We start from the raw sequence: 72,089 nt of genomic DNA, 5'->3' as shown, positions 1-72,089 counted from the left end.
AAGACCATTTATTGTAGGAATATCCTCTCAAATGATCAGTATTTCGGAAGCAAATGAACATGTCCTATCTATTAAAGATGACATCTTTCATCGTGCTCATAAATCTAAAAGAGAAAGAGGATCTTTCTTCGCTGACTTAACTTCATGTATGTCCAAAGTGAAGCTGTCATCAAAAATCAAAACTTGAGTTTAAAAACTGCATTATGCGTGGTTTATATAATGATCAGTTGCAACGTTTGTTTTTATTTGATTTATAATTCTTTTTGGGACAGTGGTATTATTTTCATTTTGGGATGATGGCTATGAAGAAAATCTGTATATATTGTTCTGACATTCTCACTGTTCTGTCACAATATTGGAGTCATAAACCTATCATTAATCCCCAGGCCTCTCTTAAAACTGGCTGCTCCGCAGTCTACCCTGGAGGTATTACATTGCCCATAACTACCCGTGGCTTTTAGGCTATGACAGAAATTATGACCTTAATAAAGTTGGCTTTGCAATCTATGCATGCATACGCATCTTACAACTGATACAAAAAGACTGTCTGGCTCTGTTTTCGGGCTCCTCTGGGCCGTCTCTTGGCAGTCGGTGGACGTCTTCATGACTTAACGGGCTGTCTATTGACTCAAAAATACTTTGAGGATAAACTCAAAGTGGCCAGTTGAGAAGGCCCACTTTGTTTGAGTTTTTTTCACGATTCAAGTTTGTTGAGATTCCCTTCTTCCAGTAAGAGTGTTTGCTTTCTTCACAAAAAGACAAATGCACCAAAGTGATATAAAAAATAATAATATATGTATATAATGAGCAAATAAAAGTCACATCCAACTCAAACTGCCTGTGTCATCTCTGTTCCTCTATGTCAGTCCAACATCACAGGCTGTCATGGAGATGAAGTGATGATGTGTTATTTTCAGAGCTCTGGCTCTGCTTATTTCTTGGCGACTGCAAAAAAAACAACAACAAAACCTAGCACCGCACTGTAACTTAATTCTCAGGATAAATCCTTCAGCAGGATAAGTGCAACTGAATGTGGCTCGTGTTTATCCAGTAGTCCTTCTCACCATAACACTGTGTTGAGACTGACATTCATCAACAAAGAATGCAGGTCTCCAAGAATTGTTGTTTATGCCCCCCTGTTGGGTAAAAAGGACGTGGAGAAATGTCTGATAATTGCAAATATATGCTGATTATATGCGAACATGATCAACAGCCCTAGAGGATTGTGTTACATTTTATGTTTTTGATTCTGATTTAATTTTATTTAGAGGCCAATTGGACTAAATTACCAGCAGCACCATCATATTGATCTCAAGCGTTGGTATTATTTATAGGTGTGAATCAAAAACACAGCTGGAGAAACATCAAGTTATGTAATACAACATCATGTAGAACGACTGTATGGGTTAATACAATATTGGTTAAAGAAGTGGATTTCAAAAAACTAATTTATGAACCACTGATCTAATAACCTGATAACTAGGTGTGTGTGGGAACACTTTCTCTGACTGCACTCAAAGAAATTACTCATTGGATGAACTCAATTAAATTGTTGGCAGGTTTTCCATCCAATAATTATATGCAACTCCAACTCAAATTTAGCACATCAGTGCAATACAATGTAATTAAGTTAGTCCAACTCATTTGTATCAAATACATCTAAAATAAAATAACGATATTCATTAAATTAATTTGTGTTTGTCCAACTCAAAATATAAACTAACTAACTAAGAAAATATGCAAACTCGACTAAGAAGGAAAGCCCCGACTGGGAATTGAACCCACAGACCTTTGGCTTTGAGGCGATGGTGGTAGCCACTACACCACCGTACAGCCCTGAAAGTATCTTCACCTTGTAAACAACTGATTTTCAGCTGGCGCATGCGCAAAGGGTAGTCCTCAATGAAACACATTTATTTTGAGTTGATATGCACACCATCTAACCTAAATAAATCTAATAAATGAAAGAATTCATACATTTTGTGTTCCACCCATTAAATATAAATATCTATTTTTGTAATTGATTTATTTAAATGTATCAAACAATATTTAAATGTGTCACCTCGAAGAAGGGCTTGAATCGTTTTTGTGAGTGTAACCTAAATAAATCTAATAAATGAAAGTATTCATACATTTTGTGTTACACCCATTCAAAATAAATATCTTCGTTTTGTAATTGATTTATTTAAATGTATCAAACAATATTTAAATGTGTCACCTCTAAGAAGGGCTTGAATCGTTTTTTTGAGTGTAGAGCACAAATACATTTTAAAAATCTTTAAAAATCACATTAAGGAATATCACTGTGAATGTGCATACACTATGAGTTGTTTAACGGCAACACTTACACAAGTCCACCGCAGGTTTCTCATCTCTCAGTGAGAATTGGAGGGGTGGGGCCTGTAATGCCGGCTGCTGGCAGCGCTGCAGTTTGGATGCAAATATCACGGCTTTCTAACTACTTGTGACTTTGATGCGGTTCGACGCTGCAAAGTGGACTTCAAATGCGCAACTCGCAGGAGCGTCAGTGCAAATATCCTGGCTTGAAACAGTCTGAGTGACTAAGTTAATCGGAATAGGCTGTATATATCTTTTCATGCATATCATCTTTTACTGGAGGAATTTAGTTGTAATCCATTGCACATTGTCTGTCTTGTGCATCCACTTCGCAGCTTGCCAGGAAGTTGCCTCGAAATTGTGACAGATGTGAAAGAAATGAAATCATATGTCTTTTTAACTGACAGAGACAAGTTGCATGGGGGTATCATGGAGGAGGAGTTCTTTGCGACCAAACAAGTAACGGATTTTCCCTTATAAAAAAGGGAATTGAGTCGGGACTGCTCAATGAACAGCATTATTCGGAGACCCCGCTGTACAGGTGGGTTGATTCTTTTTTTTTTACGTTTCAAAGCTTTGGTTTGCGATTTCTTATGAATCAATTTATATCCTAATTTGTTTTTTTTAAACTAGAAAATCGAGAATTTGTTTGTTACTTTTTTGTATCCTAATATCAAGAGTTCTCGTTTTTGACATGATGATATAACGATTGAATTATGGCTAAATATTGAATATATGCCGGTGGCAATTCAGATCTATTGTAGCCTATGTTGCAATCATTACATTATTAGATGATTTCAATTTCAGACTCTAAAGTGCCCAATTCTTTTTGCCGTGGTGAGTGCTGATGTGACTTTTTTCTCAAATGCATTTCCCAACTCACCCAATGTTGAGCCGAAAAATGTATATTAATACTCAGAATTAATTTTGGCACATCATATTTTGACAGTTCCTTCCACTGACTAATCCTAATTTAAGAATGACATAGATACTTTTTACTTTTAAGGATTATATTGTATAGCATCTATTCACACACGCACACACCCCCACACACGCGCATGCACACACCACATTAGCTCAAATTGTCATCCTCTGGAGATTAAGGTCGGCCTCCCCAGCTTCAAAGTGACAGGCAGGGAGAGATTGAGAAAGACAACAGGAAAGGGAGGTGACGGCGGAGGTGTTGCACTGGAGACAGGTGGGGATCTGCACTTGATGCAAACAGCTGTAATCCAGCGTGGAGCCTCAGAGGCAAAGCCGTGCTCAACTGAGCTGTACAAGATCAACCCTCTGACTGCTGGATCTGTGTGGGCTTAAGTCCTACATGGAAACTGAAAGAAGAGAGAGTCTGTTGGTGGTTTCATTGGAGGAAGAGGATGATGGTGATGTTCTTCCCTGCGTGTGAGTGTTGAGTGTTTTTCAACCGCTGTACATTTGACCTCTCACTGCCTGAACTCTCTAAGCTGCAGAGCCAAGGAACTGGAAGTGATTACCAAACTGGTTGAGGCTTCTGTTGGTGCTAGCGGCACAGCCAGGTGTTTCACAACACTCTGGCGATAGTAAGGTGGACAGCCTTCTTATCATATACAGATTTAGATTAAAAACTGTTGAGAGCATGAAGGTGTCGATGACGACTCGCTTTTCTCTGTCCTTATTCCCTCTTTTTCTGTTGCACTGTCTCTTCCTGTTCTTCTCTTTCTGGTTTTCATTGTGGGCTAGGCTGGATAGCGGCGCGAAAGTTTATGACTTGTGCAGATGTGCAAATCAGTCATCATACGAACATCAAAAGAAAATGGCTGGGTGAAATCACACACAAATTCTCACAGCTTTGTTCACTGCGCACATGACGGACAGCCACATTTGGGAAGAAGAAATGTGCATATTTAAAAGACAGAGTTGACCGCTGTTTTTACTTCTGGAGTATAGCAGATGTCATTTTGCACAACAAAAGAAACAAGTGTGTTGTGAGGTGAAGGGCCACATGTTGCAGGGACCAGGGAAATGGGGGCTCCAACTTGGCATCATTCCTATGTGAGGAAAAATGACTTATGGACTTTTTTGCTTTTTTTGTCTTCTCTTCGCCCTCCGTGTCTACTTTCCTCGCTGTGTGTGTGTGTGTGTGTGTGTGTGTGATTGAGGCATTGTGGTACAGGTTGTATGATTTGGTGATCGGTGTATTGTTCTGAAATATGTGTCAACGGGGCAATGGGTTCAGTTCCAGGCAGAAAGTTCATCGACAGGTTGCATTTGTCACTCTGAGCTCAGAGTTGTGGCACCTTCTCGAGTTCAATAAATTCCCATAGTGGGAGCTCACTTTCAGTGCTTGAATAATTGATGGGTCCTAGTTAGGATTTACAAAGAAGGCAATTTAATCTCCTGACTATTTGATGAGCGGGGCTTAGTTTCATTGAGCTCAGCTGAATGTGGCTGTTGATGAGGAAAGGCACACAGTTTAATGGACGCGGGAGCAGAGACAGAGAACTTCTTTCAAAACAGATGGGCTGAGAGTACGCAACAATCAGTTTTCTCGGTGAGTTTACAGTCAGATCCTGTCTCTTATCTACATGGCGTGCAGATATGGATGGGCTGAGGTGTGCTTCTGGCAAGTTGCACAAAATTGTGGGAGTGCTGGCTCGTGAAAGAGTCTCTGGCACATGTCTTGAGTTACTCAGTGCTGGAAAGGTTATATTCTTGAGTGATCCAGAGACTTAGCGTGTCCCATTCTCCAATCATCACTCTCTCAAGTAACAGGTGCTGCGGAGGGCTGGCCGCTTGCACCACTCTTTTGGCTCACGCCTGTAAATATGACTTTAGCCGAGAGGTGTCAATGACATCAAGTCATTAAGTGTTCAGAAGTAAATAAACCTACTGGTGGGAAAGAGAGTCTGCAGTGTTTCCCAATTAGGAGAAGATACATATGCCTCCGTCCTCGGTTTTTGTTTAATCAATGCCAGCGACATTTTTATGAGTCGAAAGGGAACTCCCTTTCTTTTCTGAATACGAGTCTTTAGGATTATGAAATTCTGCATTCTGTGACTCATTCGCCGTCGACAGGTTTCGACAGATGCCCTCGTTTTCAAGCGGCTCTGCGAAACTTCATTTGGTTAAACAATTGATAAACATGTTATTGTTTTCATGTATTTTATATTATATCATACAAATGGTATAATATCATATTTCAAACATGACTTAACTTGTTTTGGGTCAGTGAAGTGAGAAGGGAAATGGTGAAATATGAAATGATTTTTTCTCTTTTGATTTATACTTTACAAAACATGTGATGTAGCTTGATGGAATGTTCAGAAGCACCAAATGGCGTCGTCCCTCGTGTGATTCAGAGCCATAGCCAACTAAGCAGCCAAATATGGTTCTATTTGTCTTTATTGAGCTGCGAGGGAGGACCTCCCATTGCTCAGATCCTAACATGTTCCGTGTGTCCTCTTCACACAAGAGCTGTAAATACAGTCAGCATATGACACTATCAAAAAACCATCTCCCTACTAAATATGACAAAGACCTTCAGTCTGAGAGTGTGTTGCATTTCTCAGCCAGCGTCGACTCCACTTTATTTTTAAAAGATAAATATCTTCAATTCATCATCCAAGTCCAAATACAGCCTGATATGCGATGACACTGAAGTGTTTGTGGTTTTTAGTCATGAGACGAGATCGTCAGATTACAGAGATTTCTGATACTGAAGTACAAGTTGCGATTTTTCTATTTCTTGGATTGGCAAGGGATAGAAATTATGGACAGGGGGATTTACAACTGATCCCGCTACAGCAGGTTGTGTTCCATCTTCTGCATAGCTCTTTGCCACGTCCATCTTCTCCTGACATATCTTTGGCCATTGCCTCTCTATTCATTTCATTTTCTGTTTCTCTCTTTAGCCTGACTTTTCTTTTTTTGTGACTCTTGGTGAGCCTTTTTTTGATGAGCCTTGTCATAACCATTCGGATGCTAGGCTTCAGAAAGTCAGACAGGAAAGTAAAACTGCAACTTGTTGTTTTTAACAGTTTTTTCAGTTTCAACAAACAGGATATAATAAGTCAACATTTCAGCTATAGAGGTGCAGGTAGGCAGATATTGTTATTTTTGGACAGTTTTCAGTTTGTATGCTAAGCTAAGCTAAGCCAATGGGCTGCTGACTGTAGCTGTTTATCTATCATATTGGAACAACAGACATATCATGCATCTCTCAACAAAAAAGCAAATAAGCAAACCCAAAAGATCAAAGTATTCTCTTCATGTTATCTACCTGTAACAACCCGTCCTTCTCTCTTCTCCTATACTTTCTTTATTCAGCAGGTCCTAGTATTAGAAGATCCGTTGTCACACACAGTCAAGAACCTGCATCCGTCGTGTTTCAATCTACACGCCTGCATTGAGTGCTTCCTAAGACCAAGACACATGCTTGTGAGAGGAAACCATCTTCCAACAGCGGGTTCCCTGCTGCCCTGACAGCCCACCCCAAGCTTCATGGGTTGAACCAACAGAAGTTCGACAATCTCCTCTCCTCTTCCTCCTCTTCATCCTCGGTGCAACCCCTCAACACCCACCTCTGTCCGTCCTACAACCCCTCGCTGTCTACTCCCTTTGCCAGTACTACCTTCAGCGCGATGGCTTGTTGCGCCTCAGGCTTGTTTGGACTCGCAACCGCAGCGTCGCCCTCCGCGACACAGACTTGCCGACGCGGCAGCCAGTAGAGTGAAAGAACCAGAGAGGCAGAGGGGAGGAAAGGGAGAGACCGACTTTCGAAAAACAGCAGCACCACAAGAGAGAGGAGGGCTCATCTGTCCCAGCAGCAGAGGGATCCACCTGCCCCACAGAGGAAGGGGGCCCCCCCACCTGATCCATCTGGTGGCAGGGGGGGACCCTGCGTGGCCAGGAAGGCAACAGGGACTATGCAGCTGGGACTGGTGGCGCTGGCAATGGTCTTCCTCGGCTCCATGGGTCACAGCGATGCTCTCAAGCTCTCCAAGACGAGAAGGCAGAGACGGGGTGAGTGCTCTCTTTCTCAGCTTGTTGTGCACTCTTCTTTCTTCCTCTTTAGCTCTGCTGTCTTTTCCTTTCCGCGGTCAAATTGGTGGAAGTCTTGTAAACATTTAACAAGCAAAGTAAAGGTTTATTGTTTATTTCCCCGTCATTCTTATTAGTTTGTTTTAGAAGGGTGATGCTAGGTTCAGTGTTTCCCCTGAATGGCTCGTCTTTCTACCTGTTTTTTTAGGATTATGCCTTTCTCAGTTTATGTAAAAACTTTTAATGCGTATTAGGATTGTTTATAGAAGGGTTTTTTGATAGATTCACCCTCAAAGCCATCACTCTTTTTGTGTTTGGCTCTGTGGGCATATATTGGAATGGGTACCAGACAGTTCTAAGCTCTCTGAATTGGACCGTGCTGCCCGTGTTGTTGTAAGCATTTTTCTGACCTCATGCAACCACTGAGATGGTGCTCAGCCCGACTTGCAGTATATCTCTGGCCTTAGAGCCTCAGTGCTGGTGTTACCGTCAGCTTTGAAATAAGTTTTCATTTACACACAAGGAGCTTTCAGCCAATGCCAAGCTCGGCCCAACCTGTGCAAGCCAGAATGTGTATAATGTAATGCAGTAACAGATGTGGTTTCATTAAAATCACACATGCTGGGAAGGAAGAAGTGTCGTTTGTGTCATAGAAATATAACATGTTTTAAAATATGTAGACACACACATGGAGCTGCAATGCTGTCACAGTTTGTCATGTGCCATTGTTTTGGGGACAGAAGGATTCAGGTCATTCACCATAAGTGGTCTGAAATATACATCTCTGATAGACAGCCCTTACATCTTTAATGTCATCAAATTTCTCTCTCCAAAGGATTTTCGTGCCATGCAGAGATCGTTTCACAAACAGTTTACAACACCACATTGTCTGATTCATGCACTTCCTTCTGCATTGGTTAAAGATTACTCTCCATGGCCATCATTACTTTTTCTTTATTTGTGATAGTATCCAACTAGACCTGTAATTGCTGCATTTGAGGTTACCGAAACTCACTCATGGGAGAACCTTTTGAACGCTCTTACCATCCGACTTATCTCTGGGAAACAGATGGATTGCTGTGTGAGAGTATGTATATTTAGAGCTGATACAGACCAGGAATGTAAATCATCTCTGACGATGGTGGTTTTGTCTCTGATTGGCTCCGAGAAAAAGGATGTGCACTTCGACACATTTTTAGATTAGTGGTTGCGTGTATCGGAACAGGTGATACAGTCTGGCATTACAGGTATGTCAAATAAATGCATCTTCATTTTTAGGCTTAGGACAGGGAGATACTTGCTCTTTGGAACTACTATAAATGTAGTATTTGATTCTTGGCCATGTTCGTCATTATTGCAGTTTTTTGATGCCCAGATCGTTTCTGACTCACCCCAGTGAGTCAGAAACGATCGCCTTGTCTGATGTGAGTTGAATGATGTTAGCAATTTTGACCGAATTTTGCAGATTTTTACCGACTCTTGCAAAACTGTCAGCCCCAATTACCCTGATTTCTCCAAATGAAAATCTGTTGAGGATCTTCGGCTAGCATTTGAAGTAAACAGTGAGTAACTATTCAAACAAAGATGTTTGGCCTGGCCCCCGATTAGATGAAGCTGAAGCATTAACTCAAACTTGTCGGAGAGATAAAGCACTGGCAGGTTTATGGCTGACCTTGTGAAGATGCCAGCTAAATATTAAAGTTCTCCAATGTTTTTCTCATGGGCAAAATGTTAACAAATGTCCCCTTTACATTCTTATTAAAAAACATATTTGGATGGAGAAAACAAATAGTTGTATGCAAACATACACCATACAGGTCTGATGCCTGCCTTAAATAAATACTTCACCCCCGTAATGACCATTTGTTTATCAATTAACCACCTTCTCTTACCTTCAATTCTTGAAGAAAACGTTGTCTTTCTCACATGTCTCCACGGGGAATGTAAAACCCCAAAACTGAAAAAGTCTCTAAGTCTCATTTATCCAGCTTTTTGCTTCCAAACTTCCCAAACACCTGCATTTCTGTTATGATATACATACAAATTATTATTTTGGCAATTAAGTATTTCCTGACACTGACTGTTCCTTTCTCTCTGTTTGTTATCTTTATGTTTCCACAGTTAGTACTGAGGGGCCACCATCTTGCCCCAAAGGCTGTGACCGATGCTCTGAGTATAACGGCTGCATTAAATGTCGGCCGAAGCTCTTCATCTTCTTGGAGCGCAATGACATCCGTCAGATAGGCGTGTGCCTCGCCTCCTGCCCCATGGGATACTTTGGTATGAGGAACCCAGAAGGCAACAACAGATGCACCCGTGAGTTTTGCTTTGCGTTGTAGACATTTGACCAAGTGATAGTTCCACATCTGTAAACTTCCAAATGTATGCAGGCTCAAACTCACTCACTGGCAACTCGATAAAAATCCTCACAGCTGATGTCAAATCAAGCATGCAGAAGTGTAAACAATCTGTTTGTCTCTGGCTCATCATCTCCTCCTTGTGTACAATATGAAGGCATTTGTAGAGGGATACCCTGTGAGTTTCTTTAACTTATTGGTATATATACACTTTGCTGCACCACTTTGTGTGTTTAACAAATACCTGAAATCCACATGCATAGAATATTGATTTACCAATTGCCGCTCTTTATTCTCTAAAGTGATTTCATGTTGCGTCCTCTTAATAACCGAGCTGTGCTACTATTTGTCAATGCTTACGAGTGAATGTGAATGACCACTTGATGAAATCCTTCTGTTGTTGCTGCTCATCCTGGTGCAACGTTGTGGAGGAATGTTTAATTGCAGTGATCTTCATTATGGTTAGAGGCACATTTGGCTCATCTGGAAAGTGGGTGAACGATGACTCACAGGAATTACCAGAGTTACTGATTTGGTTCTGGTGGCACTGGTCCCGTACTTTTAGCCAAGGGATGCCAGCACCTTAGTCTGTTTCCCATTGCGTGTGGGCAGACAACACGATCGGAAAAAAATCCCAACAAAAACAGCTCAAGTTAATTATTGTTTGTCTGATTTTGAGAGGATGTTTGCGTTTTTATTTGACCCTCGTGTGCAAAGTCCGTGCCAGATCTCAACCAATTTGATATCTATATCATAAGCAGTCTGTATAATAAAGTAATTATGGATTTTTTAAATTTTTTTATGTGAGTGGGTCCAAAATGATCCTCCTTTGCAAAGTACAACGTGCATTACCTCAATAATTAACGAAAAATATCAACGTGTAAAAATAATCATGGCTTCAAGTTAGTTGTAGGTGATTGTTGGGCAGCTACTGTGCACAGCAGCTTCCTGTGATCTTTTGCCAGGGCAAGAAAAAGGCAGGCTATTCTTGTCTTTTAGATGTTTTTCTTTAATAATACATGTCAGAAATTCTAAATACTTTTTTTGCTAAGTCTAATTTTGGTTGTAATGAGCGTTGTATCACTTGCTGTATGCCATCCGGTCTGCTTTGAACACTACTGTATATCTAAGGATTTCAAAGCATGTAGGCTCCAGTGTTTTAGTGAAGCCCAACTCAACTGAGACCAAGACTTTGAGGGGTTGAGACCGAGTCCATGATCAGACAGTGCGAGTCCTACATTGCATGATACACTTAAGAAATAATGTGGAACATGCAAACCATAGGCACTCCTCAAACTGATGGGAAACAATATGGATTTTTCTACATTCATGTCTGTTATTGCTGTATATAGGCCGACAGTGGGCGTACAAGTGCACAAGAGTCTTGATAAAATTATTCTGTGAAGGAATTTTACTTTTTAGGAGCTAAATCAACAACATATTTATAATAGTGTATATAAGCCAGTGACTCTTACATGGTTGTACACTCTCTCCACCTGCTACTGTTTATAAAAGAATATACTTCATTTTCCAAAAAAGACAAAACGCAAAAATAAATGTTAATAATTTGACATTTTCTTTAGATATCACTATATATAATTATATAATCATCATCTATATGATAGTGAGAGAGGGAATACAATTCAGCTCAGACATTTTCATTGAGTCCTGTCATGAGTCCCAAATCTCGAGTCCAAGTCAATTGTCTCAAGTCTTTTGAGGACAAGTCTCAAGTCCCTATGTGAGCAATTTAGATGTGTGCAAGATATGTTTTTACTTTTATCGAAATATTGAATAATTTAAAACAAATTAAACCCCCCGTCCTGGTTTGTTGGGGAGAGGTCTGAATTTCCCCCAGCAAATTATTGTTGGAGGCCCTTGGTTATTATCCAATCATCTGACTTTATACATATCATTCCGGAATGTCTTGTTCTCAACATTTGTTTTACATTATAGGGCTTTAAACATCAGTACAGTCAAATGTACTTGTCAAGGGCTTAACAATTGTAATTGGGAGCGTGTGGAAAGAGCCCAGTTAGTATTCAATGTTAGATCATTTCTGACCCCGGGATTGGACCAGCTGCAAAGTAGACATTCTGACTGTAAGTTTAGTAGAGTCGAGTTCTGAATACATGCCATAAATAAAAATATTGACAGGAACTCACAGATTTCCATCTTTCTCGGCTGTTTTTCATGAGAATAAGGATGTGCCTTTCAAGTTGAAGCCAGAGCTTTTGGGGGTCTTAGGGAAAATGTCTGTTTTTCATCCTCCTGTGCTTGTAATTATCCACATTTCAGTAAGTTTGTTCTTTATTGGAGAGATTGTAATGAGTCTGCGGTGTGAGAAACCCAATTCAGCGATACACTCCTGGTTGTACTCATTCACACCAGCGTTCCATAAAACAAGGCCTGTGGTGCATGTGTTTCTGAGAGAAGAAGAGTGTTACTCCTCTTCAAATAGACACTGTGTTGCTATAAAAGTGTCATTAAATCTCTGAGGAAATCTAATCCAAATTTCTCTTGTTTTCAGCCAATAATGCAATGAACAACCCATTAAAAGAGATTTCCACTAGAAATGTCTGTAGAATAAGTTAAAGGATTTGAAGCTAACACAATGTGACTTCCACTGACTTGATCTTCTCATTTGATCCTCTCTTTTTGTCTTTCAGAATGTAAAATAGACAATTGTGAAGCGTGTTTCAATCGCAATTTTTGCACAAAATGTAAGGAGGGCTTGTATTCACACAGTGGGCGGTGTTATGTCAGCTGCCCTCCAGGCCAGCGCCCCGCCAATGAGTCCATGGAGTGTGTTGGTGAGTGACCTTTGACCATAACTCTTTACTCATTTCAAAACTTTAGCCATAGAATTTTGTAATGTTCCTATGATGAACCAGCGCTATTATTTCTTCTTTTCATCTTTCCATTATGTTTTTTTCTTTTTGTTCTTCTAAATTCATAGAAGATTGAAAGTCAGAAGATAAATAAACGTAACCCTGAAAACTAGCTTTTGTTGTGAGCGCAGTTTACTTTATAGCCAAATGTTTAAAAAAAATAAATTTTTAGGTTCATAGCAATCCTCTTAAGCTGTACCTCTCAAGTAAAATCTATAAATAATTGTTTACAGATTTGGAAATGACTTGAAGTTATTATTCTGAGCTAAATCTGCTGAGCTGTAAAAAGCATCCGTGAAGGCTGTGAAACAAATGTGTGATGTGGGCGCTGTGGAACATTCACTCCTACTACCTTCTTCCCACTGTGTATGCAGGTCAGCGTCCTGAAGAGTGTGAACTGAGCGAGTGGAGTCAATGGGGTTCCTGTATGAAGAAGAACAAAACATGTGGATTTAAGAAAGGCTCGCATTCTCGAGCACGCGCACCCATTCTGCATGTCCACAGCCCAGTCACCTCCCCGGCCTTTGCACCCTCACAGCCCTGTGCTCCACAGACAGAGAGGAGGAAGTGCACTGTGACCAAGACGCCGTGCGTGCGAGGTAAACACAAATACAAACACTGCCGAAAGACCGAGACGTTGAAGTGAAAATGACACAGAGTCGGGACTTCTAGTGAAACGGTACACGATAATCACGGATAAATCCTGTGACAACGCTCAGATTACTGATGATCAAGCAATAAAGAAGTCCATGTGCTTCATGAAACACCTCCACCAGTTAATATGTTGACAGATGGGCGCATTACTCAACATTCAAAGGCCTGCATTCCCGCCAGCGTCAGTACGTTGATTGAGTTTGGTTTGGCTGAGCTCACAGAAGGATACAGAATCTCTTGACTTCGCGGCGTGTAAATAATAAACACAACCCACGAGCCAAGCAGATGAAGGGCGGGCATTACGCACTGCGAAGCTGGATGAGGATCAGAGCGAGAAAGGGCTGTTTGTTCTGACGACCGTTGAAGCGTGAGGTTTACACGACCATGACATGTTTGCTTGGGCTCTTATCATCCACACAGCAGCTTGATGTGCTAAAGGAGGTGTGGTTTTCGGGCTTCAACTTGCATGTTGAGGAGAGCTCCCCGTGGTTTGTACTTTGCTTTTGATCAGTGAATAAACGTCTCCCTAAAGGAGAGAACTATAGCGGACTCGTATTATTGTATAAGCTCTTCCAGGCGGTTCAATTCTGAATTACGCTACAATTTGGCAGGTTAACAGTCAATGGCCATCGTCAACTTTCACAACGGCTTATTAGTCACTCTTGGCCTCGTGGGCAGCTAATAAATGACAGATCTGGCCAATAGGTTGGGAGTTTATTGGTAGAAGAGTGCAACAAAAACAGCAATGATCGTGCTTATTTGCTTTTAAACCTTTTGTCCTTAGTCGTAAGGAAATATTTACAGGCACATGTGTTGGGATGTTAAACCGTTCCACATGAATAAAATGGAATTGTTGTTCCATAAACCTACACTCATTTGCAAGGACTGAGAGAGTTGTAAACAAGTTGTATTTAAAGCCGTTATTGGACGGTGGCACACTTTGGGGATTTTGGGCACAGCAGCAACATTGCGCAACTGTATTTTGCAGAGTTTTGGCAACTGTACAGATGTTGCAACATGTAACAGATTGCCTGATTTGCCTGCATATATGCGAGAAAACACACGGGAGGCTTGAATATACAAGCGCCATACTCTACCCTGGAACAGTTCCTATAGGGCTTTATAGAGCCGATAGAACCGAACATGATCCGACATTGTCCCATATAGATCTGTGGTCATGTCTGGAGGGAAGGAGGCAGGCGTGGCTTGTAATTGCTCGGTGAGGAGCAGGATCTTCATTGGACTGGCTGTGACCGCACAATTTGAGAAATGAGAAGCAAATCTACTCCGTCCGACGCCTGCATCCTGGAAAGAATGTTTTCCATGAGTTCAGAGGAATACTTATCAGTGAAATATTATAAACTGCCCTATGAAAACTGCTCCACAGACTGACAATTTTCTAAATTTGGAGCAAAGGTAGGTCATATCAGAAAGGCCAGGATGTTATGTGAGGTGTCACCTGACGAGTGATGAGTCATAAAAGCTTTTTGGATTTTGAAAAAAATGACAGCTGATGTCAAATAGATTTTTTTTAACCTGTCTTTCTGCCACAAACTAGTTTTTGTATGAAATAAGACGCATATTACTGCCACAAAGCACGGTAATACATGTTCCTCAGTGAAGTAATTAATGGTTGATGGTACCACGACTCCGGTGAAGTCTGTGGTTAAACTTACTCTCTCAAATGAAAAAGAAAAAAAGAGCACAGCTGTGGATTCATCTGTGAGAGTTGGCTGGTAGTCCCGCTGTATAAAACACAGGGGGCAGACATTGTATAACATTAGTGATTTAGTGGTCTGCAGAGCTCACGCTTTGTGTTGATTTGGCCGCAACATTTTCCCCCTTTTTTCGGACGCTCCACAAAAGGGTCTCACGCGAAAACTGAATTTTCTGGATGTGTTATTGCATTTGTCAGGCAAAATTGTTTAGCTTGGATGGAGAGGAGGTATAATCAGAGCTGTCAGAAACTGATGGAGTCCCTCACTCTTGGCTCCATTGGTGATTTGTTAGGAGGAGTAATTAAGTCCTTACACGGTGAGCACATCAGCTCGGATGCGTGAGTGTGTGTGAGGACTCTTCACTCAGGCTTTACTCTCGCTCATTGTGCCTCATTGATAGAAATTTTAACTATTACAGCCTCCATTTGAAGCGCTTGCGTGAATGGTGGTCAAAGAACCGGGGTTGTTTTTATGATTTTGGCTCCTGAGGCTCTTGAAAAAGAGTTATTCCTACTGTGTGGGACGGAGCCTTCACGTGTACAGTTTGTCGTGAAGCACTTGTATAAGGTCTGGCCACATTCATTCATTCATCCATCACATTATAATGATTTTCACTGCCTATGTTGAAACACGATTTGGTGAAATTTGAAAAACATTGTGGACTTTTTGTTTTTCTACGATGCGCTTAAACCAAAGAGTCATAACTGTTTGTACAACACGTTTAAAAATGCTGCTAGAGAAATAAACACAGACCTTCAGTTATTACTGCACATCAGTATACAAACATGGTGGCGCCATAAGCTCAGCTCTTGTCAACTGCGTAGTGAACACTGTCCAGCCCTTGGCATGTGTTCACTCAGATTCCAGGATGTGCAGAGACTCTCAACTCACAAGTTCATAACAAACATCCTCCAGCGTAACTACACTCCCTCGGATATACAAATACTTTTGAGTGCAGCCTAAACAATAGCAATCTGACACTAGGCGCAACCTCCATTTCCACTTTCTGATTGCTCTCCATGTCCTTATGGGCCATTATTGGGCCCTCAACCATGTTTAAGTCATTCTACCAGAAGTGATTTTAAAGTGATTTATTTGACAGAAAATTGTGTCGCTTGACTGTCGTGAGTGCTCTTGCAGCCTTACGTGCTGCGTTTTAAAATCAGCAGCACAACTAAGCTCTTTATTCTCTTTAATGGGTTACATGTGGAAGATAACCACACTGTGATGGATGTTTGGATTTTGGAGAGCTATTATACTCTTAAATGTGTGACAGGTGTGGATCCGAATGCAAGAGTAGGCTACCAACAAATAGCAGATGGTTGAGGATGAGGGGGTCCTCTAAGTGTATTTCGTGAAACAAGGAAGTGATTAGCTGGTGAAATAGAAATGAAGAGCCTGCAGTCACGAGAGCGCCTGTTTTAGGGTGAACTTGGACCCAGTGGTGCTTTTAACTAAATGCTAATATGAGTGTGCTAGCATGGACTGTGGACAATGGCCCCTTCCCCACTTCCTACCCCCCTACTTCCTACCCCCCTACTTCAGGTGCCCTTGCTTTGAACGAACCCGTCTGACCTCGGCCTTCGTTTCAATCTCAAATACACACCTCCCGAGGTGACTGCATCTGTCGCGTTTGCGACGCTTCTGCTGTGACAAAATGTGTCGACAGACGTACAGAATTTCTAACACCTGGCAAAGTTAAACGAATAAACACTTCTGTGGTAGTTTAGAATACAACAGGAACACTTTTTGCCATGACGACGCAAACACAGACTCTATACCAGCGTCGCGGCTCATAATTATAGCACTAAACACAAAGTACAACTGTGGCTGATTGGAGGGTCATTAAGTGATTACTTGGTCATAAACTAGAGTAGGTGTGATATGGTGGTGGCATGAGAGAAAACAGGCTAAGGCATCACTGGCGTTATAACAATTCATCCTGAGGGGAACAGTAATAGTTGCCAAGATATTTCCCTTAAAAAACACACTGTGGAACTCATGGTGGCGCGAGAGGAGAACTCGGGGGATTGTCAATTGATTATTAATTATAGACAATCGATCCAACAGTTTGGAGATATTTCCGTCCACAGCGCTGTGGACAGATTGACCGACTAAAGCGGCTCAATACGACTGGCTTCCAAATGTTTTATTTTATCCTCTTAGGTTTGCTTATTATGTGTTGATTGATTGTGGCGCACTTGTTGCTGCTGTACTAAACATATCATTATGTTGCCATTTAATAATTCTGGACTCGATGTGCACGGTTCACACACATTTTGCCTGTATTAGAAACCACGTAATCACAACCACAAGCCGTGATCCAACACACATCCTGTATTCTCCACTCTCATCCCTCAGGAATCCATGTTTTTCATTTTGTTTAGCCAAGCGGAGGCACTTCTACATACAACATCTGGTGATGACAGATATCCTGCAGGAATTTATTTGAGAAATGGTATTAAACGTAAACAATATTTTCTTTGCATTGTCATTTCAGACAGGAAGAGTAAGGCAGGCCGACAAGATGATACAAACAGGCGAGAGAGGGAGAACGCACGCGGGCGAGGACGAGAAGGCAAAGATGGCAGTAGAGGAGGAGGAGGAGGAGGAGGAGGAGGGGGGAAGAGGCGAAAAGGGCAGAGCAGGACCACCATTGCTCCCAGCATCGCAACCAGCTCTGTCAGCTAAACTCCATCACCTGCTGGATGGGGCTGAGAAAAAACGAGAGACAAACAGAGACAATGCCTCATCCAGCAGCACCAGCCATAGACCACGTGATGAAGGAATGGATTCTTGCTGCTATGCATTGTAGGAGATGCAAAGACAACTGGAGAATTGCTGCGACACAAAAAGGCTTCGCTGAGCTTTTTGAATAGATGAACATATCTGGAAGATACTGGTGTCTGAGTGTTGTTCAGAAAGACTCGAGGAGGTTCACTCCACCGTGAGGGATCACTGTCGGACTGCAAAGCCTCGATGAAGACGTGGTCCGTGTCATGAACGCAACCATCTCACGTCTCGAAGAACAGATTCCTGTGCAGCATCCAAGCTGGATGTGTCTGATAAGGAACGACGGGTCTCCGTCGTCTCCGCCGGTCTATGATGTACTATGTTCCAGTCCGATTTCAATCACAATCTGTTCTTCATTTGTATTTCATGTCTGTGAGAAGTAGCAGATGGATTTTCCTCAACAGCTGCTTCACGGGATGTAAAGACAAAGAATAGTATGAAGTCTTTGTACCTTTCATTTCCATTATTGTGAGATGAAACAAATAAAAGAAAAAGGCACTGGAAGTCATTTGTGGTTGTTGAGGACAAAAGATCTTCTCTACAGTGTATTATTTCAAAGAGGAATGTTGTAACAAAAGAATCCTAAGAGAAGAATGAAGAGAATTACTGGCTCGTTTTCTTCTCCGCTGTCTTGACACAAACTTTTGCCATTCGATAGCTTAGTTGTTTAAATGTTGCCATTTGTAACAGAAAACAAGGAATAAAAATATGAGTATTTGCATGTGTACAAGGTTGCTTGTGCGTGCCTTTGTGCATGCAAACGTGTGTGTCTGTGTGTGCGTTGACCTGAAGTCTGGGTGTTTGGGTACTTTATATGCATTTCTGCACGGAATCAAGTTGTTTGTCAACGGATCTTAGTTCTTTGTACATGTGTGTTTACATTTGCACATATGTGATAATATTGGTCTCATAGATTGAAGGAATAGGTTCTGGAAAACACGAGGAGGGAAATGTAAATTAAATGCACAGTGATATATCAAATATGCAGTAACTACAAGCCACTGACTATCATATAAGCCATCAACTTATCAGCTGCTCAGTAATCGTGTCTGTTTGCTACAGGGTCTGAAGATTTTGCACAGCTATGTTTCCTACTGCTCAAGTTTTAAGAACAATCATAGTATTTTACACATTTGTACTCCAAAAGCTTAATGATGTTACAGACCCGGAGGAAAGTTTCTTTCTTTTTCTTTTTTTTACCTAGAACCTTTTTCATTGGGTCTGTTTGCTTTACACAAGATATAAGTTTCAGGAGAAGTCACACGCTACATTATTCATTCATACTATGGATTGTGATACTGAATATTTCAAACTGTGTTTATCATTAAAGTATTAGAATCGTCATGTATAGCTTATTCTGTCAAAGCCTAAATAAAGAGCAGATGAAGCTGATTGGAACTTCAGTCAGACACTGACACTATTAGTTTGTTTGATTTCAGTTTAAATGATTTCGTCAGTTGACTCTTAAAGTATTCTCAGTATATACTATACTAGCCTCACATATACACTTGTGTTCATGTACGACACATTTTACACAGAAGGACAAATTCTTTGTTTTACAATTTGGGTTATATCTTTATATTTTAGCCGATTATTTATATTGGTTGTCGTAACATTGCACCTGCTACGTTAAATGTCCCTTATTGTGGAAAGTTAGGTTTCCAGCTGGCTGTATATTATCCTTCTTATTATACGGTACTTACTAAAGAAAGCAGGAAAATAAAAATAATAAGTAGAAAGCCTTCATAAATTGTTAAATTGTCATTGGCCTTTTGGGATTATTACCAACATTTTAGGTTCACTTGTGGTTCTACCGCCAAATGAAATGGCTCAAATATTCTGGATTAACTTGTTTGCTATGTTTGATCCCTGGTGTTGCCCTGTTCTCAAATGTCAGAAATTATTATTAATAGTTATAAATAGTTATAACCAATAGAAGTATGCCCCAAACTATTAAATTAAGACCCAAGTGGCACTTAACGGGAGTTAGTGCCACAATCTGTTATTGATGAAACAATTACAGTTATCATTTATTTATATAACAGACTAAGCCAACAAATGACAAGGGAACTTTAAACTCAATAAATCCGGACAATTTAAGATAGTTTCGTGACAGTCGTTTCACTCTAGGTCTGCCGTCATAATCCTGTGGGGGAAGTTTGAACTACTCATCTATTATTCTGTGACCTGAACTCAATCAAAACCTCAAAGAAGAACGATAAACAAAGTCTGCTGGGAGTACGATGCTATCTATCAGCCGAGAGCACTCAGTACTGATGGTATGGTCTTCCTCAGGCTACAGGAGGCCATCTTGGGAAGTGGAGGAGCTTAGATGATGCTATGGTCCCGATCCCCGGCCAAATGCTGGCGCCTGGGCAGGGGTCGTAAAAGCAGAGACAGAAATAAAAACTAATGGTGTGTCATAGCCAGAAGGGAGGGGGTATACTATGCCTTGGCCCGACAACAAAACAGCCGTTTCTCATTACCAAAAGGGAGGGCAGGGGGAATGGTAGAGTATGCACCGTAAATTACACATTCATCGCTCTTCCTGACCATAAATTCTTACCCTGGCTCCATTGGACGGAGCTCTCCCTCAACTCCCACTCTCTCTCCTTTTCACTCTGTTGTTCTCCATTCCCATGTTTTCCAAGAGAAATGAATGGTAACTCTTTGGAGTATATGGGTACCCTGGATTTGCCAAGATCCTTAACACTGGATGATTTCATTACTTTAGTTTGGCCTTTAAGCCCAGACCCCAGGGAGTGCAACACGTCAGCAGGGAACACCCAGGCCATGTCGGCATGACTAAAACGTGTAATCTCTGATCCAAATGTAAAAGAACGGTTACCCCCCTGTACCACAACTCATAATCACAGACCAATATCACTCTCAAAAGGACTTATAGGTCTTTAAATACCACTAGACTACATATAAATCTAAATCATTCACCTTCTCCAATCCTTTTTATGTCTTCATTATGGAGCTAGCTCAGCTGTTATCGTGTGACCTTCGTGTGGAACATAGACTACACGATGCAGTTGAAAGCTGCAGAAATAATAAGTGGGCTTGAGAGTTGAGTTTCAAGGTTGCTGTTATTGTCGACCAACATTATCTAGGAATAAAAGAATTGCTGCTGCAGCAGAGAGACGTCACAAAAAGACTTCCGCAAACACATGAACAAAATAAAACTACTCCTCCCTGTTACAAATATGTATGTGTCACAAATATTGTTGTGGTTTTATCCCAGTAACGCTTTTAATACAGGAATAAAAACACTCAATGCTTTTTCAATTATGATTATTTACAATTGAAACAGACATTATGTATTGCTTCCTCAGAATAATCCACAGCGCTCAATCTAAAGTATTCATAAGGACAATTTCTCCTCACAAAGGTCTGTGAAAGATCAACAAGGATGTGTTCCTGGAAATAAATATTAAACTTTCCAATGCAGCAAGGCCCTGTACAACTCAGGAGACATATAGGTAAGTCAAAACACTGATAAATAACCCCATGAGGTTATTTATGGATGATAAACATTTAAATTCTTATTCTGGTTTCTGTGAATTGCTTCAGCCAAGTATTATGACAAATGCATGAAAAAAAATTCCTTTGTTATGTTTTTTAATTTCACTATAATCCACAGCTTCAGAGACACAATACGTGTGGCGTTGTGTCACCACCAGGGTGAATACGATTGTTGGGCTACGTGGGCAGCAGCACCTATGGGACCCTTCCCTCCCAGTGTAGTAGCTTAAGAGATGTCTTGTCTGCAATCCCACGGATCCATGAGGATTTCCATCTCTGAACCTCCACACCCATCTTCTCTCTATGGCTCGAGATCTGAGGGGTTGAATCGGGATATCTACAAAGAGAAGATGAATTATACATCAACACTGACAGCCTGATAAGTTTGATCAGCAACAGATATCGATAAAAGTGGGTCTGCTAAATCATATTAACAAAACTATTTAAATGTTTTGGGGAATCCAAGAATATTTTCAAGAGAAATAAATCGACACCTGATGATAGTTAAGAGACAAAGGTTACTTGAAATGGAAATCATAAATGATACGTTAGGGTGGTGTGATGAGCGCAACTCTGGCAAACCAAGGTATCAATGCCAGATGTTCAGGTATCACTGATCTGATGCAGTATCATCATCTGCAGATGGCCCTTGCTGCAGGAGGAAGAAAGGCAAGATAGGATTTCCCAGGTAGAACCAACGCTGTATTAAGCTTTGTGTCAGTGTACTATCAAGCAAACTGATATTTAGTTCCTAATTACCAAGCTTGATTTAACCCAAATGTGTCTGAGGCTCAGGAAAAGGCATCCTGATGCAGGAGAGAACATGTTTAGAAGATGCTTGTACAATGGTAGTTGTGGTAGAAATGATACTTGATATGTGCTGCCACCTTTTGGAAGTAATCAGTACTACAAGGGGGGAAATTAAAACACATCCTTTAGATTGGGATGTGTGTGTGTGTGTGTGTGTGTGTGTGTGTGTGAACGTGCATATTCAGAAGGGGAGTACAAGAGAAAGAAGATGCTGCAACTAACTGTGCTGTGACTTGTTTGATATTTTACACAATATGTTTTTTGGTGTAATTGTACTCTGTAATTGTTTAAAATTGAATCAAAATGTCATTACTTCTCCCTCTTACATTCTTTGGATCGAAGCATGATTTTTTCGTATCATGAATTATATTTTATTTTCACAACAACATCTTGTAAATTGTGTTAAAACCTATAGTAGTATGTAATTGCAATGAAAGAAAGGACCACAAGAGGGGGCCATGAAAACATAAAACACTTCATATCTTAACTATAACCAGTAACTATAATGATGACATCATTATCATAAGACATTGTTCACCCTTTCCATTCATCAGATCAAAGTAGAGGTTGTGTACATTTAGCAATCCAAATGAGTAAAAGTTGTCTTTGTTAAAAATTGTTTGGAAAGATTTTGGACTTGAGAGAGAGAAAGAAAGAAAGAAAAGGAGAGAGAGAGAGAGATGCAAAGCCAAAAGAAAGAAGAGAAAATCCAAAACAAGTTTAATCCTAACATATTCCATCACTGCATTGAGTAAGTAAAATGCATTTTATATTTCACATTTGTTTATATCTTCCAAAGACTTTTTTCTCATCTCTCTTTTCCAGAATATAAAAAAAAAATCCTCTCTGTCAGGCAGGTGTTTGCTACTTGTGGTGTTGATGAGGAGGATGAAGAAATGTATGAAATATATTCACGTCAAGGTATCTACATCTATAAACCGTCCTCTTGACACCTCACACATCATCTTGATAATCTGCCTGTCCGAGTAAATCTCTTGAAATGAGAGACGTACGCACTCTTTTCTTTCACTCCATCAAAATTCAACTCTTATTCAAGCTTTTCATATCTAATCATATCGCTCCTTCACACAGAGCCGGAGCGCTTATCTGCTTCTTTTTCAATGCTTGTCGTTTTGAATTACAGTCAATCACGGTCGGTCCACTCCTCAAAACTTTTTGCATTCCAAACATCTCGGCTCCAAACAACTGTTCCAATATGGCTGCCAGCAGCATGGAGCTGTAGTTATACAGGGCTGCTCTAAGCAGTATTACAATGAGACTGCCCTGTATCCTTAATTCACCTCTGTTTCGTAAACCCATGCAGATTCAAACACGTCCCGCAGCGTACATGTTTTCTGCTCCTGTCCCACTGAAGCAGAAGAGTAATCGAGAGGTTTCTCGTTCCCCGTCATCGTTTGTTGTCTTCCATCGGCCTCATCATCCCCTCATGTCGTCCCGGGTTGAGACCGATGTATTATTTCCTAACAATCACATCTTTCGAAACACCTGCACCAATCTCAACCTCAAAGTCTGGTAAACATACTCGTCGAGGACATACATCTTTATTCTATCTATATTTCCTCAACTGCTGCCACACTTTTGTGCAAACATTTTAAGTAAACAAATATCTACTACTCAAACTAAGCTGAAAGCAAAATAAGAAGATGTAATAATCCGCAGATGCAAATTGCTCTTCTCTCCAGGAACAAAGAAACTTTTTCTGCAAACTGTACTTTTCAGGAATTATATTTCAGTTTTTTTGCCAGAGCAATTACCGAGAAGGGCGAAGCTCAAAACCACAGTCAGAGAACAGTGGATGTGACTCTTGAATAGCATCACATTACTAAGCTCCCACATTAATAGTCTGCTTCAGTTACGAAGCCACTTTAAATGTGTACAAATGTATGTGAGCAGAACATTTTGCACTGTAGAATGTGTGAAATGACACGTGGGTGTGAAATCCCAATACAATGCATGTATTGTCTAATTGTCTGAAAGGAACGTTGACTGCACATTTAACAACATGAGAAGTTTTTTAACAACAACATTTTCTTCTAGTTGGAGTACGTTTTTTTGTATTTACATTCAGGGTTATGCATTTGGTCAGTTACTGAGGTGTCACATATGATTTATGAGAATAGTAAACAGTCCATTAACTAAGATGTTGTCCCGACTTGCAGTTGACATCGGTCATCCTTGAAAAAAGGAAGATTCATAGCGGTGGACGCGTCCGACCCTGAACTCTGGAAAAACAAGGCCTTGTTTTCCTGCTGAGAGCGCTCATTACAAGACGCTATGCGAGCTTCCCACAAGCAAGCACAACTCCTTGACCTAAATGGGAGTGAATGGAGAGGACGAGAGCTCGGGCCAAGCCACAGAGGCAGACTCCAAACCTTCGCCAGCGAGTACCAGCCCCGTGAGCGTCGGCTCGGGGACACAGATGTATGTTGTTGTTGTTGTTGTTGTTGTTTTCCTCCTTTTCTCCATGCACAGCTCATAGGCCTTCAGTGCACAGTGAGCCGCTACAGCAGCTCCGCTGGGGAGTCCATATGCTCTGATGTGGTACGCTCTTAGGAACAGAACACATTGAGACGACAAATATCACGAGTCACGAGCAGATGAAGAGTCTCCCTTGATGGTCTCTGGGAATAGAAAAGATAAGGAAGAATAAGTGTCGTCCATCCCTATAATGTTCATCATCTTGGTTTAGCGTATAGTGTTCAAACATTTGCATTTTAGACCCAAACACAAAGTACAGTTGAGGCCGGTGGTGGAGTCAACACTCGTCAAATATCAACGCTTGGTCAGTGGCCGCGACTCTCTCCTCGAGCATCAGTTCAGGAAGTGGCAGTTTCCACCCATATCGGGTCTTTTTCAAAATAAATGTCTGTTTTCACAGTCTACAAAACCACTCGATTAGATTTAGGAAAAGAAGATTGTTGACTGTCTCGCAAAATCCCTACCAAGTGGCTACCAACTCACATGTTTAGGAAATGACGGGACATTATAGCAACCTTTACTTTTTGTTCGTGTGGGTTTTACATTGGCGTTAGTTCAAAGCCTGGTGCGTCTGTATCAGACGCCGAGGAGCACTGACCAACCGGCCTTATACGACGAGTTGGGAGTGAGACTGTGTTGGTTGGTTGGTTGGGTCATTAGTCATTATTCTGGTCCTATACCAAATAATTAGACACATTGACATTTTAACTTGATGACGATGTTAGACGAGGAGTCAGCAGATCAATGAAGTCATAGAGATTCATCCTCTGGGAAGCATGACGCAGAGAAAGAGGACAGGACCAGGTCTTATCATAGGAACAAATTATCTTTTCATATACATTAGATGCTGAGTTGCTGCAGATGGTTGAGCAAGAATGCATTCCTAAGACGTTCAATCACTGATACGAAGAACCTTACTTGTCATTCTAACGCCAATAAATTAGGTAAGTTAGGGATCCATCAGATTGGTTCATATAATCACTTTAATATTCCAACACCAGCCGTATCTGTGGGTTTCTGTTTGTGAATGACTTGTCGAGACAAGTTTAATTTTTTTATTTAGTGTTGTAGACTATTGGAATATAGGTGATCCCTCGGATAACACAATCAAATATTCTCACTCTGACTTGACTTTGTAAAAACAAATGTATCCAACAAGCGATTCCCCGACGGAGCAACGTGATCCGATATTTAGACGTGCAAACTCAGGATGAAATGTTTACTCTATGCTGTTAGAGAGATAAAAGGGACTGAGTTTAAACAGAACGATGATGAACTCTGAACATTTTCCACGGTGGAACGTGGAGGCTGCCGCAGCTGTCGAGAGGCAGAGAGTTAAACCCTCTGGTTTCTTCCTGCTCGCCCCTGGCCTGTGTCATTACTCAGCGTGGCGTTAGGTGTCCTCTAGACAAAGTGCACCGGTCCACCGCACTCATGTCTGTCGTATGTAACCTCAGCAGACGTGGGTTAACCCCAAATGTTTGAGGGATTAAACTCTCGTTGGTAATTCAGCATACCTCTGTGACTACTTGTTTGCTACTGGAGAAGCTGGAGGATGGTGATGCAGAGTGGGAATGAAATGAAGTTACAAAGCACGACAGTTCACGGTTTCACCCAAGTTTTGGAAAACGTTCCATTCGTTAAGCTACGGGCAACAAAAACAGTTGCAGAGACCAGTTTAAAAACACATATTGATGGATCTGTTCGCTGATAGATAACACACTGTTGTGAGAGTAAATCACGCAACATGTTCAGAGGTAAAGAACTCCAAACTGCACACAGTTATTGGGTAGATTTGAAGTATAACAGCACTAATACATTTCACCTAAAGGCATTTGTTTCTACAAAACGATGTGTTTTCTTGTAGTATGCGGCTGTATTAACCAGGTGGGCTGTGTAGCCACCGCGTTCATCTAAAGTTGTGTTTTCTTTCTGAGATGGCAGTGTTTGTGAGTGTCATGAATAGAGTCCATATATAGTGGATCAACTAAACCTTTGCAACCAGTTGTATTCTATTTATTGAAATGTGGGGTGTTTCGTTAAATAAATTCGAAAATGCAGTTATTTTCTTTCTTTTGAACTTTATTTTGAACTTCCTACCAGAGCTTAAACTCTGGTAGAAAGTTCAAAATAACGCAGCACAATCTTAATACCGCATATACAGTTTGAGTTAAACAACACACTGTTTTGATATGTGGACATTGGTAGGTTATCATCACTGATTTAAATGTTCAGTGTTGATTGCAATTTGTGAACACCACCCAGACAGCCATTCACCAGCTCCAGCGACACACCACACTTTGAGGTGATCGATGGAGGGAATTCCCAAATCTGGTCAAACCCCTCGGTCAAAACCCAGATATGATAGCAGCAGAAAACTATTTCTTCACAGAAGGGTTTAGATTCCTCTCAACGGGCAGAGACACACCTCAATATAATTATAATCAGTTCCCACAAATGTGTTTCCCCATCAGTAAACAAGAGGTGAGACACTCATGACACAATTATTGACCAAATTCTCGTCCGGCCTCTCGTCCTGATCAATGAAACTGATGAGGTGTGTGAAAAGTAACATTGTTTAACTGACTCGTACTTTTATTTGCTTGTCTAGACATCGTGACCTCAGCTTGCTGCAAAGACTCACCGCTGCTGGTGCAGGCTTGATCAGGTCCCCCCCCCCTCCCAGAAAACCTGATCAAGCCTGCACCAGCAGATACACACACACCCACACACACACCCACATACACACACACACACACACACACGCGCAAACACACAGGGGTTTTCATACTATTGGCTAATTGGACCTCTGCTCATTTTTCTATTGAGGAATGCTGGGAATGACATGAGGTCACCAATTACAACGACAAAGTTGACGAAAGAGGTGCAATACCACTCAAAATCAAAACATTGAGATTGAATGTTTATTTTTAGTTAACCTCTCCATTTTGACATGCCACATGTGATCACATCTCCTTGTAGACCGGCCACCTAGAGAGGAGGAATCTGCACATTTACTTCAAGCATCAATTAGGTTTATCATAAATACCGTGATACTCTAAAATCAATTTAATATAAATGTAACATAAAAGCGCCACCAACGTGATTAGTTATGTAAGTCAGAAGCCATTTATCTCCATAAATTGATGCAAATAATACAAATGTTCACACTGCAGATCTTTTTTAAAGGTAACTATGTTTGATTCTGACATGGTGTCTATATGAACCACATACTTTATGCAAAGATTGTCTTCATCATTTTATATTTTATTTGTTACCCTTAAAATGCAGCTTGTCGTATGAACCACAGCAATTTGTCATCCAAGAGAACATAAGCGACGCAAAGGACCCCATGACGCTAAATAGCACTTGCTTCTATTTATGATTCGGTGTGTATATAACAAAAAGGTCTCACATTTGTATATGTTCAGGAAGCATAAGCTCCTGGTGTCTTGCTCAGGAAGCCAAGTGCCCTTCAGCAGTGAAGTTAAACTTTGTGATTCAGGCTGATAAGACAAGCTCAATTTCACTCGCAGTAGAAACGACATGTGCAGCTTTGATTCAAATAAACGGAGCCGTGTTTAGTTTGTGAGCTGCACGCGGCTCTCTCGGTGGTACAAATGGTAAATGACACCCTGACATGTCATATCAACTGTAGATGGCTGAGGAGGTCTGGCTAGGTCTCCTTGTGTTAGTCGTGTCATGTGCAAAGTAATGCTGTTTGTTTTTGCATCAATGGTTTGACGTTTTAGTGAAATGTTCAAATGTGTGAGCCTTTGGTGTGAAGAGGTTAACCTCCCGCAAGAGAGTGTGAGACCTATAAGCAATGCCGGGATTTGCACACTTTGAGTAAATAGAAAAGCCGTATAGTTCCTCAGGCATGTTCTGTTTCTCGGGCACTTCTTGCTGAACTTGGGCGACACGGGACGTATTCATTGAGAAAGTGGGTCAGAGGAAACACGTTGCTGAGAACCAGAAAGGCAACTTTCTGATAGTAATGGATGTACAAGTTGAACCTGTGCTTGTAGCTTATGATACAGTTAACGTCTCTTCCTCTGACCCTCCCTGCTACACGCCACCTCCTCCCAATAAACCCAAAGGGGGCCGTGTGTGGAGCTGACCCCCCCGACCCCCAGTGAAAGTGCCATGGAGCGACTCCAGATGTGAACATCCTCCTTCTCTTACTCCCTCCCACACTCTTTTCTCTCCCACTTCCACCACCAGTTACCCCCCCCCCCCAACCCCCTCCCTCGTGCAGCTACGAGTTTTTCCATTTCCTTTTTTGGTGAAAATATCTCAAACGCAGGCAGGGAGGAGGACATTTCGCCAACGCCGGCAGGAGATTGTGTCTGTCGGTCTGTGCGTGTGCGTGTGTGTGTGCGTGTGTGCTTCATCGCGGCAATGAAATAGTCGACTCAGCATAAACAACGGTGTTTCATATATACACACACACACACGTTCAGGCACAAACACACAGACACACGAGTCTTTTGCCTAGTGTCTTTCTCTCATACACACACACACATACACATATATTAAGCCTAGAGACACACACAAACACTTTTTACTGTCTTTTATTACACGCACACACACACACACACACACACACACACACACATGGTTTCTCTCTCTAACACTTTCTCACACAGTTTTATGTCCTTATCCCGGTGCACTCTCTTTTTTCTCTCTCTCACACACACACGCACACACCTACACACACACACCTACACACACACACACACACACCGATGTTTCCTCGAAATAACTTTTTTGAACACACCAGAGGGTTTTCTTCAGCCCAGACAGAAAACACAACCGAAGCGCTACGACCGAAAGCTAAATTAGTAATCGGTAATTCACTGTAACCACAAATACACACAGAATATAAACATGGAGATTTGTTTAATAAGACTTCACAAATAAAAAGAACCATGTAGGATTTAACCGTATCAATTAGCGTCTTGACAGTAAGTTCAGACTCTTATCGCCTCAATGTTCTATCTTAAAATGTATTTTTGCCAACTCTGACTCACCAGCATCAAAGCTGAAATTATGAAATACAGTTGTTTTTTTACCTACTTACTTTTCACATGCATGTTAGAAAACTGAAAAGAACAGAACAGTTTTTACAGCAACACAATAATGATTGACGCAAATCATGGCATGCATACTCCTGCAATACACAAACACATTTAATTTCAGCTTCTTTGGGGTTAAATGCTGGCTCTTTGAGCAACAGTGATAACAAAAATGAATAAAGATTCAATAAAAAAAAAATGAAAAATACAGAAATAAGATGAATATGTATGTGTCATTGCAAAATTCAACAAAAGCAGATACATAAAACAAGGAAAGTGGTCTGTGTGCCATGTTTTTTTGTTGTGTTTTAATGTGCACGTAACATGGTAGCAAGATAATATCTTATCAAAAGTGCAAAAGACTTTAATGATCATAACTACCATAAACTGACTACCTCACTGAAAGCATAATAAAGCTTTTCCACATGTTGGCCTTGTTTTTACTCTTTAACATATTCTAACTAAAATGCTTACAACTGCAGTTATAAGAACATTAAAAGAGACAAACATTACCTCCACCATACTTTGAAATAAGACTGTGAGGTTTACATGCTGCCTCTCCTCCCCAGAGTCCGATCTCCAACTGAAGTGGCAACTATGTGATATAAAATATGACAGATCTTTTTGCAAAGTGACTAGCATTTTGCGTTTCTTTGGTTCAATAGTGCGTAACATAAAAGTGTGATGTTATTCTTAAGGCACTCCATAAACTTGGTTGCATCAAGTCATAAACTTTTGTTGTTCAAGAGGAAATCTTCGCGGTGGTTCATTGCACTAACTCGTGGACCACGAGGAACGGATCTCTCGATACACAAACAACCTGAGGGGCGGCATTTGTTAGCCTGCGTTGCCTTCCTCGGGAATGACTCGGGGTTCTTGAAACGCCGTGACGAAGGGTGACAGGTAAGTCAAGGGATGGGTGACAATGTGGCGAAGTGACTGCTCTATAGGTTGCTGTTGCAGTCGCGGCACAGGATCCTCTCCGGGCCGTCGGGGAAAAAGCCGGCGCCCACCAGTGAGGCAGAGCACTGGGAGCAGGTGAAGCATGGCTGGTGCCACTGGCGTTCCTCAAACGAGATGTACTTTCCTCCTCCGAAGCCTGGGGCAAGAAGAGCAGCGAGATCAAACTGGATGTCGAGCTTTAGACGTTGAATTCAGAAAATCAAAACAAACTAGAACGGGCACTCGGTAGAGCGCATACCTTCGCATATCACAAGATTAGGCATTGAATTTTGAACATTTTGGTATTAGTTGCATTCCAATTGGATATTTGACCGAGCTATGGTAAAAAGAAGATTTTGACCTTTTCATGACCATGACCATGACCTTGACCATGACCTTGACCTTTGACCCGGTCGATCCCAAAATCTAATCAAATGGTCCCCGGATAATAACCAATCATCCCAACAAATTTCATGCGATTCAAGAAGATGTTGACCTTTTTCATGACCTTGACCTTGATCTTTGACCCGATCGATCCCAAAATCTAATCAAATGGTCCCCGGATAATAACCAATCATCCCACCAAATTTCATGCGATTCGGTTTAAAACTTTTTTTGTTACGCGAATAACACGCATACAAATAAATAAATAAACTAGAACGGGCACTCGGTAGAGCGCATACCTTCGCATATCACAGGATTGGGCATTGACTTATGAACATGTTGGCATTAGTTGCCAATTGGATAACCATTTACCGTGCTATGGTAAAAAGAAGATGTTGACCTTTTCATGACCTTGACCTTTGACCCGATCGATCCCAAAATCTAATCAAATGGTCCCCGGATAATAACCAATCATCCCACCAAATTTCATGCGATTTGGTTTAATACTTTTTTACTTATGCGAATAACACGCATACAAATAAATAAATAAATAAATACACGGCGATCAAAACATTACCTTCCGCATTTTCAATGCGAAGTAAATAAATAAATAAATAAATAAATACACGGTGATCAAAACATTACCTTCCGCATTTTCAATGCGAAGGTAAACATAGCTATTCGGAAAGGAAATTGAGGTGGGATTTTTGTAAAAAAATGTCAAGCCGCCTGAATTATTTCTTTGTAACGCTGATAGAGTTAAAATAGTTAACTGCCGACATTGGAGTTATTCCTATTTTCGCATTCAACCCAATATCAAAAGTGTGCCGGCACAAATCAATATTATCGAGGAGAACAAAGTCACGTCGTCTTGCCTGTGATTGGTTTGCTGCAGGCCTCGCACTTCTTGGCATACAGGTTGCCAAAGCACTTGAGGCAGTAAGGGCTCTCCTCTCGGGAGGTGAAGTGTTGCCCCGCCAGCTGTGTCTTGCAGCTGGTGCACACAAAACACTCCTTGTGCCACGGCTCCTCCCGATAGGTCACACCGCCTTTAGCCAGCGTCTGAAAATGAGAGGTCAAAGGTCCTTTCAATGCACTTATGAAATCTGTTTCCCCAGAGCACGTTCCTGCACGCGTCACACACTCTATTCAGTGCACACAAGCTTTTTAAAATCAGGATAGGGCACCATCCCACCACCCATCTAATCCCACTCATGTTTCAGATTCATTTGCATTTTCTATTTGACTACCAGGCGAGGGTCAGTGGGGATTCTTTGAAAACTCTCCTGACCTTTTTACAGCGTGTGCAGCGCGGGGAGAACTTATCCTCATAGCAGGACACGCAGTAGTGTTCATCCTTGTCGGGGATGAAAGACTTTGAGCCAATTGGCTGTTCGCAGCTGTGACAGACGAAGCAGCCCTCGTGCCACGTAGAGCCTGCGTACTCCAACTTCTTTGTACCTAGCAGAGGGAAAAAGTGATGACAGGAGGCCGAGAGAGGAGGATGGAAAGCAGAGGGAGACTTCACTTTTGGTGTATCTTTTGTTGTCTTTCTTAGGATTGTTATGGCCATTTTGGTTTTTTTGGTGGTGCTTTTATTGAACTATGAAATGATACACTTCAACTGCTTGAAGCCATATAAAACTCATTTTGTTTCTCGAAGATTTATGTCATTTTAAATGATAATACCACAGGCCCCATAATTCTTTCCTACTGCTGGAATCTGGCAGGAGGCCATAAAGAAGGGGATGATGCCATTTCTTCTATCTCTTAGCTGTTAAACTTTGTATGATAATGATTGGTTTAATCTATTGTGACGCAGAGCCGCCATTAAACACTACGGTTTCACTGCTTCAGGCTATGTGTTTAAGCTGTGTCTCTAGTGCAAATCTGAAAAAATCCCCTGAAAAAAAACATCCAAAGTTTTGAATTTACAGGACTTACAATGGCTTAAGGAGGACAATATTAGCAGTTAGGTATTTGACAAATAAAATCAAAGCGAACCACCTGAAATGCTGAATAGGTATCATTATGGGGGTATATTTAAGGGTTTTTCTTGGCAGGTTCCGCATGCACACAAAATTCGTACAAACTTAGGTCCAATAATTGGTTGCACTCCAAGGTGCCAACTGTGTGGGCTGAGTTTGGAAACAAAGACTTTATTCTATTACGGCACTTCGACCTGAAATTATCTGCAGGTTAGATTCAACCGAGAATCCATTCATCTCGTTTTCTTTATTTATAAACACAAACTGCTCCTGGAATAATGCACAAGAATGTCATGTCTTGTTGCCTTCTTTGGTCTTCATGTGTCGTACACTATCTGTGTCTCCTGAACCTCTTCAGTGCATGAAGATCTTATTATTGATATGATCTGGTTTACATGATGCTGGTATTAAGTTTCTTCTCTGCTTCCGTCGGCGACATTAACAGCTTCAGCTGTTCAAATTCAGCTGTTGAACAAAGAGAAGTGTGTCCGTCTGTTTTGAGGGTGAACATATTGTTTTTATCCCAGCCAAAAGGGACTGTTAGTTCTTTTGTTGGAGGAGAGGTAACACTCTCTAAACTGCTCCCAAAGTGCATCTACATTGTTGGTGAAACAGTGATGCTCAAGAGTTTGCAGTAGAGTACCGTATACGACTAAATCCCAGGATATTTCCTAGTTAAGATATCATTGTGACATTATCACTCTCTAAAACTATGTTTCCCTCTCAAGGTGACTCACCTGGGCATAATTCAACACTGTAATGCACATTTGTGATCTTGATAAGAAAACACAAGATTACCTTGGGGTTCATTATAAATAAAGGGGACTGTGTAAGCTGCCACGCTGGAATAAGTGACTTGCTTTTCTTGTGTCATCATCCGTCTGCTGGCAGCCCACTAGCCCCGGGGATCCATCTGGCTTACAGACAACAAGTCAAGCAGACGGGCAATTACTCTGTCAAGTTCAGCCCCGGCTGCTGCTGCTGCTGCTGAATCCTGGACCCTCCGTCTCTTTCTTCTCTTCTTCTTTTTTCTTCTTCTAAAACCTCTGTTCTTTCTTTACATCCACTTGATCTGTTACTTTATACTTTTCATTTGTCCCTGCTTCCTGGAATTTGTCACGTCATCATTTTCCAAAGTCATTTGCCTATCTATCTTGAAATTTGAATGTGTATACAGCATGGAAAATAACATGTGGGTCATCGAGACTAATGCTTAGTGGCCGAGTGAAATACCATAGCATATGGCACTGTCAGATGCATTTTGCGCAAATGTCACTCCCTCTTTCTCACTTGGGGTTTTAAACGGAGCTCGTTCATGTCCAAAGAAACACGATGTAGTTGGAAAAAGAATCCTTCAGAGAGCGCAGATGGGGTACACATACATTTCTTCAGGCACTTATTTCTTGCACCTTTACCTGGCATGACGACTTTGTCGCAGGCCACGCACTTGGAGGAGAACTCGTTACAGTAGCAGTCATTGCAGAGCAGCGCCTCCTCCTGGCTGGTGAAGGGCTCATCCGCCAACGAGCGATCACAGCGGAAACAGCGGAAGCAGTGCTCGTGATAGTGCCGGTCCTCGTAGAACAGCTCCTGGCAGGAGAACAGGAGGACACAACAACAACATAATCAAATTATCTGAATTATTATCAGTCTGACAAATCTGTTTTCATGTTTTACAGTTTCAGACAAGAGAAAAAGACAAATTAACACCGACAAAGGTTTCTGGTTGGATGGGTGTGGGTGAAACTGGCATATGTACGGTCTGCTTAGAGGCAGTAACAAGTATTTGGTTACACTGTGTACAGAGTGGACTGCAAAAAAAAAGAGTTTCACAAGGATGAGGAATTGATTGTCTGAAGTGCACTGAGCTGAGACAATGCTGGCTTTATTGTTCCCCCCACTGACCATGAGGGAGTTGATAACTCCTCGGCCTCCTAAGCAAACTACTAAGCATTGTAGCATGCCCCCCCCCCCCCCCCCCTCTGTAAACTCCACTGAGCAGCGTATGTCCGTCTTAAATTATCCACTTCTTGTTAGTGTTTTCCATTGAGGCAATATTCCATTTTAACTTGATTGTGGGGATTAGAGGGAGAAGCTCACGCTGCCTTTTTACAATCTGAGCCAAAATTAGCCCGATGGCTCATGTGGACTTAGTGGAAATTGGCTGTGTAATTGCATGTTAAATTAGCCTTTACCGCGTATTACCACCCACAATCTATAGAACATGTCTCATTTAGCATGAATGATGCATCATTAAATGACATAACTTATCTTATAGCGATCCAAGGCAATGTCAAAACATGGTAAAATGGCTTAAACCTAATTAGGGCTTTATATTTGTTTCAACTTTGTTTGTGGCTTATTTTGTGGAGAGACGAAGGGCACGAGTGCGGTTCATTCCACTACATGTATTATAGAAAATGAATCTTACCAGACATATTTAACTGACATGTAAAGTGTTCTCCTTTAAATCAAATCTAAAACGTCTGGTGTTGCAATTGGAATTGTGTATAAACTCCACATGGGACTGTTGAGAAGCAGATAGATGATTGCAGGTCTGATCATGTCAAAAAAAAGATGCCTTACCCTCGCGTCATGGGCGATCAGCTCTTTGCATTCATCGCATGTGTTTGAGAAGCGGCTGTCGTAGCAGGGGATGCAGTAGGGGCTGTCGTCTGACTGGATGTACTTGCGGCCATACAAGGACTCCTTGCAGTTGGCACAGTCAAAACTGTCCGCCATTGTGATGCTCTTTAAACCTGCAAAAAAGAAAGGAGAGCAACATTTAAAACAGAAAACAAAAAAAAGACAACACATGATAACCAATTCAAATGAGATGAGCAGAAGAACTGAGGGATGAGACAAAAGAGGAGGGGAGGAAAAGGGGAGAGTGCCTCGAGGAATAATTCAGTCACCTTTTTCCGGCCCAGCAGTAGAGACTTTCACTGCCAATGTTTACGCTGTAAATACTTCGGCTCGTACCAGCGATGAAGCCCGAGCTCAAACAAAACACGGTGTGCAAGTGGGAGCAAGTGGAAAAAGAGTGAGAGAGAGAGAGAGAGAGAGAGAGAGAGGCAGGACAGAATCCCTATGAACTTTTATTGCCGTGTGATGAAAGTGTGGCTGATGGGAGGGAGGGGGTCAAGCGAAGGAGCTGTCACTTTGCTTTCTCTCGGAAACGACCAGAACTCCTTCCTGTCGCTGTCGACCGCTCAGAATCTGCAGCACGGAGATCAAATGCAAAACTGAGCGCCTCCTCTCGTGACTGAGTGGGCATGCGGTGGTGTGTCCGTGCACGCGAAGGCCGCACGTCACGCACAACCTGAACATATTCATGAGCCAAGAAGGTATCTGCAAGTAGAGCGTGGACCACCAACAGATACAGAAACCCCGTGAAGCGTTGGCGGGACACTCGGAGCTGTTTGAACACGACTCACGGAAAAAGTGTCGTAACACGCGTGTACACACACACACACACACAGAAAGTGTACTGTCAAAGTGCACGCTTCTCACCGTGCAATAGGCCCCTCGATCGCGACTGAGCACACAACAAAGTGACAGAATAATATTTCAAGAGCATTATGGCAACAATATCGGGTTGCCATAACAGTACAGCATGGCTGGAGGAAAGCCCAGTGATGAGTGATACAGCCCTCGGGCACGGTGCGCTGCTGGCTATTCGTTCCCACAACCCAGTAATAATAATCTGATATATTATTCTATCAAACAGCAAACTCGCCCCGCGCTGCCCATCTTACACACCAACACAAACACATCAACACACGTGCATAAAAAAAAGGGTGCACAGATGTCATTTACACAAAGCACGTCGGAGGCATGGGAACACACTAAAACACACGGCGACGCAGAAAAGAAGGGAACAAAGACGAAAAGCAAAATCACACAAGATCCATCATCAAAGAATTCATTAGTCCCAGACTCTCATGTTTCATCCGTCTCAGCCTTCTGAGACAAAAAGCTCTGAATGAGTCATGTTGAGAAAGACACAACAGACTTCACCTGCTCACAGTATTCATATTTAACCCAGTGACAGGCTTTTTGCTCACACAACTCCCAAAACTGGAGAGCTCTCAGCACCCTTCGATAACCTTATGTTGTCCACCACCAAGGCATTTGGTTCTCGCCTTAAACGCCATCTCACTTCATTTTAAAAGTTATTATTATTGATATACAGCCTGGCGGCACAGTACAATAGAGGAAAGATATTTAAACTAAAATGTATATCCATAATTTGATGTTCGTGATATTTTTTTTTCTTCTAAGTTATCAGTAGTTCACATTTGCCTTTTATTATTATTTTTACTATGTCTCTTTCTTTTTCGTTTTCTTTTGGTTTTTCCCGTTCTGGTTTTTTGTTGTTGTTGTTGCTTGTACGACATTTTATGTTTTGATCCATATGTGTGTGTACTGTCTGTGTGCCTGTAGTAGTTGGGAGGGGGGGGGGGTTAAAGGGTTCGGGGCGAGGCCATCCAACTCCTCATCTCAGAGGAGCCTACAGACCTCGGTCTTTGGACGGTCCTCCATTCGTACATTTTGTTGTTGTTAATGTCTGTCAGTATGTACATGTTATGTATGTACTGTACCTATGGAAATAAATTACTTACTTACTTACTTACACTGTGTGTACACTGTCTTGCATCACTGGGCAGACATCTTTCTATTTAACGACTGAATGGATACACTTTTTATCCCCCTGATTGGATACCCTCCATCCGGGGGGGTTATAGACACAAATATCAGAGTAAGCAGCTGTGGTCGGCCTGTGTGCCGTACAGCAAGGTGCTGAGTCAGAGTGTTACCTTACATTTCAGTGCCTTTGACACACCACTGTTCAGACGTTGCAATCAGCCCAAGTAACAGCAACCTCAAGATTAAATCAACAAAGCAAAGGGCTGAAAACAAGCACTATGACCTTAATGTTATCTGCAGTGCGAGTAGGTATGTGCTGCGTTCGCTTGCCAGGTAAGAGAACGAGACGGGGCATGACTCACACAGCCGGGAGGCCTGCTATGACGTCTTATGTCAACTTTAATTTCCAAAGCAAATCAGGCAGCTGTTTATCGCCCTCCCCAATTTCCTATGTATCATCCACATTTTCATTTAGTAAGAGTCTGCAGGAAGTAGGTCATGAAAGATCTCAAACGCAGATGTCTAACTAGCTAACCACTCTGTACCTGAGATGGATCACTCAGGGTGTCCCTGGTTGCATTATTTACTTCATGACAAGTGTTTTTAGGGTCTCCAGAGGGATGTTTGAGCAAGAATAACAATTTTGCCAGCAATCTGGTTCGTATTAAGTAAAGGAGAACGCACAGATGGGAACGTTATGCTCAATAGCAAAGATTCCAAAGCCTGATACATAAATATGTAATCCGTTAGAAATGAGATGAAGGGCTGGAAATCCAGAGAGATTTCATTTGGAATATCAGTGTTTGAGTAGTCAATGCGGAGCCTGACATGAACTCCTGATGGCACAGGCTCCCACAGAGAGGGGCATGACGTCAGTGCACTGGCCCCCCAGACGATGAACTAACATGTGACTGCGTAGAGTAATCGCTGGTCCAAAACCCACAAGGCCAAATTGAAGAGAGAAGAGAAGAGAAGGATCTGAGTCACAATGAACTTCAGTCCGGAGGCTAGTTCTCACAGGCTTTGTATCTGGCTGCTACTGTATATGCCACTTTCCCAGCAGAGGTCCATCTCCTTCATGTCCAGAACCCAGTGACTAACAACCCTGTTCTGTGTTAATATTCTTGCCCAAATACCAAAGCTGGGACGGAATTTAGTCCCCTGGGAAAACATGTGGGCTTCAAGGCCCCACGGCCTCCCCACAAGACAATGGTCTTGAATTATTCTACTGAGTTTAATTATAGTATTGCAGCACAAAGTGTGAATCTCGATTTGATATAGACAAAAGTGCATTCCATTCACAATAATGAATCAGAGAGAGTTCCTCTGGGAGAGAAACTAAAATGTGTATTTTTTAATGCGGCTTCATGGGTCAGTTTGAATGACTGTCGAAATATCTTCATCTGGTTTTCTTAACCATTCTCATTGGGCAGTCAATTAGTCTGTTTGTCAAAAGCGAGTCTATCCGAAGCAGATGGATGAATTTGCTGCGGTTGTTCCTTTATGGACGATTTTTACGATTTTAGGCCCACTACTTAAAGCTTCATGAAAACCACACCAGCTCTGCCGCTCAGAAACTATATTTAGTGATTTTTCCCAATGAGAAAACCACAATCAAAATGAATTGTTTGTGTCAATTAATTATTAATATTTTCTGATTATACGTATGTGGCATTTTGTTGGAAAGTGGCCGTATATAAGCGTGACAATACCCGATTGTTGGATATTATACCGTACTTGATGTAAGCAGGTATTTAGACTTTTCATTTGTTTTCACACGATGAGCTATGAGATAGCTAAAGAACGCCAAGGCTCGAGACTCTTCACAGCCCTCACTGACTGGCATACAGGTTGAAGTTCAGGGCCAATAGCAACACACCAGAGCTAGAAAGCCGGCTGTATAATGTTGTATAGTCCCGGTTGGTCACCGACGGCCCAGCAGATACACTCTGTCCAGTCCAGTCCGGTCCCACAGACAGGCCCGATAATCCCCAGCCCAAACTTTGCTTACGCTCCGCTTGATTCCAAATGATCAGTCCGCACAGCTAGCTGGGAACGAGCCCGCCAGTCCCTTCCACCCTTTACCCGCAATGCACAAGTGGAATCCGCTTTTAAAATGTGTCTTACTAATACTAGACATCGTGTTACGTCAACAGAGGAGGGCGATCACCTTGACCGCAGCGGGCGGATGGCTGTATGCAATGTCTCTCAGTACCTTTAAGTTCTTATGTACACTAAAGGAAAAGAAGATTGCGCTATTGTGTACAGGCTAAAAAGAGAATATGTATTGTGAAATGCAATTCATTAATTCCACTGAAAATGTCCACACGGGTTGGAATGGCGTGTAAAAGTCTCTAAATGTTCAGTTGAAAGCTATGCAGGAACCTCTTGAGGATACGCTTGTGTGTTGTATAATTCATCTATTATTGCTTGATTGTAATATGGCATCCGGCAACACCCCAATTTACAGAAAAAATACAAACTGTAACTCTAGGTTCACAATTAAGCACAAACTATTTCCAGAGCAACATTTTGAGTTTCCTATATTTAGTACCACAATGAAATTAAGTTCTACTTCAAGCTAAATGATGAAGATTTTCCAAGAGTCCATACAGTTAATTTCAGTGAAGCAGCTGCTGTTTATGTCACTTGTTGACATCGTGTCAACAAGTGACAGCAGCTCACTCTGTTTTTTCTTCCCTTTTCTTACAACAACAACAACAACAAAGCACACATTGTTTCTATGATATTGCATTGGCAAAATGTGAGAATGTCATATCTCTGACACAAAAAAAGTCACATAGCGGAAGTGGTGCGACTGTATCCACCCTGATAAGACGACATGACTCAGTGGGGCGATGATGCACGACACGTTTTCAGACGGTTTGGATTATTGCCAAGTGGGCAAATGCTTCAGAACAAAGTCTGCAAGTAAGACAGTTGGTTGGAAACCATTTCACGACCAGGGCAACTGCTCTATTTGATAGGTCTGTGTTTATAGGTCCATTGTGACTCGTAGGCTTTTATGTCCAAGTGTATGCTTCAACAAGTGTGGATGTTAATGCGCAGAGTGATTAGCTCTGATTTACTTTAAGAAAGTGTCGGCTCCGAAGCCACTTAGTCACCTGTAACTGTTTGAACTGTTGGCAGTAAACGGAGGATCCAGGATCCCCCTCCACAGAGGTCCCAGAGGGAGTGATGGAGGAACGGAGGAGAAATCAAACACAACGGTGGGACAAGAGACAAGAGAGAAAGAGAAAGGACTAGTCTTAAATTAAAGTAGAGGAAAGTAATACTGCTGATAATTTGTATTCATACGGCACATTTCATACAGACTATGTAGCTCAAAGTGTATATTTTTATAAATAAATAAAAACAGAAAACGTTCCTTTTACAAAGCATGCTCTTTGCACTTTTAAGTGTAATTACAGAAATAAAATGTTTAGACATAAGTAAACACAGACATAGTCTTTTTTGTAATCAAATCTTTTATTGGTTTTTGAGATATGCACATGCAAAAGAAAAGATGTACACATTGTACGTATACAAATGTACTCAGACAAAAACCATACGAAAAAATAAATAATAAATAAAATAAAGAATATATATATAAATACGGGTAGACATGCAAAAACCTGCACACATATTAACATATACATGCACATATCTGCATACCCTAATGGCCTAATATACACACACACACATAAATACTGTTAATTTACCCCCCTCCCACTGTTGGCGACGCCCACCCCCCTATACAGACATAGTAAAATGTCAACAGAGGTTGCCTCTCTAATATGTCGGGGTAGGCAGTTCCACAGTTTTGGAGCGTAAGTGAAAAAAGGTGCCTCTCCATTTTTCTTTTTCAAGTGGTTTCGAGGAACTAGAAACCCTCCAGTGGAGGATCTGAGGGTTCACCGAGCAACAGGGAGTCTGTGATGTTGGCCGGTCCGAAGCCTTTTAGAGCTTTGTAGACAAGTAAACGAGCTTTAAAACCAATATTGCAGACTAGAGGCAGCCAGTGCAGCAGAGCCCAGACTGAAGAGATGTGTTTGCTCTTTTTTTGTTCTTGTTAGCAGTCTCTGAGTTTTGGATAGTTTGCCTCTCAATAGATTTTTTTGGGAAGACTTTTTAAGAGTGCATTGCGATAGTCTAGTTTACTTGAGATGATGGCGTGCATTATGTTTTCTGCATTGCTCAGTCAATAGAGGCCGTACTTTCTGTTTGCAAAGGATGGTGGCAACTTTGGTCACTTTATTAATATGGGACACAAAACCTCAGTCCAAGTCTAAGATAAACAGCCACCCTTGTTAATTGTGGTTTGATTAGGTGAGTTAGATGACCGAGTTTCTCCAGTAAAGCATCCCTCTCGGGTTTTGGGGCCAACTAATAAAATTTCTGTCGAAACAAAGTGAGGTGGCTGGGTTTGGATAAACACGTACCACCACATCGCCTTCTGTTCGGTGCCTGGACATCTTCCAGAGACAGAAAAGCTTCTTGGCTGGCTTTGAGATGTACAATAAGTACAACGCTGGACATTTGAGGGCATGGTTGAGCGTATCAAAAATAAAGTACAATGTCAAAAGCACACTTCCGAATAGTTCAATTGTGTCTCCGTCCAGTGGCCACGAGAAAGGAGCCTGATGGAGAAGTCGTCTGATCTTATTTATTCCAGCGACTCATGACCGTGGAAGACTTTTCCATTTGGTGACTAATGTGAAAAGGCAAAGGGTGGAATTGCACAAGACTTTTTTAATGGTCCAGAACTGTCAGAGGGTTCACATTTATGTTTCTTCAAGGGACAGGAAACTGAGGTCAGGTCCTCTGGGAGAAGCTACCATATCAACAATATGTGTAGAACCAGGCAATGTACAAGCTAGATCACATCAACATGGCTATGCATGTGCATGGAGAATAGTCACATCCATCCGGGGTCAACGAATAAACAATAAAACAATTATATATATTACATTTGTTGTATATTAGTTGAAAGTGTAGTGTGCATCAGATAAATGAAGACAAGTAATTGAAACGACACAGAGCGGCAATGAATCTTATCACAGGAAGCGGAAGAAATAGCTCATGAGGGAGAGATAATGCTCATAAACAGATGTCCTTATTTATACAAGCTTACGAGTACTGGTTATGGAAATGTTAAAAAATGTAATACAGCTATTTTAATTGTGATGTTAAGAAAGAATTTTGCTCATAAAAAAATGTGAGTTTAATAAAGCCCCATGCTGTTCAGTGTCGTTGTGACACGGATTCCAAGCCAGAAAAAACTAAACTGCAATCATCACCATGACATTTACGGCTTTGAGCAATGTGCGGTCATCATTTTATTACGATGGGGTCAGCGCTCAGCGGATGTTCAGATGAAGTTGGAAAGCAACCGATGGCTCCACGACGAGTGTTGTCATTTTTGTAATCTCTCCGTCTTGCATGAGAGGAGAACCATGGCCACCCACACTATCAGGACACTACGACGAAGCCACGGAGAACAGCTTCATCTTCTGACTTTTCGTCCTCTTTTTTTTAACTTCTTTTTTTTTTACATCAGAGGGGAGTAAGAGTGTGTAGGGGCGGTCAGGGTGGGGTGGGGTGGGTGTTGTCTGGAGGCACCTGAGACTGCTCCTCTGTGGGAAACTGGGTCAGACTTGAAGACACAGCGCAGGCTGCAGGGCCAGACACTGGAACGCTAACCTGTTATTGTCCCGGAGCGTTTAAACACCGCTTGGTGTGGAGTGGGACAGAGCAGAGGGCTCAAATGAAAGCCAACATCGTAAACGTGAAGGAGGAAAATGACTACCTGCAGGGTAAAATGTCACCGTGGCCTTTGTAATGTGTCCCTCCTTGGCAGCTTTTAATGACCGTGCTCGTGTGGGGATACGACTTGATGTCTTCTAATATTAGTCTTGAATCTGTTGTGCGGTACACACTGCGGAGCTCGAGCAAAGCTGCGAGTAAACTGTACGTCAAACCTTCTGGACTCAATTATTAAAGGGATTTAACGTGTTGATTTAAATGTGGACAAGAAGATAAACAAAAGCACAGCACAAGCCGGCGCTGACGTATGTTTGGTTATACTTAAAACATACATTTGTTATAATCCGACAGTTACTTGGCACAGGGGAACATGAGAACGTGCTGGTGAGGAGGCCTCCATGTGCATATGGAAGTCAACGCAAGGAGAGAGCAGCTGAAAAGGGAATTGTCACGACTCATCGGTCCCCCTTCCTGTCCCAATCCCAATGTCCCACAATACGCCACCGGCACCAAACAATAACATCGCAATTATTTTAAATCACACAGTACTGTTCCAACCACCATGAGGGAAAGTTCTGAACTCAGGAATGGATCAGAATGTATTTTTATATCACTATGTCTCTGGATGACCAGGAGACGACATCGTTGGCCTACATTTGTCTTCTTTTGAAGAAAAAAAACCCCCGCTGCCATACATTAGTGCTTCACATCTGGTTTGCATTAAGGAAACTATGCAGGCAACTCCTGTGTGCCAGGGGAGGTTTTGGAGAGTCACTGCCTGGAGAATGCAAGAAAGGTTCTCTCTCTCTATTTCTCTCTCTCGCTCTCTCTCTCTCTTACTTGCGCTCGCTCCGTGCTGGTATTTGTCAGGAAATGTTTCGATGGCAGAGGGAAAACTGGAGCGAAAGGGAGAAAAGAGAAAGCAAATCTTGAAAGCGAGCAAGAAAAAAATAATCTAGAAAGCCTGCTGGCTGATCTTTAAATAGTAAGGTGAGGAACTCAGAAACAATGGAGTTAAAGAGTGTTTGGTAAACTTCAATAGACAACCAAAAGATTAAAAGTCGTTGCCTGCTGCACAAAACTGCACCGCCAGAGAGATACGAATACTGTATATATGGAAAACTAAGGAAGATGCTGAAAGAGTTGTTGCTGCCCAGAGTAGGTTTTCTTTTTTTAGAATAAATAAATACGGAGAGTAGAGTTGTTCTAAGGTCTCTCTCTGTATTCGAGGATGGGTATATTATTTGTCTTTGAACAAACATGACCAATAATCCCAGGGACCCCTTCACTCCAAAGTTTCCCAGAGCAGAATTGTGCCCAAAAATGGACATCTCAGTCATTATCCTAATATCTTCACATCCTCCCTGTCATCCGTTACCCTGTGATCCAAGGGGTAGGGCATCCCTTTGAAATGTGAAGCCTCCACTGTTCAGTGGAGACCCATCTCAGTGTTGACACCTGCTTTGTTTTTGCAGAGAGCTGTTGTTTAAATGAATGCATTCGATTTTAAAAGCACCCTGTCCGACACACACATCCTGCACTTAACATGTGTAACAGTCCATTCATATCGGAGTAGAACGAGAAGAATGCATAGTGAGGTCAGGGTACTTTCACCCGCAAGCTGGGTGATTCAATTCCTGGTTTGCAAGCCCTGGAGAGGATGTTGTTTTCACAACGCCAACCTCCAGAGTGGAGACAGAAAGAGACCTTCTGATGCAATATCTTCAGTGAAAAAACAGAAGTAATACTGCTTGTGTGTGTCTTTGGGCCTTTAGAGGCCAGGCAGACGTCCTGCAAGATGCTACAGTAGGAACATGACCTCTTGACCGCTCCTATAAATACAAGAAAACGGTTTTCAACTGTCAGTCAAGAGATGTAGAGGGCAATCTGGCATCCTTTGATTTCCTAAAATGGATTTAAAGCAACATGCCTTTGAGTTATTGCCATGGAGTTTTGGATCATGAAATCTGATCATTGTCGTTTGTGCTTTTTATACTATAGAAAATCAGTCATAGACCTTTCTCTTTTTCTTGTATTAGAGCTTTGGCTATGTCTTTATTGTTGAAGTCCTTGTTAATGCAGCTGTGTGGCCTTGACATAAGCCCAAACAATACAGTTGTATCAGTTGTTTTGTCTGAGGAAAATGAGGAGTTTCACTCTCATCTCATTTTTCAATTTTTTTTCTATATTTCTTGGGAGTTTTTTCCTGATCCAATGTGAGGTCCTGGGACCGGGATGTCGTATATGTACAGACTGTAAAGCCCTCTGAGGCAAATTTGTAATTTGTGAAATCAGGCTATACAAAATAAACTGAATCTCATGGTAATGATTTAGATCTTATAAACTGAAATATATAAACATAACCCAAGAATATTTAATTATTATAGATATATAAGTGAGCAATATATATATAAAGTATATACAGGCTATTCTGTTTTAATTTTTATAAAAAGTAGAGCACTATTATTTGTTTACAACCCACTTACTCTTGAGTCAGCAGCGGGGACGCAGTATAAAGAGCGAAGTCAGCATTGGGAGGAGATTGGGGTGAACGGGTGGATTAAACGTTGACTTATTTGTCACTTAACTTCCAAACCACGATCTCTTCCTGAACCTAACCAAGCAGTGTGTCATGCGCAGTCCAGGTTGTCGCAACGAGAGAGGACCCAAACGCCGACATTATTGCACAAAAACAATCTTTACTCCAAGAAACCAGAACAGGACGACAAAACACACGGACCAAACAGTACGAAGCCACACTGGGAATGAGACGAACAGGGTTTACATACACAGGCAAGGTGAGAGGATTGGACAACGGGGAACGAGACACAGGTGGACACAATGAGGGCGGGGCCAGCAATCACAGAAGGAAACAATCAGGGCCAGGGCAGACAATCACAGGGAGACAGACGACACAAGGACTTCCAAACAAGACACAAAATTAACACAAACTCCAGATCATGACACAGTGCACTGCAGGGGTCGAGCTAGACATTCATAGGAAAACTAAGAATTCATGTTGTCCTATGACATCGTTAAAGAGTTGAATGAGGATCCATTGCAGTCATGGAGGACCGAAAAATACCCAACATATTGTGACTCTTTAGCTCAGCTGATAGCTCTTTGAATACAAATGCAATTAATTCTGGTTACAATAAACTTATAATGCAGTTTTTTTAGTATATCTTTATACTTTAAAATCCACTCGTTAAAAGCCCAGTAAGCATGACGACAATGACTGCACCATCATGTGTGATGTGAACGTGAGCACGTGTGTTTATGCACTACCTTTGTGGCTGACCCACAGGGACCGAGGACCAAGGCTATAACTGCGAACCAAAAGACCTAAAATGGCTCCGGCAGACCGGTCATTCCCAGGTGGTCTCCTAATCCTGCTGACTCAGCATAACCAGACAGGACATCAAGGAGCTGGGATAAGGTTTCACATGGCGCACACTCAGCAATCCAAGCGTGCCACACACAACTGTGCAGAGCACACCCACAACTGCAAGCAATTATTTATAACGCATTCAGACTTGCGGCTCGTGGCTGCAGTGATGGCACCTGACCTTGAGGTTAAGGCCCGGACAAGACTGGTAATTGTTTAAGCCCACATCCCGACATCCCCAGACATGAATATTCAGCATGTTGTTATAAGCACGTGGATGTTTCCAATCAGTGTATGCTTTTCATGGGTATCGTACAATATAAGCAGTAAGAATGAACTACATCCATTACAGCTGCATGAATCATCTCCTACAACAGACCAACACACTCACCTCTCTTCCTGTCTGATTCTGTAACCCTGAGATGACGGGTTCATATGAAGAAAGAAAAAAAAGTATTACGTTTTCTGAGAAAATCGAGGGGGTGCCTGCTAAATGTGAAAAAGACTGGGATGCATGAAGTCATTTCCAGTATATACCGCCATCACCTCCCCCCCCCCCCCCTCTCAGACACATTTCCATGGCAACGTGTAAACAGTGCCCTCATTCCGCTGGACCATAAACGTCTTGGCAGTGGAGGCTCAGCTCTCATTTCATCCTGCGCGGCGCTGACTGAGGGTGCAACCCGACGTTTCATCGTGGCGTTGTGAAAATGGATGTGTTGTGCGATAAAATATATTGAATCTACCAGGGATCTCAGATATCAGATATTAATACATCCCAAAGTGAGATCACTCAGAGATATTATAGATCTGCAGGGGTCGAGCTAGACACAGAAAATCAGTGCAAACTTACCAAAAATAAATTGGACAGTTCACCAGGACATACAGTTAAATGTATACTATTATATGGGTATTTCAAATCACCACACAGTAAAATTCCACAGCATAAAACCAAAGATCTAAAGATAGACGTGATAATGTGAGTTGACCTCTGAATCATCCATGCGCACCATTTTCCTGTCATAAAAACACAATGTCTTCTTCCTTTACTCTGGTATGTGCTGTGAGAACCCAATGCGGGTTCATTTCCTACTGGGCAACAACCCCTTTTACACACACTCACACACACACACCTACACACACACACTCACACACACACACAAACACACTGTGCTTCTTCCTGTGACCCCAAACAGAGACATATCTGGGACTTCTCAGAAAGTCTGTTACACATATTTACAAAAGCACAGTCACAATGAAAAAGCAGCCGTATTATGTCTGCAGACACTGACACAGTGTCGCAGAAGGACAAAGTCACAGAGACACAGACACACCTGCAGCCATGTGCATGAGAAGCCACGCACCTACGGTAGTGTGCACACGCACATCTAAACACGCAAAGCTGGGGGTAGATAGAGGGATCAAACGAAAAAATAAACAGAGCAGCCCAACTGGGGGACAATGGGCGACTTGTGCAGGAAGAGCAGACACAGTGAGCAGCTGCATACACACACCCTCAGTTTGTTTAAGTCCCTTTGTGGGGACTTCCCCTCGAGTGTAATTACTGCTCATATTCACAATCCCTGGATTTTCTGCTCACGTGAATGAAGCTGATGAGATCAAACAATTTGATGTATTTAGGAAATGAGTTCCAAACAAAGTGGGAAGATCTCGGTTTTGACAATCCAAACACATCGCGTAGCTGATTAATTCAAACCAGACAGAGGCACTGGGACTGACTACTGCCAAGCCACCCGCCTTAGTCCTCAATCCTCACCAGCAGGGCAGAAGATGGAAGCTCTACTTATTCAAACAATGATGTCATCCTTGGTGAGACGACTGGAGCGAGAGATTTAAACGGCAAAAAATGATAAAATGAGTTTCCATTCTGACTGTACTGCAGATACTATACATTTCCCTTGATAATTCTGCATACTGCAGCAAAAAATAAATATAAAGCTGGGCTAGGAAGTCGACTCTCTTGACCCAATTTGTATGATCCAAGAGGCAAGCTGTCTCCTTCTTCCTCTCTGTCACTCTCCCTGTTTGCTTTGACCTCTAAATAGGTCACTGTGGAGGGAGTCACGAGTCCATTGGATGTCCTTGCAGCTCATTGCGGCCTGTTGGAAACCAAACACACTGATGAATTGCCACATAATCAGGAAGTTGGTGACCCCAGGGTCATTTACCCCCTTGCCGTACCGCCAGGAGAAGGTCCCTGCTCTGAATGCAGCAGGCATGCTGTGTGGCTGGAATGAGCTCACTTCAAAGGTGTCCATAAATCATGCTGCCATGCATCCCAACACTGCCTCCACCCTCCACGTCCTCGAGACGCTCACCCACCTACCCTTTCTCTTTTTCTCTGCCGTCTTTCCAGCCTAGGTTCACCGAGACCTTGAGCCTTCGTGCGTTACCATTTCTGACTTCTTACTTACCCACGGGCGCCAGGAGAGTTGCATTAGATGGTGTGGTACTCCAGCGGTTAGCAGGTCATGTAGAAATCAATTGCAGCAGAAGAACAGTGGCGCGGTGGAGTGGTAGCGATAGATGTAAACATATACTCGCCCGAAAACCGATTAGCGGTGGTATCAAAAAGCAATACTCCCTTTGGTAGACAATGGGTCCTCGGGGATTTATCTGAGGTTCATTAAAGTCTGGAAGAGCTGCAAGTTCACAAATCCTATAGCTAGTTCCTCGACTTTGCCAGAACAAAGCTGCAATCCGTCAGGTCCTTATCTCCCAGTGTCACACACTGGGATCTCTTTATCCTGCAGCCATGCAAAACACCATTCATCTTCCCCACCTAATTCATTATCGGGGATAAAATGCAAAGACCCAGCTGCAGTTGTTAAATGGAGAGGCGACGTGAGAACAGGTGCTTCGGTAAACACTGATAGCGTGGTTGAATTATGTTGCTTCGCGAGCAGACCTGTCTATCTCTCTCCAATCTAATAACCACAACTCTCGGCCGACTCTTGTCCGACCTCATTCCGCCTCTATCCCGCTTCTCTTTCCCACAGGGGGTATTCTTGGCTTCGAGGGATGGGAGAAGACTGCTGAACACAAAACAGACGCAAACAAAGTGAGAGGCAGCGAGTTGGAGGCACAACGGCTCCGCGGCCTCTTCATCCATCAAGTGAAGTGCGAATGTATGTCACGCATCGTGTACATTAACGGGGTATATGCATTGATTATTGGCATGGCAGAATGCAGTAGCACTGGTGGATGAAGGTTGAAAAGAAACACGGACACTAACTTACAAACAGTGTTCTGTAATACTCCCCTGACAGATCACCACGAGCATGGCACAGTGTGACCAATGGCCATCATCGTGCATGACATCTCATAGTGTGGGACACTTTCTCTTCAGGAATCGTTAAACCGTGAACAGTTTCCACTCACCAGTGTTGAGAAAGCGTACGACAGGATGAGGGATGGGTTCTTTTTTCAGGGGGGTTGAATGCTTCCAGAGTGAAGTCATGGTGCTCGTGTCATTGGCCCTCTGCTGTGCTTTGCTCACCGTCTGGCCCTCATTTTACCCATTGATCTCATTTCCATTGCCAACATTGGATGTGGTTCCGTTTGAAGCAGAAGGCTTAGGCCCATTAAAGCACTGACAGAATTGCAAACGTATGGTGGACTTTGAGAAAAGTAAAGAAGAAAACAACTCAGTAATGCTTGCCAGACTCTTGGAGTAAACAGAATGTAGAGATTTGAGTGAGGTGGGGAAACCTTTAATCCTTCTTAGCTGGTGTTAACGATCTGTTTGTATCCTGGCTTTGAGCTGGTTATATACCACTTATTTTGTATATAAATTGATTCTTAATGCCCAAGCAGAATGCCGCCTGTTTGAACTGCTTGTGCATATTTCGGGGTTTGCATGTCACAGCTTGGGCAAAATGTGTTACATTTGCTCTTCGGTGCTGCTAAAAATAATAATGATGCGGTCAAGCGACATCTCTGTAGGTGGTTTGGCCGATAGCCCGAGAAATACACTCCATCAAGCTGCCTCTTATAACGGATGTTTTTTTTATCTGTCACACAATTTCACTGGCATCACAGAGAAGGCTTCATTTCTAGGAATGACTGTCAAGACCAATACAGGACTTCTTAATGCTCAGATAAGACAGAATACAGCACACTATCAATAACACCTGACTGAAGGCGTTATTAAGTGTCTGTTGTTTCTTAGTGATGTTCCAGAAGATAACAAGTTTTGAATGACAGGATGAAAGACTTTCCAAAGACACAAACACATGTCTCTGTTCAGGTTGAAGATACCATTTACGACAACGAGGTCCAGACATCCGTAATTTGTCTGCATCTATTGAAATAAAATTGCTACAAAAGTCACTGTTTTTCTACATCAGTGCACCATCTGTAAATGTATTGCAGAACCATATGCAGTGCAGCGAGTGCTCCTGACTCTGCCCACCTATGCTTTTCCAGCTGTGAAAGTGAGACAGAAGTCTCTGGTTTGGCGTTTCTTTTCATATGCTATAAACTACATTTATGATTATCCATATGTGTTTTTGTCATCTCAAAACCAGAAAATGTTAGCATCACAGGACTACATTTTTCCTAAGTACGCTGTAAAAATATATATTTAAATGTTTAAATTCTTCATTGGTTTCTGACTTTATGGAAATGCACAGCCCGTTAACAGCAGTTAAATTGTTAGAAATGTTGTTTTGTTTTAATGTATATATATATATTTTATGAATTATTAGGGGGATTTATGAATTTAGTTTTTTTGCTTCATATATCTCAGATTACTGTCCAAAGATGAAACATACAGGAAGAATGCAGGGACAGGCACCTCCACGTTCAGGCCTTTGGAGCTTGGTGAAAAGAGAAATGGTCTGACTACAGCTCAAATTTCCTTTCTATCTAAAGGGTCTTTCAATAACAGATGATTAACAGCAGCAGTCAAAGCAACAATAAAAAAATACTGAATTATCTGGACCTGGAGGTCTGTGAATCATTTGGTTTGACTGTAAAATGCACTAATCTCCCTCTGGACTGAGTTATGTCCAATTACAACAAACATCCTGAGCTTAACATGATCTATTGGTTGTAAACGCTGTTAAAAAAAAAAGCAGTACGTCCCTGCAATGTTCTCACCGCAACACTTTCGAGAACTTCAAATGACATCAGGTGAATGAGAACTGACGCCGGATGCTTTGGGTCACTCACAACATGTTCTTTCTCTTGTGTACATTAGTTGTGAAGAGCGTAAATACTTTCTTCACTCAGCAAAAACATTCCCAAGATGGAGAGGTGGTATGCAGAGAGTGAACTAAACACGGTAGGGACTTGCATTCGTCTTCCATTACGCCTTTTCTGTGACGTGTTGACCGATGCGCCCGCTGGCAATGACAGTGTAGTGTTGTGTACTCGAGTCACTCCTCATCCGTTCATTCTCTCCCTCGACATTCACCCGGAGAAGCTAAGAAATCCCCCCTCGGCTCTGTGTGACTCGCCTCTATCGTAAATCAGCAGGCATCTTCTCATCGGGGAGCGGACGTTCCTTTTATAGCCACAACCAAGGACACTTTCTGCCATTTATGGCTCCTCCAATGCACCGTGCGAGGGCCGTTTAGTATCCCATGAAGGTGAGGGAACACAGAGAAGCAAAGGAGGCCAAGAAGCATTCTGCTGGCTTCCTTCGTGTATTCAACGCTACTTTGACAGCTCTCAAAATGTGTGCCAAAGTAGGGTTCCCGAGCAGTGCCAAGTGCACTCTCCTCTGTGTATTTTGAAAAAAGGTGCTGTGTCGAATACAGTCCAATTTACGGACTAGTGACTGACATGAGTTCACACCACAGTGTACGTAGCGCATCTGGCTTGTCTAAGCCTGTCTCTGTCGAGGGCTTTGTCTTTCCAACAGAGCCATGGAGATGAAAATGAGAGGGTGAGACTGTGTGTGTGTGTGTGAGCCTGCAAATACGAGCGAGCAAAAAACGACGATGGTGTAAGACAGTCTGGGTAAGTGGTCACATTCTTGATCGCTCGCTAGTTTCATCACGCAGAGCAGGCGTTTTTAACAGTGTTTACTTTCAGCGAGGGGAATGCTCCCGCTGTCGGGCTGCACTCCAAATAAACCGTCTTGTATTCATCAGAGACAAGATAATACACATCCAATCAGGACGAGTGGCTGCAACAAGTCCGGTCCTTCCGGGTTCACCCCCGGGAAGACGGTTGTGTAACCGAGACAGCATTGATGGCCATTTGAACAAAAACGCACAGGCGGAACCGCATCACTTTTGCCACACGGTCACGACATCACGGCGGCACTTCCTCTGCCGTGATGTCAGTCCGGGTTCATTCTTCGCAGATGTGGGGAGCCAACCCCATTAAGCTTCTGGGAAGCAATCAACACTAATGCAGTTGGCATTGTGGCAAACTGAAGTTACGAGCCATAAAAAGACACAACTACCACGGCAACAGGGGGTTGGACGTTGAGGTGTAGCGGTGGCACGGTGGAGCAAACAAAGCACGGATACAGTGCCAAGGCTTAATTACCTCTCCAAGACATCTGTTATGAGAACAGAGTCCTGCTAGCACGCTGTTGTGGAGAAACACGTTGTTAACGGCCCAGTTTCTCAGGGGTTTGCAGCAGTTTGAAAGGTGACATGTTGAGCCTCAGGCATGGTTGCCTTGTTTAGTGCCTGCTGTGTATCACTGCGTGGTTAAAGACTACAGGCCACATTGTCTCAAATTATTGCCCAATTAACTGAGTGTACAGAAACCTCCAATGGGAAAGGTGACGACATTGCTGCTCCCAGAGAGATAAAACCACTCGGTTCTTTCTAAGGTTGCTGTTAAATGATCGCAGACTTACTCGTCTACGAGAGCTTATTTCCATCAGAGGTTTCAACTCAGAGGTGCCACAGGGTGTAGGGGTGTCAGTCGGCCACACCACTTTGGGATAAAATGATTTACTGAGTCGACTATAAGCAATTAAAGCAATGTTATAGTGATTCACTTTTGACAGAAGCCATGATAATTGTAGGTCAGTGGACCAGTGATTCCCTCAATAACAACATTATCCAGAAGAAGATCCCACTCGTGTCCCAGATATGAAGCTGCGGTGTAACAGTATGAAGTGCAAGCTTTGGCTTTTAACTGTGTCATCTCTCTTGGCGAAATAACATCGTATTGCCTTGGGTACGATAAATTCTCCTCACCCAACATTCTTCCTTTCAAGTGCCTCCCTTAACCATCGGTTATCCTATGATTTAGCCATTAGCCACAGCCCAACATAACCATTAGTTATATGAATTCATAATACACATCCCATTACCAGTTGTATAAAAACCACTGCAATTTGTCCGCAGACTTCAGATCTGTGCTTCCCTCTCAAGCCTCCCTGCTGCTTGAAGGGGCTTACAGTACGTAGTTGCCTTTGGCCAGTTTGCTGACTGAATATATCCAGCTGTTTGCTTATTTATGGGCTTTCGTAACTTTTATTCCCCCGTGTAGAAATGTACCAAGAATGACATCTTTTTATGGGTGCTATTGTATTGGGCAAGCTGTAACGTGAAGCACTTCGAGATAGACTCGCACCCTATTTGGCAATGCATCTTATAACACCACAGCAGAGGTCAGGGAGTCTAAAGGAAAAATAAGAAAAGGTTTGTGTGGGCTCCTGTTTCCAAGAACAACTTGCGCCAGGTACAGGAGGGTGGAGTTGGTAACAGTCTCACGTTTTGCATCATCGCGTTCCTTTTATCAGAAACTGCACATGCCATACACTTCTATTGGAGCATGACCCTGCCCTCCTCCCTTAAGGCGAGGGTGCAGGGCACCAGTCATGCCTGACTCATACCTTTCCTTTAGCTCACAACATGACCGAATGTGATGATGCAGCAGTGAATCGACAGGATTTCTGCGCCCGAACAACATCCGTTTCATGTGAATCGGAAACACCGATACGGTAGAGGTGAGCAACATTAATAATGTAATACTGTGTCATAAATAGGGCAGACAGATGAAGTGCCATCAGATGAGGTAGATCAAGTCATGCAAAGCATAGCCCCATTCTTTCACAACATATTATTAGTTTGTATTAAATTAGTAAGTGTGTAGTTATGAGGCATCTGCAATTCTGTGCGTACAATTAGGTATTTCCTTTGAAAACAACACTTCCTTTGAGTGTAGCAGGTAAGTGCTAGGTATAGACCTGTAATTGTATCCCTCAAGGAATGTAATTACCCCATTAGCACAGAGTCAGTTACCTTTCACACTCCAGAACTGCCCGTATAAAGTTCATTTTCTCTTTACATACAATCTCACGCGGAGTGAATGAACGTTGTGGCAGAGGGTGAACAACGAGTGAGAAAGAAGAGAGGGAAAGACAGCAAGGAGGCAGGATGACTGGATTGTGAGGGAAGAGGGGAGGGGCATATTACCTCCCACAGGGGGCCCTGGCTCAGCGGATCAAGTTTCAGACGTTTACCAACAAAGCATCCATGGAGGAAGTCTTGCGCCCCTCACAATAACACCCCAGCACCTGGCTATCCCAACACAGGAAACCTGAGGACACTTCCTCCCTTTAAGGGAAGTCAGACACACTTCTGCTGCTAGCCACGCGTCCCCACAGCCTACTGACCACCAGGGGGAAAGACTCAGACACACACATGCAACAAACTGAAAAGAATGTCTGAATTATGATTTTTAAGTGTTCACTAACACAGTCCAAAGAAGAGTTGTGTGTGATGTTAACACCGAAGCAGATAACGTTAAAATTTAACTTTCGTGGTCTCACATTTATTTTATTTTTGTATCAATCTGAAGAACTAAAATCTGTTTTGTTTAATTCTCGTTGGAGTCGAGATTGAAAACAAGGTATGCAACTTAAAAGCTGTGTTCAAACTTATGGATTCTCAAAATGTTTGTAGAAATTGGGACCAGACCCTACGAAGAGAAAAGCGTAAGCGAACAAGCGGTTGATGATCGAGAGACAAATAAGCAGAAGAAGCATCATAGTCCGAAATACAAATCATCAGACACGACCAGCAGTTTGGGATGTAAAAACAAGCTGATTGAAGGAAGCCGGACACAGAATGTGTCCTCTGACAAAGAGCATGGAGGGTCAGACAGCTGCAGGATGTCCAAAGAGAAGGGCTTCAACATCCAGTCTAAATTCTGCTCCATAACCACCTGCAAACACTTGACCGCCGATTCTGCGTCAACCCCTAAAAACCAGCCACAACCGGTCCGAGTCGTTTAGCATGCAGTTTGGAGCTGGCCGGGCTCCAACCGCCACGCGGGGCTAACCTTTGGAAAACACTGAGACCTCCGAAGAATGTGACCACGGTCGATGAAGCAGAGCGGGAGAGAGGAAGAGGAAGAGAGCAAACAAATACATTACGCAGCCCACGCTGCCAACATGGGACAGAATGACATGGCTTTTGGCTGCAGCAGGGATTACTTCTGCTCGTTACTGTGACAAACAGTTTGTGTAAAGCATATATTGTCAGCGGTGAACGTACAGCGCGATGCCTAAGCGTTAAAATTCCTCCGAGCTGTGATTTCTAGAGGAGCGGACCCTAAAGAGATCATTATTCAAGCTGTAGTTTTTGTAAAAGCAGTTTGAGGAACGGAGTTGTCTTGTATCAGAAATGTTAGATTTAGTCCTTCATTCTAAATCAAACCATCCTGGATGGCTGTATTAATCAATAGTTGCACGTTAACAATATATCAAGTGACTATGGAATGTATACCGATTTATGCAAAAATGAACTCTGCACTTCTCATCACCTCGACAGGACATATTTTGCATCTCTCATTAGACGATAGTGGTTTTTTTAGGGCCTGCAAATGTATGTTTTTTATTTATTGTCACTGCTCGCGTCAACCTCATTTCCAGCAGCAGCATATGAGAGCTGATGAATCCACTGTAGGCCTACAGTACTTGCACCAAACAGCAACGTAGCTGGTGAAGCTAGAGACAGATACAACGTTGCCATATGTTTCTGAGAAGTCTAAGATATAAAAAAACAAATTACTTTCAGTCAGGTATCATAACATCAACTGTTCTTCCAACTGTAACTTATTTTAGTCTTTTAGTGAACTCTAGATAAGGTTAAAAGTAACAATTCATCCTTATTTTTTCACCATTCCCAAAAGTATTTAAGAAAAGACGAGACATTCCCAAAAATAACGTGTAAGATCTTGATCAAATATTCCCTTTTGGCAAGTCCCGACACTTGACTTTCCCAACGAGCCCACTGCACCCAGATGACGCAACAGGTGGAACACCAGACAACCGTCCCGAGGATGAGACCACGACTACTACTACTATACGATGTGCTGTAATGTGATGATGGACGGGAAAAACAAAACTTGAAGCTGCAGCACAGACACACCCTTCCTTCTTCCCAGATGCCTGCTGACATGTCACCCACTTCCTGCCGCCGGAGAAAAGACCAGATTAGCTTGAAAGACTTTGCTCTCTCCGGCCTTCACACGTCGCTCAGCTGGGAGCTTCTGTGAAACAACAGTTGTTCCTTAATCCTTCCTCCACACAGTTCAATGGGTCACACGGCCCAATGTAGTCTGTCTCTCCACCGATGGGATGCTGACCTGAGTGCAGGTGTGAGGTTGTGATTAGCTCGGCAGAGAAAAGAGAATAAAAAGGCGTAAAAACACAGAGGCAGAGACGAGATGTCCATACTCCTTCTCCTGTCACAGGAAGTGGGTCCCTATTTAGTCAGGGGTTACTCCCCAGGCGGCATGTTTGACCAAGGTGTGAAGCATCAAGGCGTGTCATGATATCAAGCCCACGCCTGCCTTAATCTTTACATTCACAGCTGTTTTACTAAACAGCAGCAGAAACTCTCAAAATTCAAAGTATCGAAACAAATATGGTCTTGAGGTGTGCAGATTATAATTACTGTGCAACTAACCATATTGCCACTAATACTTACAGTAATAATACAAATATATACACTACCGTTCAAAAGTTTGGGATCACCCAGACAATTTCGTGTCTTCCATGAAAAATCACACTTTTATTTATCAAATGAATATAAAATATAGTCAAGACATTGACAAGGTTAGAAATAATGATTAATATTTGAAATATTAATTTTGTTCTACAAACTTCAAGCTCAAAGGAAGGCCAGTTGTATAGCTTATATCACCAGCATAACTGTTTTCAGCTGTGCTAACATAATTGCACGGGTTTTCAAATCATCCATTAGTCTTCTAAGGCGATTAGCAAACACAATGTACCATTAGAACACTGGAGTGATAGTTGCTGTAAAAGGGCCTCTATACACCTATGGAGATATTTCATTAGAAACCAGACACTTCCACCTAGAATAGTCATTTACCACATTAACAATGTAGAGAGTGTATTGCTGATTAATTTAATGTTATCTTTATTGAAAAAACAGTGCTTTTCTTTGAAAAATAAAGTCATTTCTAAGTGATCCCAAACTTTTGAACGGTAGTGTATATGAAAATGATTTTATGAAAGGCTGTTATTTACATTCATTATAGATTCAAAAAGTTATGCTCTCGCTGCCACAACCTTTTAAGTTAATAAACCTCAGTGATTTTTCGTGCCATTGATTTTCATTGTTAAACCATATAATTATGATGCTTGACATGAGATGTGGTGATACACTAGTTAAATGTTCCCATAAAAAATAAAAAAACACTTTTCGAAGTAATAAGAGCAAAAAAAGAGTTTTCAACTGATTCTCAAACACCCACTGAGGTCGAAGACATCGGTATAAATAAAAAGTGGAGTCCTACCGGGAGTGACTTGACAGTGTAACGCGCCTCCCTGCCTCTGCCAGCGGACAGCAGCTCAGATCAGGTCTGGGATCAGTCTGCAGGGCGCTACTCCGGCGGCTCAGCAGCGTCGCTCGGCAGCTCTACAACTTTTTTGTTGCGCGTTTTCTTCTGACAGTATAGTCAAATCTCTGCGGCAGAGAGTGATGCAGTTTTGCCGGCTACATTTGTCCTACTACTGAGGAAGTTGCTGGTGAGTCACAAGATCCCGCCCCCCCCCAAAATAAAAGCATTTTCCCTACTCTCTCTCTCTCTCCCTCTCTCCCTCTCTCTCTCTCTCTCCCTCTCCCTCCCTCCCTCCTGCGACTTCAAACGAGACCAGAACGTTCGGGCAGCGCAGGGTGTGATGGGAGCTCCCAGCAGGGCCCTCTGTCTCTATAATAATCAGCCTGCAGTGTTTATGGTTGGAATGGCTTTATTATGAGATTTCTGAACAAGGGAGGTTTCTACATGCTTTTAAGCTTCGTTTTAGCCAATCAATTAATCAATTAATCAAGCCTCTTTAAGATAGTCAATGAAAAACTGCAAGCATTGGCATATTAAGCAAAAGTTTCACCTGGGTTTGAGGATACATTTGCAAGTTTGTGCAAAAAAATCCCTTTCTGACATGGATATCCTCAGTTAAGGCTAGAAACATACACTCAAAGAAATGACTCATTGGATGAACTCAATTAAATTGTTGGCAGGTTTTCCATCCAATAATTATATGCAACTCCAACTCAAATTTAGCACATCAGTGCAATAAAATGTAATTAAGTTAGTCCAACTCATTTGTATCAAATACATCTCAAATAAAATAACTATATTCATTAAATTAAATTAATTTGTGTTTGTCCAACTCAAAATATAAACCAACTAACTAACAAAATATGCAAACTCCACACAGAAGGAACACCCCGACTGGGAATTGAACCCACGGCCCTCTGGTTGTGAGGCAACAGTGCTAGCCACTGCACCACCGTACAGCCAAGAAAGTGTCTTCACCTCATGTAAACAACTGATTTTCAGCTGGTGCATGCGCAAAGGGTAGTCCTCAATGAAACACATTTATTTTGAGTTGATATGCACACCATCTAACCTAAATAAATCTAATAAATGAAAGTATTCATACATTTTGTGTTACACCCATTAAATATAAATATCTATTTTTGTAATTGATTTATTTAAATGTATCAAACAATATTTAAATGTGTCACCTCGAAGAAGGGCTTGAATCGTTTTTGTGAGTGTAACCTAAATAAATCTAATAAATGAAAGTATTCATACTTTTTGTGTTACACCCATTCAATATAAATATCTTCGTTTTGTAATTGATTTATTTAAATGTATCAAACAATATTTAAATGTGTCACCTCTAAGAAGGGCTTGAATCGTTTTTTTGAGTGTACTCTTAGGTTAAGGAAAACATCTGGGTTCAAATACACCTTCTGTGAGATTCCTGAAAACAAACCTCTGGCCTGTGAATCACACAGTGAGTGCATGGTCAATTGGTGGAAGAGATTAATCATTCACAACAATGGGTTCACACTTTACTTGGAAAGTCTGAAACTTCACTATCAAGTGACCACATAATGTCGGTAACATGTGGTTTAGAATCAGAAATAGCGTGTGTGGGTGTAGGTTAGATTTTAGGTCAGGTTTAGGTTAAATAAGGTTAAGTTGAAGGATAAACACAAGTTACGGGTTAAATATATCATATCTTTTAAACAAGATACATATTTTAGGGGAAGCATGAAATACATATAACTATAGGAGCATTACATTGGTGAAATTGTACAGTTTTGGTATAAAATAAAACCATCATGTGACGTTTTTTTCTATTTGTACTTTGTCTCAAGTGACCTTTGATGACAATCCTTTGTACGCCCTGAAATAGGGTGAAGACCATGACCCAGTGGTGTTTGCTTCCTCATTCTACAGTGTAAGGTCCTTTCTCCAGTCCTGATGTGTCATTTTTGTCATGACTATAAAAGAGCGAAGGGTCATGTGAGTCATTACGGTAATCAGTGTGCAACCGCGGGGAGTGGCAAACCCACAGATCATTATTAAACGTCTCCACAGTCCTCTACTCCGCATTTTACTGTCTTTAAACATGGCTGCTTTGGAGACTGTACTGTATTTTTTCTTCTCGTCAACCTCATTTAAAGCAGCAGCTAAAACGCTCAGATAAATCCATGTGCTCTATTCGCCGAGCAGCAAACCGTTTGCAACTAGCCGGTGAACATAGCGGCGCTATGAGAAGCTACAGAAGACAGGTTTTACCTCAGGAGTTGGTCGAGATCAAAACTGAACTAAAAGGAGTGGCTATTGGACTAGCTTGCTATTGGATAACGTTAGCTAAAAGTTTCTTCAGTTTCTCAGACCTTGGATATTAAATGTTCTCCACAAGTATCACATAGTTGTTCTTTGCGTAAGAGTGAGCTTTGAAGCCGAATAGACACTTAAAAGCTATAGATAATTCCATTGGTCCATCTGTAACACAACAAAAAGGATCAGATAGATGTTTCTATGCTCTTCTACTTATCCCAACAACACTACAGTGTAGGTCTAGTAAAAGTCCTATAATTAACTAAGTAGAACCATATTAGCTTAAACATATACTTAAAGTACCAAAAGTAAATGTATTCATGATGCAGAATGGCCCATTTCAGTATATACAATATATTGGGTAAAAATATCAGTTGCAATAAAGTGTTCATCACTTTAAAGGGGCTTCATTTAAAATCAGAGCATTGATACCAACAAAAAAGTATGTGCACTGTCGATAAGCACCAACTATGTTGCATTTGGAGTTCATACATGGCCCATTGCAAATAAAAACATTTCTGAAGGACACACTAAATCCCTTTCTCAGCATCTTCTTCCAAGGAAAAGGGTTGGTGTGGTAATGGTAAGGTTAATGTCGACACAAAATATCGGCCATCAACTAACAGGTTCCTCGACCTCTAAATGACAACATGTTAAAACAGTATTAAACTAGAACGGGCACTCGGTAGAGCGCATACCTTCGCATATCACAAGATTGGGCATTGAATAATGAACATGTTGGCATTAGTTGCATGCCAATTGGACAAAAATTGACCGCGCTATGGTAAAAATAAGATTTTGACCTTTTCATGACCTTGACCTTTGACCCGATCGATCCCAAAATCTAATCAAATGGTCCCCAGATAATAACCAATCATCCCACCAAATTTCATGCGATTCGGTTTAATACTTTTTTAGTTATGCGAGTAACACGCATACAAATAAATAAATAAATACACGGCGATCAAAACATTACCTTCCGCATTTTCAATGCGAAGGTAACTAGAATGGGCACTCGGTAGAGCGCATACCTTCGCATATCACAAGATTGGGCATTGAATTATGAACATGTTGGCATTAGTTGCATGCCAATTGGATAAAAATTGACCGCGCTATGGTAAAAAGAAGATTTTGACCTTTTCATGACCTTGACCTTTGACCCGATCGATCCCAAAATCTAATCAAATGGTCCCGGGATAATAACCAATCATCCGACCAAATTTCATGCGATTCGGTTTAATACTTTTTTAGCTATGCGAGTAATACGCATACAAATAAATAAATAAACTAGAATGGGCACTCGGGAGAGCGCATACCTTCGCATATCACAAGATTGGGCATTGAATTATGAACATTTTGGCATTAGTTGCATGCCAATTGGACACAGATGTATCGTGCAATGGTAAAAAAAAGATTTTGACCTTTCCATGACCTTGACCTTGACCTTTGACCCGATTGATCCCAACATCTAATCAAATGGTCCCCGGATAATAACCAATCATCCCACCAAATGTCATGCCATTCAAGAAGATTTGACCTGTTCATGACCTTTGACCTTGACCTTTGACCCGAATGATCCCAAAATCTAATCAACTGGTCCCCGGATAATAAACAATCATCCCACCAAATTCCATGTGATTCGGTTCAATACTTTTTGAGTTCTGCGAATAACACGCATACAAATAAATAAATAAATAAATACACAGCGATCAAAACATAACCTTCCGCATTTTCAATGCGAAGGTAATAAATACACGGCGATCAAAACATAACCTTCCGCATTTTCAATGCGAAGGTAATAAATACACGGCGATCAAAACATAACCTTCTACATTTTCAATGCGAAGGTAAAAAGGCTGTTAGTCAGTGGTTTCAAAAATAACTTTAAAAGAAAAATATATAAACGTAGCCAAACTAATTATGAAAGTCACATTTAATTAAAAGTGTTAAAACTCTATGTTGTACATTTTTGTTATGTCTTTAGAAATGCCAAAGCAGCTGCTAACTGTGACGTGCACATCTCGTTAAACACAGAAGAGCTTTCCAAGCAACTGTTCAAACATGTGACTCTTGTCTTTTTCGTGGCCCTGTGACAACTGAAAGAGAGGTATGACCCCTTTGTTCCCCACAACCCTAAATTATACATTCTAATTTTCTACTCTGAGGCATGGTCCTGCTAGAGTGCATGCAACGCATTAGGAGGCCTATCAATTAATCATGGGGACAATGGCCTGATGACTCTCTAACTGTTTATTTCTCTGTAAATAGTGAATGTTCTCAGTTCAAACTGAGAACATTCATGTTGAAGTGAAAATATCATTTTACTAATCAAATGTAACTTTATTTAAGTTTTTCTTCTAAGCATCCCATCTGATTTAAAACCTTCCTTTTGAAGCAGCGTATGAACAGTGATGATGACAACTCAGGTTAAAAGCTGCCAACTGAAATTTGAAATAAATTGTTAACCGTTCGTAGCATTATTGGACAGGCCGGCTTTTAAAGATACGATCGAGACAAACTATCAACTGAGAGATCGCTTTGATGATATTGGTGATAATAGCAATTTACGGATCACTTTGCCTCATCTGAAACCCTTCCCCTTCTCACCACTTCACCGCTGTGATTGTCTAGAGCAGGGGTACTCAACTTCGGAGGCCAAGAGGGCCACATTTAAACCACAACCGGTGCAAAGGGCCACAAATTATTATTAACATATAGTTGTACCATTTTATTCACTGTATTTATTACTACCTAATTTTCACACGATTTTGGTTGGCTAATTATAATTCAGGGTTTTTCCTGGGTCAAAATGGGTCTTCGGTGCTCCCAAAAAAAATTATGTGCGCTGCGCGCGCACCGTCTGTTCATGCAGGTCAGGCTGTTGAGTGAGTGATCAGCAGCTGACCGCTCGGTCCATTCGCGCATCTCACAGTTGCGTATTGATCAGACAAGAAGACACGCTTATCAACTCCAGTGTTTCCCCCCCTCCCCCCGTCAACAATTCTCGGCTCGCGCGACAGAGCGATTCGCGCGCCGGCATCGAAGCTCTGCCGTGATGCGCACACGGGTGAGCACACTCTCACCCTCACCCCCCGTCAACAACTCATCTCGGCTCGTGCGCGCCAGAGCTCCGATGCCGGCGCGCGGCCTAGTCCCGCCCCCCTGAAGCTGTAAACCTAGGGGAAACACTGAACTCGATTACGATTGATCAAAACAGAACGAGGGTTCGGTTGTAGCCTCCTTGAAACATACTATTGAGAACATATTAGCTGACATGCACCTGATGAACACAGTTTTAATTTTTTTTATTTTTTCCATCGCAGACTTTTTTTTGTCATAGGCGCTCGGGAAAACGGCTTAGGCGCGCGCCCACATTTTCTCTATGCAGGAAAAACCCTGATAATTATTATGCATTTATAACCAGGCATGTCGGGGGCCACAAAATAAGCGTCTGCGGGCCGGATGCGGCCCGCGGGCCGCCTGTTGAGTAAGTCTGGTCTAGAGTATAAAACGACTCATGCTATAATAGACACTTCAAATCTCAAGCAGGGAAAATAAGCACCGCATTAGCACTTAATTGTAGACAATTATTGTTTTACAAGTGTTTGTGGTGATGCTCAGAGTCCCACCCAGGACTGCATTTACTGTACGGCTCGGCATCGAGAAAAACAGTGGAATATTGGAAGCTACGGCCGTGAATGTCTAACAACCAGGGGTGAAAGAAGTATTCAGATCCTACTGTGTATATACAGTTCAGTTTAGTGCAGTGGAAGAGTTTCTTAAAGTAATATCTTAATCTGAAAAGTAATAAGTGATTCAAGCTGTCAAATAAATGTAGTGTCTATAATCCAAAGTGAAAGACACTAAGTTTAGCAGGAAATGGAAAAGATTAAAGTAGCAGTAGCTCAAAGTATTGAGCTTCAGTAGTTTCCTTCATAGCCAACGTGTGCCTTGTGCTGATTTTACGAGACGCGCCTAAATCATCGCACAGGAGGAACTTCTGGCTCATGCTTTTTTTTAACTGGGCTGGCCTGGTGTCTCGCTGCAGATGAGGACCAACCATGGTCAGGGGAGACATACCAAAGCCCTGAGCTCAGCCCAAGTGCAGCAGTCTTACAACATGTCAACAGTGTTATTTTTACAGGGTCATATTAGAAAACCAAACGGACCTGCTTCTGCCCCACAAGGGCATTCCTTCATTGCTGACCCTGAACAAACCCACAACCTCTTGTCCTCCTGCTCTTTTATCAGCTTGCTACAAGCCCCTGATTTCCAAAGTAGTTTTTACCCCTGTCGTGGCTCACCAGGCATTTCACTTGGAACGGCAAAGACTCCCATGAATTAAACAGCAAGGAGCCAAATAAGTCGGAACGCAGACTTTGTACCTGTAAATTCTGGCTGCTGTCTGTGCCCAGTTAGACACGTTAGTTAGTGGTTGGGTGGACCAGTCGGGCCTTGAGCGGAAACCTTCACAGGAATCGGGGTCATTAGCCTTCAGACTGATAAACAAGCCTGTGACATAATGTGGAAACACTGATCCCATTCATTGGTCTAATCACCCGCAAAACATTCGACATGCCGGGAAAATCTCACACATTTAAAACAAATTCCTCGCGGTTGGTGAGGGGATAGTGAGCAGCCATGGGGGGAAAATGTCTGTTAAGTGGAATATCGCTGTCGGTCCTAAAGGCTTCTTCTCACATCCATAAAGAGTTGGGAGTCTGGGTGAGATTAGGAGACTGGTGCCATTGCGGCTTTGTCTTTGTCTACTCGCTACTCAAAATATCATGTCAGGAAGTGGATAGTCTTCTCCCCCAGTGTAGAGTGATGACCCCCTCTTCGTCCAAGTTCCTGCAGTGCCCCCCCCCCCCCAAATAATAAAGTGTGTAAGAATGTTTTAACCCTTGTGTTGCCTTCGGGTCATTTTGACCCGATTCAATATTTAACCCTTCTGTCGCCTTCGGGTCAATTTGACCCGATTCAATGTTTAATGTCGGTGTTCTTTCGGGAGTCAACAAACAAACATAAAGTACCTCACACTTAAACTTGGAAAACAATATTAATTCTAATAATTTTCTGGAGATTTTAATAACTGGGGTCATATTGACCTCAAGGGTAAAATATGTTAGTAAATATAAAGGTAACAGGAGGGTTAAACATTGAATCGGGTCATATTGACCCGAAGGCGACAGGAGGGTGAAACATTGAATCGGGTCAAATTGACCCGAAGGCAACACAAGGGTTAAGGAATAGTACCGAGTTTCTATGTAATCTCTTTTGGGTCTATTGGTTTGGACAGGAATCAAAACAGGGGCCTGGAACCCCAAACGAAAACATGCAATAAATGTCCTTGTTGGAAAAACATAAACTTGTTACAAATTAGTGTTAACTGTGTACTCTGGCAAATGCAGGCCCTCATTATAATGACTTAAATAATTTGGTGTACGAACAGTGCAGTCCAAACATATGAAGTCAGCAGCACTGTGATGACCCTCACTTGTTCTCAGCCAATCCTGTGCCAAGTCTGGCTTGTAGACAACCTCTAAATGGCAGATAAATTGCAACAGTCTGCTCTGATGAATATAATTAAAACCTTTTTTTCCGCTTCAGGTCTTGAATATCTAAAGCCAGATTGATTATTACAGAGCTTTGAAACTTAAACGGCATGATGTGATCAGAAAAGAAACATTATTAACGAAATTGGATGATTAACCTCATCCATTTATTCATTATCAAATGATGTATTCACATAATACTAGCAAAAGAAGAGGTATTCAGATTATTACAAAGTAAAAATTTCACAACACAATATAAAACTACGCTAAGTTAAGGTACGGGTAAATGTACTCCATTAAAAACCTTATTTACTTAGAGGTTTAATTTTGCAGCAGAACAGCCTTTGTGAATGTAATACTCTATGAATAGCAATGTGTGAATATGCATTAACCTGGAAGGTGCATGTTGCTGTTGTAGCTGGTGAAGATGTAGCAAATCATACAACAGTAGAGCTGTCAAATCCATGAGAAACGTTAATATTTTATTAATGTACCATATGTTTTGGACGATCTTATATTTATTTCATGCTAGTTACCAAATCAGTTATGCTGTCTTTGTGGGGGAATAATAAACAGCTTTAACCTGTGAAATGAGTACTGTTTGCATAAAGTAGCTTAACATGAAAACACTTAAGTTCAGTACAAATACTTAAATAGTACTTTACTATATTTACTATGAGGGCACTATAACGTTTTAAATGTATGCAACAGCACCACCTATTGTTTATTACGCGCTTCTGCAACACGTAGGACGAATATAACAACACGTTATTATATCAAGAAAACATTTAATTTAGTTTCCATTTCTTGTCAAATGGTTCAAAAAATAAATATTGGAATATTAAGTTTGTAATAATAATACTATTATTGTATGTTTCAATGAGACTTGAGTTGCGAATCTGCGGAAAGGAAATGAAACACAACCCGGTGTGATGAACCAGGCAGGAACCAGGAACCCACATGTTCAAGCCCTAGAGCCGAAGCAGCGAGCAGGTTTCAGTGTCGGCACAGCTTAGAAAACCTCCGCGTATACCTGCTTTGACTAAAACATTTTGTTTTGTTACGCGCGTGGACATCTGTGCAGAATGTCGTCGTTCAAGAAAGCGTGGAAATCCCGACAGAAAAACCACCATGAAAGATCTCAGGTAAGCGTTTCACTGTTTGTCTGGCTAGCTTGTTAGCATGCTCGCAACATTTGAGGGGTCTACATGTTATCACCGACGTATTACATTTGATGCCAATAAGTAAATATGACCACTGCCTGTGTATAACTTGCATTAACGCTAGATGTGCTGTTTTTTTCCCCACCAGCCCGACTTCAGGAAACATTTGGGATTGCTGGAGAAGAAGAAAGACTACAAACTCCGCGCAGAGTGAGTTGAATGACGTTTTAAGACGCATGTTTTACGTTTGGATTGGACTTTTAATGTCACACATGGTCGAGGAATAAGTCTTGTAATTTATTTCTTTGCGTGTTTTAAAGTGATTTCCACAAGAAAGAGAACACCCTTGCTGCTCTGCGAAGGAAAGCCATGGATAAGAACCCAGATGAGTTTTACTACAATATGATCAGCACTAAGCTGCTGGTAAGAGACGTGTCCACATCAGATACAACGAGTTCTCACGTGATCTCTGTGGCTGAATGATTGTAATATGTTTGTCTTGTTTTGTGCCATGTTATCAGGATGGAGTCCACATAATAAAACAACCCAATGAGGCAGTGGAGGCGACGGAGGAGCAGAAGAAAGTGATGAGGACGCAGGATATCAAATATGTGGAGATGAAAAGAGTTGCAGAGGCTAACGTAGGTTTATTTTTCCCGTGATAGATCATGCTTGGATAACCTGAACGAACACAACACAAATGGACTTGCAGATGTATTCCAGCCATTACCCCCCACCCCCTTGTAAATCATTGTTCATCTTTTTTTAGAAAATTGAAAGGATGAAAGCAGAGCTCCATCTTCTGGATGCAGACAGCAAAACAAAAAACAGTCATACATTTTTTGTGAATTCCACGGCAGACGGTGAATATACATGTGCAGTAGTTATTTAGGTTGTGAACGAATGTCCTTGTCTTTGTGGGCTTTCAAAGTTATTAGGTGACCAGAGAAGTTGAAAAGTTTCAATGAGTGTTTCTCTGTCTCCCCTCAGTGCAGTCATTTGACCTGGCCAGCCACCTGGACACACCTCCTGAGCTGGTGGGCAGAGTGTTCAACAGACCAACTCTGAAAACTCTGGAGACCAAGAGCATCCAGGGAGGCGTAGAGCCTCACACTTTGATGGTCTGTGTTTATAATGCATTGCGGTTCAGCTTCATTTGCAGTGTGACTGTGCCGTCTAAACGGAATACATCCTACACACCCACTAATGGTTCATGTTTCCTCCTCAATGTCTGTAGAAGTTGGCCAAGCAGAGGAATCACCAGTATAAGATCCTTTCCCAGAGGATTGACAGAGAAAAGAAAATGTTTGTCATCAGCCAGAAGATTCAGACCCGCAAGGACCTACAAGTGAGGAGGAGATGCTCTTCATCACAACAGGCATTCTGCTCTCAACATCAAATGACTGTCTTAACTTTTATTTTCTCTGTGCACCAGGATAAGAACAATAAAGTGAAGGTAAAAAAGGAGACGCCCAAGGCTGCAGCCATTTACAAGTTTGATACCAAGAGGAAGCGCTGAGAGGAGAGTAGTCATGCTGAGAAGAAATCACCAAGTTTTCCAATGAGATATTAGTAAAATAATTGGACCTCTACATCGCAACATAGACCACAGACGTGGGATCATTTGTTCCCCCTCAAATGTTGTTGCAATTTTGTACATATTTATCAACGACTTTTAGTTTCTTTTAAATAAATATCAGAACATTTACATTTGTGTGGTTTCTTGACTTGCATTTCATCAGAAGTGTGGCAGTAGATTGCATTTTGTTTTGTACCAGTAGGTGGCATTAGTGTTCTTTATCACATTATTAGGAGGGGGGGGGGGGGCTGTTGGTGACAGACACTGGAACATGCATCGAGAAAACAAAAGAGCTTGAAGTCACTTATTATGACTCAACCTTTAGACTTCAGAGGTTAATTGTGGTTTGATGGTCGTTGGCGTGCTCCGTCTTTGCCTGTCACATACGTCTAGTTTAGAGGGCTGGTAATGGGACCTGAACGCCTCATCCAAATTTCAAACCTGTCATAACTTTAACTGATGTTCCATTTCAAAGGCACACCAAAGAGATGGGTTGTTTTTCTGCCATAATCTGAAAGACACACCTTTGTTGTCGCTCAGCATCCTTCCAGCTCATTGTGGGCAAATTGGTTGCATTCAGGTTGTCACCTCATTAAGTCAGAAAGTGTTTCATGTCATTGTCATATTTATTAGATATTTGAATTAATGTGTTCATCAGTCACTAGTAAAAGACATGATGTGAAGCAGTGACAATGTCACTCCAATTAACGAATTGAAGCCGCGGGTAAACTCCCGCCATGATATGTTGTCAATCCCGTGGGGATATTTATCCGAGTTATCTTGTCAGTTTGACGGTAATTTGTATTTTAAAAATATTTTTATACCACAAATACACATGTATATAATGATTCTGTGAGGCCGGTGTCGTGGAGGCACAGGTTCATCTTAAGTCTTCGAGAGCCTTTAAGGGATTTGATTTAGGATGCAGCGTTCCTTTCACACATCACATAGACTCAGCTGCAGCTAATAACATTAAGTATGATTTAGGTGACAGTTAGCTTGCATTGATAATACTACTATTGTCAATGCTTGCTCATTAGCATACTTTAATCAAAATTCCCCGGCATTTTATTTCATTAGCTACAGCTGTGCTTATGCAAAAATACCTCTGGTGAAAGGCTTGTGGCTACACCTGTTTCTACAGTTTATTCTCACTCTTATCTTTTTATCTTGATGTGATGCCGCCTTAAGTTCACTACAGGTCATCGGAGATCTTATTTATTAACCAAATCAGTGGCCATACTCCTAAGCCTTTTTTTGAAAAGCAAAGGTGTTACTAATGCCATTTAAGATGGCTCTGTTACAACCAGGTGTCCCTTAAGCCATGACAGCGTGTCAGCTCCACAGTACCAGAGCCAGAAATTGAAGCCGCTAAATGGATTTCAACCGTCACTAATTTAATTAATTTCACCTGTGCATTTCCTACTGTGACATGTCAAAAATGTATTCTGTGATAAAGGCCTACAGCAGCTGTCATTTGCCATGTCTTCCTCACATCGTTCTGTTCTCCCAAGACTCTCCAGCTCAAACAGGCACGTCGTCTTTGGCTAATTAGACTTCCCAAGAAAGTGTGTGTTCTCAGTTTGCCCTTCTGGAGAGGGGATTAGCTTAGATGTCTCATTGTAAAAAGATCCCTGGTTTACTACTAAGGCCAACTCCTCCTGCCATCCGTCCCTCGCCAAGTCCCTGCCCTGAGAAGGGAAGTCGGTTGAGTCGTGTCCTGAGGTGCCACATTGCAGATGAGGCAGGCCCATTTCATTATTCTTCACCAAATGTATCCTTTTCTAGTTCTTTACAGCGCTGTCGTTCTCCATTAACCTCAATGCGACCATGCATGTGCATGCCGCGAGTACTAACACACTGTATGTGCGGTGGCTACAGTGGGAAATAGACTGAAGACCTGGCGCCACAGTGACCCGGGTTTGATTGATCACTGTGGTGGCAGCAGCTTCATAAACAGGGCCCATCCATCAGCCTCTCCTGGGAGCCAGTGGAGGAAGAGAGGGGAGAGAGAGGGGAGCCAGCCAGAAATGTCACCGGGGGCAAGTGAGAGGTGGAGCGGCTGGAGGAGAGAGACCAGAGGCCTTGGCCCAAACACTGCTGACCAGAGCAAAGGTAAGCCAACACCTCATGACGGGCCAGCAGCAGGGGAAGAGCGACGGTGGGGGTCCGCTTGGACGGGTTCCTCTCATTTCAAACTCAGCAGTTTTCTAATTGCCGTATGTCTGTTGATGTCAAACATAAATGTGTATAAGACTACGTAACATGTACATATACAGTATATGAATGCACCCAGGGGCGGTCCCAGCACATTTGGCGCTGTAGGCGAGCTTCACTTGTGGCGCGTCCCCCCCCCCCCCCCCACCCCAAAAACAAATTAATAACGATTTTGCACGAAAACGGAATTGCAACTTTCAAACGCTATTTTGCCCTGCAAGACTGAATTTCTTTCAAATAAACAGAACAACGATCGCAAACAATGAACAAACATGAAATAAAGAACAAAACCCCTGAGAAAATGTCATGTCTGTGCTGAACTACGCTCCGGCCACGCACCCCCTGATCAACGGTGCACATTCACTCCCTCGTCGCCTGCAAATAATGTTTTTTTTGTTTTCTGTTCTGTTGATGGCTGGCAAACAACAATCTTAGAAGGTATGGGTCACTTGTGGCACATATTATTTAAAAAGAAAAAAAAAATCTTGTTTTTTTGCTGCGCGCATTTTTTTGCGCCCCCCTCTGAATGGCGCCCTAGGCGGCTGCCTATACCGCCTGTAGGAAAAACCGCCCCTGAATGCACCACACAAGCACACAAGGGACGGCAAAGTCCTTCCAGTGGCGTTTCGCTGTTGACCATTCATGTCCGAATTGTGGC

The 72,089-nt window shown here is 42.0% G+C and overlaps 3 protein-coding genes across 7 annotated transcripts; 2 read left to right on the top strand and 1 right to left on the bottom strand.

Annotated features, from left to right (window-relative positions):
- Positions 1–3,647: 3,647 nt before the first annotated feature.
- On the top strand, positions 3,648–19,186 carry rspo1 (R-spondin 1). 2 transcript variants are annotated; one of them, XM_056444984.1, is made up of 6 exons: positions 3,648–3,738; positions 6,643–7,338; positions 9,478–9,672; positions 12,383–12,526; positions 12,979–13,203; positions 17,477–19,186. In XM_056444984.1, exons 2-6 carry the CDS (start codon positions 7,242–7,244, stop codon positions 17,665–17,667), a joined length of 852 nt encoding a protein of 283 aa, XP_056300959.1. In that variant the 5' UTR covers positions 3,648–3,738; positions 6,643–7,241; the 3' UTR covers positions 17,668–19,186. The 2 variants fall into 2 exon arrangements, with proteins under 2 accessions (XP_056300959.1, XP_056300960.1); XM_056444985.1 differs by lacking the exon at positions 17,477–19,186 and having other exon boundaries at positions 12,462–12,526; positions 12,979–13,093.
- Positions 19,187–29,491: 10,305 nt separating this feature from the next.
- fhl3a (four and a half LIM domains 3a) lies at positions 29,492–58,793 on the bottom strand. Of its 4 annotated transcripts, none has more exons than XM_056444473.1 (6): positions 58,572–58,793; positions 35,585–35,757; positions 34,414–34,588; positions 32,302–32,471; positions 31,886–32,072; positions 29,492–30,783 (listed from the first exon to the last, which is right to left on the bottom strand). In XM_056444473.1, exons 2-6 carry the CDS (start codon positions 35,738–35,740, stop codon positions 30,629–30,631), a joined length of 843 nt encoding a protein of 280 aa, XP_056300448.1. In that variant the 5' UTR covers positions 35,741–35,757; positions 58,572–58,793; the 3' UTR covers positions 29,492–30,628. The 4 variants fall into 4 exon arrangements, with proteins under 4 accessions (XP_056300448.1, XP_056300450.1, XP_056300452.1 ...); XM_056444475.1 differs by lacking the exon at positions 58,572–58,793 and adding an exon at positions 47,194–47,309; XM_056444477.1 differs by lacking the exon at positions 58,572–58,793 and adding an exon at positions 40,774–40,791.
- An 8,637-nt stretch (positions 58,794–67,430) lies between these two features.
- On the top strand, positions 67,431–69,343 carry utp11 (UTP11 small subunit processome component). Its single transcript, XM_056444439.1, has 8 exons — positions 67,431–67,617; positions 67,784–67,845; positions 67,956–68,058; positions 68,157–68,276; positions 68,405–68,498; positions 68,626–68,756; positions 68,873–68,983; positions 69,071–69,343. The coding sequence occupies exons 1-8, from the start codon at positions 67,558–67,560 to the stop codon at positions 69,152–69,154; spliced, it is 765 nt and encodes a 254-aa protein (XP_056300414.1). The 5' UTR covers positions 67,431–67,557; the 3' UTR covers positions 69,155–69,343.
- Positions 69,344–72,089: the final 2,746 nt, after the last annotated feature.

This window comes from Pseudoliparis swirei, chromosome 22, assembly GCF_029220125.1.
Source record: "Pseudoliparis swirei isolate HS2019 ecotype Mariana Trench chromosome 22, NWPU_hadal_v1, whole genome shotgun sequence".
Taxonomy (NCBI): Eukaryota; Metazoa; Chordata; class Actinopteri; order Perciformes; family Liparidae; genus Pseudoliparis; species Pseudoliparis swirei.
This window is presented reverse-complemented; position numbering and strand designations above follow the sequence as displayed.

What these genes read in the sequence shown, in the direction of transcription:
- rspo1 (XM_056444984.1), top strand. Translation starts at nt 7,242, where the DNA reads ATGCAGCTGGGACTGGTGGCGCTGGCAATGGTCTTCCTCGGCTCCATG. An exon ending in GACGAGAAGGCAGAGACGGG is followed by an intron (nt 7,339 to 9,477) that starts GTGAGTGCTCTC and finishes ATGTTTCCACAG; the next exon opens with TTAGTACTGAGGGGCCACCA. An exon ending in AGGCAACAACAGATGCACCC is followed by an intron (nt 9,673 to 12,382) that starts GTGAGTTTTGCT and finishes TTTGTCTTTCAG; the next exon opens with AATGTAAAATAGACAATTGT.
- fhl3a (XM_056444473.1), bottom strand. Translation starts at nt 35,740, where the DNA reads ATGGCGGACAGTTTTGACTGTGCCAACTGCAAGGAGTCCTTGTATGGC. An exon ending in TGATCGCCCATGACGCGAGG is followed by an intron (nt 34,589 to 35,584) that starts GTAAGGCATCTT and finishes TTCTCCTGCCAG; the next exon opens with GAGCTGTTCTACGAGGACCG. An exon ending in GCTGCACACGCTGTAAAAAG is followed by an intron (nt 32,073 to 32,301) that starts GTCAGGAGAGTT and finishes TCTCATTTTCAG; the next exon opens with ACGCTGGCTAAAGGCGGTGT.
- utp11 (XM_056444439.1), top strand. Translation starts at nt 67,558, where the DNA reads ATGTCGTCGTTCAAGAAAGCGTGGAAATCCCGACAGAAAAACCACCAT. An exon ending in TGATCAGCACTAAGCTGCTG is followed by an intron (nt 68,059 to 68,156) that starts GTAAGAGACGTG and finishes CCATGTTATCAG; the next exon opens with GATGGAGTCCACATAATAAA. An exon ending in TGTGAATTCCACGGCAGACG is followed by an intron (nt 68,499 to 68,625) that starts GTGAATATACAT and finishes GTCTCCCCTCAG; the next exon opens with TGCAGTCATTTGACCTGGCC.